This window comes from Larus michahellis, chromosome 1, assembly GCF_964199755.1.
Source record: "Larus michahellis chromosome 1, bLarMic1.1, whole genome shotgun sequence".
NCBI lineage: Eukaryota > Metazoa > Chordata > Aves > Charadriiformes > Laridae > Larus > Larus michahellis.
The window spans coordinates 41834138-41904781 of record NC_133896.1 but is presented as its reverse complement, the minus strand read 5'-3'; the positions used below and the strand labels follow the sequence as shown (position 1 = coordinate 41904781).

Genomic DNA, 70644 nt, shown 5'->3' with positions numbered 1-70644 from the left:
TACAGGAAGTCTGGGGACCGGGGCGTATACTTACCCTACCAGTCAGACTGGAGTCTCGTGCAGCCTCATGCATTAAGGCCACCTTGCAGGCCAGTTCACAAGCACGATAGGATTTTGGGGACAGTTTAAACTCAACCCCTCGGTTTGCACCTTTGCGTTCGGTGGCTTCAAATGTTAGTGCTGAATTCATGTTTGTAGACTCACTCATTCACTTGGTACTCGGTCCTACAGAAAGTGGTTATTTAAGCAATTGAGTTAGATAAATGTCTTTTGTTTGCAGTGGAGGTGGTGTCTGGTTTTGCTGGGTTTTCTTGTACACACAACTTGATTGAGCAAATACAGTATTGTTCCTCCTGGAAAACGCAGTACCACGAGTGTACGCCTGTACTTGTGGTTACACTTCGTGTCACGTAAATGAAGTTGTTCAGCGCTGCTGAACCATTTTGGATTGGACTTTTTTGAGAAATAAACTTTTTTGAGAAATAAACTTTTTTTAGTGGTCCGTTTCTGTATGGATTAAAATATTTCAGTTGCTTCTGCAAACAATGGCGTCACTAGAGAGATTGTTTTGAACAGATCAGTAACAGTGACTAAGGAAAAGGTGGTTGTTAGATTTTATGGCTATGTTTTACATCATATAGCTTTTTTGTACCATAGATAAGTCTGAAACGATCTGTGTATTGTTTATGCTACCAGTAAGTACTTAAAAATTGCAAGATCATACCAAAATACACCTACAGAGATTTGAAAATATTTTGTAGCCTTCCTTTTCTTCCCATGGCTAACGTTTGTGGGGGGATGTGTTCTCCCACACAGCTAACACATAAATGCTTTGCCTAGGAACTCAGTGTGTCAAATATTAAAGGTAAACTTGGGGCGGGGGGCGGGGGGGGAAGGGTGTCTTATTTCAAGTGAGCAGTTGATATTTCCTCAGATGACAGCTTTTAAGGACAACGAAGAAAACCTGACATTGTACAGAAGTTGTGCTCCAGTCCTAGCACGGCTGCGAGTTAAGGCAGCGGCTGCAGTTTGCATCTTGGCGACGCTCCGAGGTCGCAAGGAGAAGACCATGCTCAAAGATGTATGACAGTGGTGGATGCACCTTAGTGCCTCACGGGCTTGTTTTTCACGTTCTGCTTTTTAAGAATCCGCGCATCTCTTTTCTCCTTCACCCTATAACAGCATTGATAATAACTTTAACACTCCATAAAGGTATACATAAGTTTAAAGGTAAATTAATAAGTTTAAATGTACTTCCCTTTTTTTGCATGGATGCTTAAACTGGTTGATGGTTGAAAAAGCCATGTGCAGAAACTGGTAGTTCAGAATGAGCTTTAGTTTAACTGTAGTTGTACTCCTTATTTGCTATGAAACTGCATTCAAGCAAATAGGTTGGACTAAACTATATGAGGAAAAATGCTCGGGACAGAGAGGTTTGCATGCAGATATCATTGCTGTTTGACAAAATAGTAATTACAGTATTTTTTTTTTCCCATTAACTATTCCTCAGTTTTGTTTTTTATCATTCGGATGAGTTGATTCAGGGAGGGAAAATCGGACGTATGATGAGTGAAAAGTGATGCGAGGCAGCAGTAAGTCAAAGGAGACTGTTGTGAAGCCCTGATGAAGCTGGTGAGACTCTTTCTGCTGGTTTTGAAGAGCCTTGGAACACGTCTAAGCAATGCTCCAGGTGAATGGGAAAGGGGTCAGCTAAAAAAATGTTACATCCGCATTCTCATTTTATAATAAATGTACTACAAATATAGGTGGTTGGGCTTTGTTACTTGCAGTTAAAGCAGTTCCCATCTTTTATTTTCTTTTAAAACCTATTTTTCCAAAATGTGGAAATGTGCTGAGTTCATAGCCTTCATTTTTATGTATGTTGGTGGACAGTTATCTACAACAAGCAGAAGTTCCCTATGAAATAAAGAAGTCTTCTTTTCCTCATTTTTGAAGTGCTAAAGACCATTAAAATTAAGAAACACATTGGTTTCGATTCCAATGCTTTTACTTTCATAATATATTTTATCATGTATTGTACTGCTTTCTTCACATTAAATTATTTCTGGCAGAGGTCATACTTAAGACTAGGGATTTTGCAGTGCTTTACAAGAAACTTACTATGTAACTTCTTGTTGTATTGGTAATAATCTTTATTCGTTTGTTTGTTTTTCAAGCTGTTTTTTTTTTCAGATTTTAACTCTTTAATTTTTCAAAAGGAAAATTTAAGCACAATTTTAAAAGATGAATCCCGGTCTTTTAATACGTCATAGCAATATTTTGTTAGTGTAGGGCCAGTAAAGAGTCTGGCACAATATGTACTGGAAGTTCCGGATGATCTGCTAAGAAAGCTGAAGTAAAAGACAAATCTAGAAGAGAAACTAAATCGCTACCTGTCAGGCTCGCACCTTGAGCTTGCTCACTGCTCACCCCTCCCTAATAGCCATTTCTTTTTTAGTGTTTGACAACGAAAAATGGAAATTTTTTTTTTTTTTGGAACTTCAGTTGGGGTGCTGCTAATTACAGATGTGGTTATTTCCTGTTCTGGTGGTGGCCATGTGAGATAGTAAGAAAGAGGAACAAAACGAAAGAGATCAGAATCGGGAAAATCACTGTGGTCCCTCTGAGAGACCTGTGGCGATTACCCCAAGAAGAAACATGGTATCTCAAATATTACCCAGTCAAAGCACAAAAGGTGATGGTTGTTGCAAGAGCCAGCTCCCGAGCTACAGGAATTGCGCATCTCACAAACCAGAGATGGGCTTCTCAGCCATAAGCCCAGCTTTCCGCACCCATTGACAGCTTCCTCCTTGCTGGGTTTTCCATGTGCCACCCAGCAGGGAGACAAGCGTCACGAGACATCTGAAATGAGACGTGGCCACTTTGGGGTATATTTTGAATCATGACAGGCTCTGTCTTATGACCTGGTGCCTCCAGCGCTCTCTCCTGCTGCACTTGTTGCTTTTTGGCTTCCCCTGCAGCCCCAGCACCTCGTAGCAGCTGCTCTGTTGGCTCAGCCCGTGAGAGCCTTGCAAAGAAAGCTTAGAGAAAGCTTTCCAACGTCATTTGGCAACGGTCTCTGCCCTTGACGACTCAAGTATGAAAGGTTGCGCTTAGGTCTGCACATAAATTATACCCCGAGGCTGTTGAGCTGCGGTGCCTTGGAGTGAGGAGGCTTTTCACAGCACAAAACAACAGCATTGAGGGTTGAAATCTCATTTCAAATGAGGAAGTGAAGCGAGGCAAAACTATACACGTACCCGACTGTATAAAGCCATCTGATAATCAGAGCCTTTCTCTCTAAAAAGAAGTAGCTCTTATGACCCCAGCAGGCTAGGGTTTTTTTTCTTTTTTCTTTTTTGCATTTGATCACAAAAACAATCTTTGAGAATCATAAACACCACCACACTGCTACACGCTCGCACGTGAAGTCGTGAAGATCCCCTTACCATGTAGAGCATGTTGCTGGCTGGCGGATTGACTTCAGACCGCAATCTGTTATGGGTTTGCACACATTCCTCAATGAACTCTGGATCTCCAACATCAGGCAACGTCAGTGCTTCATAGGACCCAGAGGAACGACAGAGGTGCAGTAAAGCCAGCACACAAGCAGAAAATCTGCTTCTCATGATTCTCAGCCTCTGATCTTCCAGCTTTAAGAGCAGAGCGTTTCAGCTGCACGAGGTGGTTTTAGCTGCACCAGCAGCGTTGTGCTTGGAAGGCTTGTGGGCTGGACTTATCTTCGCCATGGTAATTGAATACGGCGTTGGTCACAGGAAATGAGTCATATTTCATGAGCGTTGCTGTAAGAATAAGGAAATTAAGCTACAAGTTCACATCTGAGCTGTGGCAGTTTTGTCTCTCTCTTTTTTTCTTCTTTCTTTCATTGCGGTGGGCAAGCTTCTTCCCTCCTGTCCTTTGGGCTTCTTTGTTTTAGTTTCTTTGGCTCCCAGCATCCCATCACTATGGGCTGCCGTAAAGTTTTGGATTAATCTGTTTTTCATCAAAATAGCATCGCTGTTAAGGCTGTTATTCCTGAGCCAAAATGCTGTGAGAAATAATTGAATTGAACCATAACTTTTACCACAGTACAGTCACTTGGATTGTACATTGAGTTATCGGAGGGGTAATTTTGGCCGGGAACTGCAATTTAAATATCACAGAATTTCACGGAATCACAGAATTTTTCAGAGTTGGAAGGGACCTCTAGAGATCTAGTCCAACTCCCCTGCCAAAGCAGGATTGCCTAGAGCACGTCACTCAGGGCTGCATCCAGGCAAGTCTTGAAAATCTCCAGAGAAGGGGACTCCACAACCTCCCTGGGCAGCCTGTTCCAGTGCTCTGTCACCCTCACCGTAAAGAAGTTTTTTCTCTTATTTGATCGGAACTTCCTATGTTCCAGCTTGTGCCCGTTACTCCTCGTCCTGTTACAGGGAACCACGGAAAAGAGTCTGGCTCCATCCTCCTTAAACCCACCCTTTAGATACTTGTAAACATTAATAAGGTCTCCCCTCAGCCTTCTCTTCTCCAGGCTAAAGAGTGCCAGCTCTCTCGGCCTTTCCTCATAAGGGAGGTGCTCCAATCCCTCAACCATCTTTGTTGCCCTACGCTGGACCCACTCCAGTAGTTCCCTGTCTCTCTTGAACTGGGGAGCCCAGAACTGGACACAGTATTCCAGTTGTGGCCTCACCAGTGCAGAGTAGAGGGGGAGAATGACCTCCCTCGACCTGCTGGCCACACTCTTCCCTATGCAGCCCAGAATTCCATTGGCCTTCTTGGTGACAAGGGCACATTGGTTGCTCATGGGTAATTTACTGTCTACCAGGACCCCCAGATCCTTTTCTTCAGAGCTGCTTTCCAGCAGGTCCACCCCTAACCTATACTGGTGCCTGACATTCTTCCTCCCCAGGTGCAGGACCCTACACTTGTCCTTGTTGAACCTCATTAGGTTCTTCTCTGCCCAGCTCTCCAGCCTGTCTAGGTCACGCTGGATGGCAGCACGGCCCTCTGGGGTGTCAGCCACCCCACCTAGTTTGGTATCATCAGCCAACTTGCTGAGGATACACTCTGCTGCAGTTATGGATGGGTTTCTCCTGTGATCACACCCTTGTGCTATGTGTTGCTATCAATTTCTCCTCCCAACCTTTAGCAATCTGTAAGTCCTTCCCTGCAACCCAAGCTCCCAGCAGAATTGGGTGCTGTGAAGGTTGGCGCTGTCTCATGCCGGGTGCCCAGCACCCGCACTGGGTTTCACAGCCAGGAGCTGGGAGCTGATGTCCCACGCATGTTGCTTCGAGTGCCCAACACTCCCTGCTCAGAGTCACCACCATCAGCGCCCTCTTCCACATACTGCCCTTAACTACCACTTTTCCATCAAGCTCAGGCCCTTTCCCACAGTCCCAACCTGGACATCTCTGTGGGAATGAGGTTGGGTTTCTTCCCACTCCAGGTTCTGTTTTAGGAATCTGCATCCTTTGAACACCTGGGTGCAGGTCCCACTTACCACTTCTGCGCATGCAGTCCTGTAGGTGCTGGAGCTGGTGGCAAGGCCACATTCAAGTTGGTGGTCTGGGGTCACACTGTGAGCCTGCAACAGCAGCCCCACCAGCACACGTTAGGTCCTGTGGGTCGCACACCTCCAGCTATTCATGGGGAGACTGCTTACAGGTGAAATGGCCCTCTGAGGGAATTGTGGATGAGAAACACTGTGCTCACAACTCCTGTACGGACCCCTTTTTAGAGCAGAATAATGTGGTGGGTTGGCCCCTGCCAGCAGCTGCTCATTCACTGCCCCTTCCCCAGCAGGACGGAGGGAGGAAACAGGAAGAAGAAAAGTGGGAAAACTCATGGGTCAGGATAAAGGCAGCTTAATATGTGTGGAAAGGATGAAGGGAGGTGGGGAAACCAACAAAACCCCCAGGTGATGCAAAGGCAATCACTCACCACCCCCAATGGCAGACTGGTGCCCAGACAGTTTCTGAGCAATGGCCACCCTGGAAGCCAGCCCCCCACCTTTCTTCTTCCACCCCATTTATGTTTTGCTGAACATGATGTTATATGTTACAGAACATCCCTGTGGTCAATTCAGGACAGCTGTCCTACCTGTGCCCCGTTCCCAACCACTTGCCCCCAGCCTACTTCCTGTTGCTAGATATGAAAGATTGCAGCAGACAGGAACTGACAATTGGGAAATTAAATATGTATCTTCTTACATGGTGCCATTTTGCAGCATATGACAAGAGCCCAAACATTCGGGGCTCATTTTTATTCTGTGGGAGGTCATGCTCCTTCAGAGCTGCAATGTGGCTTAAAACTTGAGTCACTGTGTTCTCAAAACATTAAGATTAAGGAGGAGAAACAGCTTTAAATATTGATAGCACAGTTATGCATTGCTAATATCAGCCAGTACCTCTTAGCTTGAAAGATGGGTTTGTTTCCCTTACTAACAAATGTATATAGGAACAATAGGGGTTGAGGGCTAAATGTCTCTAAAAACAAACTAAATCCATCAACAGTTTGGGCTTTTTTAATGAGGCTGAGATCTTCCATTTCCAAACCAGAATCTCTCCAGGGGCCTTTTCATCTTCCCTCTCCCCCTCCCTGCTTCTCCTCCCGCCCCCAACCTTTCTCTCCCTGCACGCTCAGGATGGCCACCAGCTACTCTAAATTTCAGATTTTGTCACCATCTCACATTCTAAAATTAAGCTCTCCCCACTGACACTCCATCTTAATCCTTGCTCTATCAGCTTTCCCTGGCATTCTTCCAGTTATGGAGGACAAAGCTTAACTCTGAGAGGAGAAGAACAGAATCGTGCGACTGACAATAGAGTAACTTTAATGGACTGACAACAGAATAACTTTAATGGAGACAGATACATGTAGGCTAAATAGAGTAAAGGATAAGCTTTACTTTCTGTTCTTAAAAATAAAACATACAGTTAAATCTCCACTACCTAGGGAAAGCGATGTCTCAGATAATTGGAGGTTAATGGAGATGAGTTATTGCTTCTTTTGGATCCGCTATGCCACTTCAGACATGTCTTTGTGATGCTCCAGGTTTCCAGGAGGCTTGTTGGCATGTATAGTAATATATAGTCTACGTGGTCCCTCTAGCAAGCTACTCCTGAGCCAGAGCTAAGAGGCTTGTGCAGACGCAGAAGCGTGTTGCAGCTACTGCCAATAAATTACACTAACTCTTTGCACAGCCACTTTTATCTTGCCTGGAGTGAAGAATCAGCCCTTTCTATGCTGGATAAACATCACAAGGATAACGGAGAGATGACTGAGTGTTTTTGCAAATGTGTGCAATTCTCTGCGAGTAATACAGCAGTAGGATCACTTAATTGATCATTACTCATAAAAAAATCTATGTGGAAACCGCTGTTGCACTAAAAGAACAGCACCAGCACTCAGTACCAAAAAGAGTGGCCTTAAAATTGAAACACTAACACAGTACTGGTCACAAGAGGGACGCGGATGCTCAGCAGGTGGGATGTGCGGCGGCATGGGAGGCCTGGGAGGACGGGGCCGTGGTGGCTGGGGCTGTGCATCCCAGTCTGGATACCAGTAGGTATAATCTAAAAAGGAGTGAAGAAACATGTTTTAAGAGCCACTAAACTTAGTCATACTTACAGGAAAGCAATTAAAAACAATTTGATACGTACTTATCAGCTTCTCACGTTCTGTATTTTCTGTAGAGAGATCAGGAAAGGAAGTAAATGTGAGTATCATTCAGTGGTGGTTCTTAATTTAAAAAGGAAACCCGTTGTTGCTGCCTGGCTGATTGCACAGCAAAACATCCTGCAAGGGGGAATTAGGCCAAGAAGACTCAGTTCCTGGCTGACATGGGGCTCAAAATTTGTATTGAATTGAAAGAGAAGCAGAAAAGAAGCAGATGCATTAGGAAGAATTTGTTTCATGGGGAGGAGGGAACAGCAAATAAAAACAAAACTTGGAATTTATTAAAAATTGATAGACACAAAGAATTTAAATAGTTACAAAGAGACAAACCTAACTACTAAATTTATCACAGAAATAGAATCATAGAATGGTTCGGGTTGGAAAGGACCTTATCCAGTTCCAACCCCCCTGCCGTGGGCAGGGACACTTCCCACTAGACCAGGCTGCTCAAAGCCCCATCCAGCCTGGCCTTGAACACCTCCAGGGATGGGGCATCCACAACTTCCCTGGGCAACCTGTTCTAGTGTCTCATCACCCTCACAGTAAAGAATTTCTTCCTAATATCTAATCTAAATCTCCCCTCTTTCAGTTTAAAACCGTTACCCCTCGTCCTATCATTACACCCCCTGATAAAAAGTCTCTCCCCTGCTTTCCTGTAAGGCCCCCTTTAGGTACTGGAAGGCTGTTATAAGGTCTCCTTGGAGCCTTCTCTTCTCCAGGCTGAACAGTCACAACTCTCTCAGCCTGTCCTCATAGCATAGGTGTTCCAGCCCTCTGATCATCTTTGTGGCCCTCCGCTGGATCCGTTCCAACAGGTCCATGTCCTTCTCATGCTGGACGCAGTACTCCAGGTGGGGTCTCACCAGAGTGGAGTAGAGGGGCAGAATCACCGCCCTTGACCTGCTGGCCACGTTTCTTTTGACGTAGCCCAGGATGCGGTTGGCTTTCTGGGCTGCAAGCGCGCATTGCCGGCTCATGTTGAGCTTCTCAACACCTTTACTAAGGGCTTTGATGCATTTGCAGGATTGCTTACGTGCATCCTACTGGAATTGTGGATTTGCCTTATAGGAGAATATGGTAAAATGAGTTGTAGGATCTAGCAGTTAATTTTTAAAAGCTCTTTTCCTCCCCTCCCTCCCCCTAGTCTTTGAGATGTTTCTAGTTTTCCTGTGATGCATCAGTCTGAGACTTCAAGATGAGTCAGCCAGGATATCGCAGAAGGAAATAAGGATACCAAACACTCAATTATTTCTACAGCTGAAGCTTTCTAAAGCCTGGCTAGTAGAGACGATCCCCATTAAACGTCTGTATAAAATTAATATTTAAGACTTTGTTGTTTATTTAAAACACTATTTGTGACTACTGTAGGACTAGGTGTAATGACATAAAGGCACATAGCTGCAAACTGCTGTGGAAAAACAAGCTCTTACTGCTGTATTTCAGCAAATTTCTGCAGTTAGAAATAAGTGTGCTTTTCAGTATAGTCTCATTACTGATTGACAACTATAGTTTCCTGGAAAATGTGATAGGACATACTAAAAAAGCAAGAAAGCAGAAGTTAAATATACTACTTCTGCTAGGGAAAAAAGAACCAGACATATTGCTGGGACTAAAGTTTTATATTTGAATTCCTGATCAGATAAAAGGTGGAAAGTGGTCTAACTGATACTTCTCTTCACCAGAAACTCTGGCTTCTATCTCTGAGAGCCTTCAACAGTAAACTATTTCAATTAATTCCTTCTTAGACTATTCTTACCAGGGTTTGGTACTGTTGCTGTACAGTGGGCTACACATCCTCTATGTAATGCAAACTGACTCACTGTTACATTTCCACTGATAATTATGCCACTGTTATTTCTGTGCAATTTTCTTAGCTGATCGCATTGGTCTTACCACAGAGCTTGTCTACACACTTCTCATTACTGCATCCACTGCATGGTCGTCCTGCTTTATACGGTTTTCTTGGGTAGTTCCCCCTGCAAAGCAGAACAGTATTTTGTTAGCTCAGTCATTTGGAAAGTAATTTGAATACACGGTTTCATCACATTTTTAGAATAATTTATCATGCAAAGTTATTGGGGAGGGAGAGAATCCCTTTATCCAAAACCTGATCATTGAGAGTGTTTGAAACTCCTTTTAGATCAGATTAAAGCTCTCACTGGCACGGGGAGCAGCTACCATTTGACTCTCTCCATTTGAATGGACTCTCTCCATTTGAAATTAATAAGACTTCTTAAGCAATACTGTATTATTCAGTGTAAGCATACAAGAATCTGCCTCTAGTCTCTCATCTGCATTTAAAAAAAAAATCTGTAAAAGGTAAGTCCACAAATTACAAGGTATGAGATAAACTCGAGGACTGTCTTCCTTTTATTTCTTCAATTAAAATGTCTTGTTTGAAGTTTGGGTGGGGCCATAGACAGATGTAATCTTTCTCAAACAGAAAGCTTTCACCTTCCCTACTTTTTCTGCAGAGACAGAAGTCAAATAATCTTTTTATGCCACCATCTTGCTTAAGGTGATTGCTCTCAGCTATGATCTGCTTGCCTGCTTTTTTACAAAGAGATTTTCTGCAGCTCTGACTATGTTCAGCAGCTTCTGCTCTCAATGGCCAGGGGAAGCTTCCCTCAGACTGGTGACATGTGGACATAGCTTCTGTTGAAACTTGTTACAACTGCTCTCATCATTGTTAGTATCTGATACGAGGTCAGTTACAGGATATTTAAAAATTAAAACCCCTAAACCCCAAATACCCTAATTAACTTACGCTGGCCCATAATCGCAAACAAAATGTGCTGCTCGGAGGAGCCCTGGAAAATATTCAACTGTATTGCAGAAGTGAACTGCGCAGCCGACTTTGTAACTCTCTGCCCAGACGACCTGAAGGGCAAAGGGAAATTTGTAATGCACCTGTTCAATGACTGAAAAAGCAACTGCATTAAGGGAGGAAAGAGAAGGGAAGGCTCTTGTGGGAGTTTAAAACAGCCAACACAGGAGCAACATCGATAACCCAAAGCACCGCTTAGACAAACGACTGTTTGATAATGTTTTTGCATTTATTATCTGTCTCTCCTGGAAACATGAAATTGTCAGGGGATAATTCCTTTCCAGCATTACTGAAAATAGGACTTGGGACATCCTTGGGGCTCGGAATAGTTATTTCCAATCTCACGCAGCAATAAACCATGGGGTGAAAACCCCTGCTGCAATTCCTGTTCCAAAGCAGTCTGTTTCAAGCCTGTACTTGGATTTTCCTTGAAACCATTAGATTATAAACCACTGGGCATGTAAGACTCACCTGAGTGTAGTGACCACACATGCCAGTACATCTATTGGTGTTGAAATCATAGCTGCTGACTTCATCAAACCAGTCACTGAGAGCTGCATCCACGGAGAAGATAGCGGCTGTGCCAGTCCAGATGTTTTCTCCAACAGGAGTAAAGGTGGGGTGCACCTTCCTCGGCATTTTAAGGTAGATGTTGTGCTTAAACTTGCACTTCTTTGCCCACGCTTTGGCAGTCTTAGCTAAAGCAGCATCCCAGGACTGTAGAAAAGGAAGAAAACATAATATAACCTGCAGTGCAGTGACTTAGCTGAATACAAACATTTTAAAACAAAAACTTGTAAGGATTCTTTTCCCCTTTCCTGCTTCCCATCCCTGCATTCGTTTCTTTCTCTGATTTGACATTTCTACTCTGACAGCAAATATTTTTCTTCTTTCTCCCTTAGATATTGCAGGACACGTAGTATCTATCCACTGTCCTGCGGTATCTAACTTCTTAAAATATTTAGAGCCGGACTGCGGTCTTTAAGCTGCCTGGCCTGAGAGGAGGCAACTGGGTGAAACCCCCAGCCTTAGAGGGGCTTGGGGGACTTTATGCCTAGGAGCTGTTGGCTGTCCAAATTTACACTTTGCAATTATCTCTAGACCAGACAGGAATTCTGTTCTGCTGGCCACGACGGAGAAGAGGAGAAGAGTCACAGCTGTTCCCTTACCCAGCCCCTTCTGCCTCTTTGCTCTTCTCCCTCCTCAGTGTGTGGCCCAAGCAGATAAAAGGCTCGCTCATCTCTGCTGGGCTGAGGAGGAACCATTCCCATCCCACGTGGCACAAATGATAATTTGAGAAACCGGCCTGCAAGACTCGTAGAAGGATTTTACGCCACTGAATAACCAGGCAATAAAATGGCAGGTAAAATTCCATACAGAGAAATGTAAGTTAAAAGAGATGTGTTAAAAAAAATAAACCCAACAATTTTGACTTTGTGTTCATAATGACAGGTTTGGAGCTGGCTATTACCACTTGTAAATCCATGCTTAGAAGTACTCTAAAAAGCAAATAATGTGTTAGAAATTCCTTGAGAAGGAACGGAGAATATAATTACACCACTGTAGAAGTCCTGTTAAATGCTGTGTGCAGCACCTCACCTTAAGAAGGGGACACTAGAACTGGAAAGGGCAGAAAGAACATGGAGGAGGATGATCATCCTCAAGCATGGAGGGCTTTCATAAAGCAACAGAGAACGATCTGCAGCTTTGGTCAGAAACAGCTGGACGTCTTGTGTGAAGGAAGTAAATAAATAACAATTACTTGCTCCTTCCAATACAAAGACCAGAGATTATGAAACAAAGGTAGGAATTAACATGTCCAAATCAAATGCAAGGAGGTATCTTCACACAACTTGTGGTTAGGCTGTGAAGCTCTTTGCTACATGATGCTAGTGATGACAAAAACTTGCATGAGCTCACGGCTGAAAAAAAAATCATAGAGCTTTTAAATACAATGCAACACCTTTGATTCAAGAGGTTTCTGTATATTTGTCCTACTCTTATTCCAGGTTTGCTGGATCTTTGGCCTCAGCAGCTGAGTTTGCTCTTGTGTGCTAGCATGTTAAATTAAACATTGCTTTTTTAAAATGGCAAGAAATTAAAATCAAAAGTAGTGTGAATTTTACCCCTTTACAGTGAACTTCCTTTCATAGAAATGATTCATATTGTAGATGCGGTTATTCATTTAACTTCCTTTCCAGCCATGCCACACTGCTGGAGGACTCAGAGTACTGACATCAACTGACTGGGGTTACCTCCCTCAGCTGTCTCTCTACCTTTTTCCTCACGTATTCCACCAAGCAAGCCAAGACCTATCCATGGCCTGTTATGATACCCACTATATTTATATGAAGCTCTGCTTTCCAGCCCAGGTATTAGCATCCCTGCTCCCCAAACCCTGCTACAGCAAAGGAAGATCAGGTATCTAAATGGATGTCCTGGCAAATCCCCCTTTCTTCAACACATGTTCTAGACTGGAAGAAATAAGGAGAGATGATAGATTTTCAACAAATCCTGTTGTGCAGAATGCCTTTTCAGGAGCTTTTTAATACCAAGCAGCTTCCCCATATGAAACCGCACTAACATAAAACAGATTACTATCTTTCTTACGAAGAGTTAAATGAAATGCTGAGAACTGAACACTATTTTTTGCAATATGGCCCTCTGTTCTGGCTGAAGTTTAGAGTTGTAGTCCATCCCTAAACAAGGCTTTCCCTTCAAATTATTAAAACTGAAGAATACTGTGAAAATTAATATATTTTCTATTTCATACAAAGAACTAACATATATAGTACAAAAATCACTGGCAGAATGGAAAAGAAAATCACAAGGAAAATGAAGAATAAGACAGGCTAAATCAGCAGCACAATCTATATTAATTTTCAAATAGATCACAAATGTGTCCTTACCATGCGAAACATATTGCTGGCTGGTGGATTCACTTTGGATCGAAACTTGTTGTGAGTTCTCAAACAGTCTTCAATGAACTTTGGATCTTCTATGTCAGGCAAGGGATATTGTGGATAAGCATGACCACAAGTGAAGAGATCCAGCAAGAACAATGCAGCAAAGAAAAACGTGATTTTCATAATTCTTCAATGATTTCAGTATTTTTCTTTTAAGTTTTTACAAGAAAAGTCTCTTAGGTGGAGATAATACTGGCAAACAGTTTCTTCAGAAGTTGTTCTCCGGGTGTGGAAGCACTTGACAGTGTCAAAGTAACAGGAAGTGAAATTGCTTCATAAGGTGTAGCTCTATCTGACATCAGAGCTGGCCGACAAAGGGTGAGGTGGGGAACAGGCTTCTGCCACACATGTTGGCAAGGAGCAACACTCCAGGAATACTTCTGCCTTTTCCTTGAGTGTGCTCCATCCTGGTTGACTGCCAAACCATTCTGTGACTGTAGGTCTTATCTGAAGAGACGCTGCAGAACAGCTTTCCCAAAACCTGCATCAGCCATAAAAAACACAGCTTTGACAAAATACAAATCTGCTGTTCAGCTGATCTTCCTACAGTATAGCTTAGTCATAGCAGCTCGGTTACAATCATTTTGCAGGACCTTGCTTCTATTTCAGAATTACTCTAGGAATAAACAGAATTAGGGAAACGGCATATATTGAAAATTGACCTCAACACAAGAAAAAAACAAGTTCCTGAACAGCACCTTGCTGCAGAACAGACCTTCTGACCTGGTTTGGTGTATAACAAAAGTCCAGTCTGGAAATCCCAAGCCTGAGTATGTGTTAATTCTCTCCTTCCTTAGCCATTTGCCACTATCTGATAGCCCCAAATCACTGGAGGAACTTCCTGTGCTCCTGGAAGGAGAGCGGCAACACAATTAGCACTCCTGGTGCAACATTCCAAGTCTGATCACTTCTTGGGGAGGGGAGATTGGGTTGGGATTTGTATTGTCTCACCAACTCTTCTACAAGCTGCTTGGATTTTTTCCAAACCTAAACCAAATTGTATAAACATCCAAGAGCATGAAGAACAACCGTACAGTTTTAAGAGATAAGGTCTTGTAACTCAGATTTAGGTAGGTTTACAGAGAAAATATGTTGTAGATTTAAAACAACATCCATGGGTCTGATTCCCTGCTTAGTTTTGCAGGTCAGGCCTTATCCTGCTAGACACTCATGGAAATTATCATTCTGGTGTTGCCTTCTCTCTTTGCATGATGGCTTTTCCCTCTTAATACCTTGGATTTGCTTCAGAGAGTCTTGTAATGATCTGTACACCTAATTCAGATCGTCTGAAGGAGCTGTAGCCTTCCCAACGCCATCAGGGCTATACCTATCTATGCCATCAATGGGACGCATATAATGAAATATTTCTCTGTGTATGGACGTCTGTGCATTTCTAACTCTCCACACCCTCCTCTTAGCCCTGCCGTGATTTCTTGACCAATTTCATGAAGGCAGGCGCAGCTGTAGGAGGCAAATTAGGGGGGACCTTCTGGTGTTTGACATCTTTTGGGAAAGAAACAAAAAGAGGACTTACACAGCCCCTACCAATAACCAGCCCTCAGAGGCACAAAAGACCTGGACAGAGAAGGAACTGAACAAATATTATCTTTTATTCCACTTTTTTTTTTTTTTTTAGAATAGTTTCCTGTGCTTTGAAACTCTCACAGTAAGATCACCTTTTTTTTTTTTTTTCTCTAAAAAAGAATATTTATGTTTAAAAAAAGACCAAGCTGAATTGGTCGTGGGAGAACTGGACATTTTCACACACATGGGGTGTGTGTGGGTGTAGCACCAGGTAACGGAGAGATCCTTAGGTCAAATCATGACAGTGTAGATCATTATGGTGAATTCCCTCTCCCCTGCCTCTAAACTGAACATAGAAGGCCTGTCCACTGCTTTGCTCCTTTGAAAGTCATCTCGCCTCTTTTCTAAACCAGGGCCACCTGAGTTCAGTTTACTGACAGTTATTCTTTCTCCAGCTGAATATTACCTCAAACCTAGAAAGTAAGTACGTTTTCTCTTTTTCTTTTCTAATAATGCCCGTGCAATCTATGAGAATCTGAAGCCATTGACCAGCTAGACAATGTAAACCCATGATTATATTACAACTACATGCAATCTGCACAAAAATTATCATCGCACTAAAACTGCACCATTAATTTAGCAATGCAGTGATCTTGCAGTTTTATATGCAGGCAGTTGAAATTCTGTGCTTGGAAACTGAACTGAGAGCTTTACGAAGTAGGAAATTTTGATATATGCAGGATAGTCCAAGTCATAAGATGCTTTCCTGCAGAGATGACTCTGGCTCCATCTGGTGACTCTATCTGTAATTAAAGCAGAAGCCCAGCCTGCCCTCAAGCATCGATGAAGGACATTTTAACAAAAAGAGAGTTATAAACCTTTGCCACCATTAATCAGTGGATCTTGTAAACCAGATGAAAATTAAGCTTTGGGATTCGGATATCACATTCTATTTGTCTGGGCAATATAAGCATTGCCTGTCATGGCATGAATCTCAAGTGAAATTTAGCACAATGAGCTGAGGGCAGGAAGCTGTACAGCCCAATGGTTTTGAAAAAATCCCCACGGTTACATCCCCCTTTCTCATTTCTCACTTGCCTTCAGTTTAAAAGGGCTGGAAAAGTAAGACCTCAGATTTTTAGTTTTTCCTTAATGTATGATTCAGTCAGACGAATAAAGGCTGGTGGATTACAGACTATTACAGGTATCCAAGATGCCTGGGAATCTGTAAAATTACATTTAATTTTGTCCTCAAATCATCAGCTTCCCCACAGAGTACTGTTACTTGTGTTGGAGAGAGAGTCCATTTGTCCTTGACTTACTAGGTTCAGCTGAGCAAACAGGGGTGGACCTGCTGGGTTTTCTTGTTCTGTCCACAGGTTTCAGGCAGCTGCAAGATCTCTTGGCCTTCCAGACCTGTGAATAAACTCATATTCTGACACGCATTGCTTCTTCTATTACACGGTCTCATCTCAGGGCAGAAAACAGGTTAAATGAAAGGATGGTGGTGGTGCTGGATTTCCACAAGAATTATTTTACAATAAACTATTTTGTATTTATTAAAAGCTAAAAACATCTTGCAAATATTTTGTAATAATGAGGCTGTAAACAGCCTCACAATTAACGGGGGCGGTCATCAGTACATGGTTGGATTGCAGTTTTGGTTAGGGGGATTTGTACCGTGCTGCTTACTGCAACTATGCCCCTCAGCCTGAGCTTGCTGCGTTCTCCCAACAAAGTACCAGGATGTCATAGGGACCAAAGCACCAGAGGTTGGTAGGTCTTCTCTCCCATGTGGTGTCCACCTCCCACCAGTCAAGGTGGCCCTTTATCACATCTACTTTGCCCCTCAAGGACAGCCTGTTTCACTCCCTTCCCTCAGCCAAAGGGTAAGCGAAGCATGAACTCACCAACGGCTGGCTCCTCCCTTTGGTGACAGCTCTGCTAAAGATAGTGAGGGGAAGATGGACAGGCAGTGATGGTGCTCTGGAGGACAGCAGTCTCTTGAACCATATAAATATCTGAAAAGAGGGTGCACAGAAGACAAGAACCAGGCGCTTTTCAGTGGTGCCCAGTGACATGACAAGAGCCAACAGGCACAAACCACAACACGGGACGTTCCCTCTGAACATCAGGAAACACTTTTTTTCTGTGAGGGTGACCAAGCACTGGCACAGGTTTCCCAGGAAGGTTGCAGAGTCTCCATCCTTGAAGATATTCAGAAGCCGTCTGGACATGGGCTGCTGCAATGAGGTCTAAGTGGCCCTGCTTGAGCAGGGGTGTTAGACCAGATGACCTCCAGAGGTCTATTCCAGCCTCAGCCCTCTGTGATTCTGTGATTCCTTGATGGAGCCAAAGCTTCAGCAGGCTATGCAGGATGAAGTATTTAGCATGATCTCAACAACATAGATACAGGAAGCTTGTAGAGTACAAGTATATGCCTAGCTGGACTGGATCTCTGCTTATCTTCCTTGCACTTCATACATGATTTAAATTTCTTGAACTTAAATTACTGTCATGTGTCATACCTGTTCTCTTTTTAAATTCAAGGCGTTTGAAAAATGAGGCAGCTTTTCTGCTGTCCATCCTAAGCTTCTTTTCACAGGATAACACCAGAAATGGTTGGTGTATGGCAGCCCTACGGATGTGGGAAAATTCAAGAACTGCTACAATACTACTGGAATATTATGGAATAGTACTGGGAAATCTCCTGAGAGAAGATACAGCAAGCCACTAGTTCACATTCATGCTGTTTTTAAAAAGGGGATCTTGGAATGAACTATCTTCTCAGCTATATTTCCTCACAAAGACACCAAATTGGGAAACGGGGCAAACCATATGTATTTTGTGTGAAGACCACAAGAACCAGTACTGAGGACAGAAACCTAATATCATGAGTTCAGGAAAGCAGAATGAAAAAATATTTTCATGGATGGAAAACTACTTCCATTATTGAAACAGGATCTGATGGCACCACTATCTGCACATCATTCAGTGCTGCAAATTCCACACTGCTTAGCTCAGGAAAAACACTCGAACTGTATCTCAGATGAAAGGCCTATTATCAGCTTGGCATAAATATAGCCAGGAGGAACTGAGGCTTTTCTGAAGTTCTGGGAGACTGCACAGCTCTTTTCCAACTTTGCCTTCTCTCCAAGGCATACTCAAATTGTTACAGTCCTAACTGTAACGGAGATACTAAAAGTCACAGCAGTTATTCTCAGGGATAGGAATTACTGTGTTAGATATGAACTTCTTCTCGGCTATATCACAGATACAAGTAGGAAAACTTACGTTTTAATAACTGAACATAAATGGGGGGTTTTGTTTGTAAAAAAAGCAGCATCCTATGCAACATTAACACTTTAAAACTCGGAAGAGATTTATTGTAGTACCAAATTTTGCATTTCAGGTACTAAGGAAACTTATATTCCTTACAGATGTCTGAAATTTAGCTCTGAGGTAAGCTTTCCAACCCTAACAAGGCACCTAAATAATGATTTTATCTTCAGAGACAGTGAATATCAGCAACTTCCCGGTAAACCAATGGGAAAGGCTCCTGCTCAGGAACTTTCATAGTGCACAATTTACTACGTAAGGAGCCACCTATTTATGATTTTAGGTATATAATATTAGGCTTCTAGATTTTAGAATGTAATCCAAGTTTTAAATAATAAAACTTGTATTTGAAAAATCTGTTCTATATTTTAGTAATTTTAGATTAGAAAACAGAAGAAATAGCTAGCACATGCCTAATTTTATCTATTTTCATTGAGATTTACAATAAGGGGGTTTTATATAATCAATGGCATTATCAGTATAGATTTAGATAATAAATTGGAATGTTTTAGATCTAAATTGTCAGTCACACATCAAGAATGAAAAGTATAAGACAAATTAGTTCCTAAAGTTGAATTCACAGAAGCTTCCTTTAAGCTCAACTGGAGTTCTGAACATTAAAAAAATAGCAGAATTTGTGGGGTATTTTTATTTGTTCATTTTACAATAACGGTAAAACATTACCTAATAATAATGAACTTTCATACAGTCATATTGGCATTCACTAGAAAAGACTAAGATACAATCAGGAAAAAAACTAGTTTGCTATACTGGTAAAAAAGCTTCAGATTCTTGTATAAATTTAATCTGTCTTTTGGAGAAAGTGAAATTAAAGCATATTAAAGAAAGACTTCAAGTCTTGGACATAGAAGACTAAAATCTGTGTTGATTAAATGGACCTGAACAAGTTTCAAGATAAAATAACGAAAATTTATTATTAAAACTTCATAACACTTACAAAACAGGAAATATGCTATGTGTAAGTAACGGTACATGTTAAAACAAGGAACAAAAAAAATAAAATTAAGCACAAGGTTTACAGGGAGCTAGGAACAAAATACTTAATAATAAATCTAAAGCTTCACATTTTGAATGGGGAACAATAAATGCATTAGCTTATAAATACCAAGTTGCACTAACTTCACCAACATGCAGACTACTGAAGAATCATCTTCCTATAAAATCTTCCTTACTTTATACATTTTATTCAGAACATTCTATCACTCTAGGAAACCAGACTGAGTACATAATACGCTAGCTTTCTCTCAGCATCAAAACTAAGCAATTGTTATTTCAAATATTGGTTTAGTATGAATTGTAACAGCTGTTTAATTAAGACATACTTCTCTCCTTGAATTCCAGGAATAGAGTATGTCACTGTTTTGAGAAATTTGGTATTTAAAAATAAGGCTCCAAACCTTACCGGATACTATCTTTAGCTTAGTATTTTCTCAATATGGGTTTTACCCACATATAATTTCACTTTCTTTGGCATGTTAGCTTTCTCTAAGGAGGACAAAATAATAGCAACAGAATCATTGTCAACAAAAGTTGTCTTTAAAGTCATGTCAGTATTACCTTTTTGCTTAATTCATTATCAAGTATCTTCAGAAGATAGTATGTATTTCAAATCAAATTAGGTGGACATATGCATGTTTGTAAAGCGTTTTTTTATAAAATAAACAGCTACAAAGGCAAGAAACATCAGCAATGGTCTCAAAACTGCAACTGCGATGCACGCTTCATTGCACACAATTCTGAACTCCCAACGGGGGTGTCATCCTGAGTAATCTATAAATAAGCATATAAATATAAGATTCACTGGGAGTACATACATGTAAAGTAACTGAGGAATGTAAGTAGAAGTGTAAAATTTAATACGTACAGATAATTTTATCATGTTCTGGATTTCCTGGAAAAGGGGAAAAAATAAAGAGTTTTACCAGCCAGCCATGATTTCTCTCTCCTTAAATCCTTACTAGCTAGCTAAAACACACTCATCAGATTTATAATCAATAGATTTGAAACTCTGAGAATTCCCATTGATAAACCTTAAAAATAAAACAAAAGCTGAAGTGTTTTGATAAAACCTAAAAACAATACTTCATAATATTATGTTTCCATAAAGCTATTATTGTTTGTAACAATGACATGGATGGGGGAGAGGGACATATTATACAGCCCCTTTATTTTCAGTTTGAACCCCCTCTCCTTTGTCTTTCTTAAAATATTAAATACTGTTTAATATTCAGAATATATTCATGAGCTAGTAAATACTATCAAATACAATTTTATGGATGAGAACGGGAGACAAACTGTTTCCTAAGTAAGTGGGGCCTAATCCTGGGATCAGACACAACGTGGTACTCCTTCTGTCTGTTTTTCAGAGGTGTCTGCTACCTAAAACTGAAGACCAACATGACTGCTCAATGTTTTTAAAGCTATACTAACATATATACTGAGCAAATATAATAACTAACCATTAAGTGGAAAACACAAGCCTTACTCCCAGTTTATTAAATGAAACTTAAAAATGTACGTCCCAACTTTGCCCACAGGAAGCTTCAAGCTTGTGACTTCCCAGCAGGGGGAAGCTGTCAGGTGTAGAGCTTTCTGAAGAGAGATGACCTACTGTCTCTTACGTTTCACTCCATCAAAATATGAAGCACAATTAGCAATTCATTACTCTAATTCATTTTCTTGACAAGAACAGAGTTAAAAGAATTATCTTGAATTATACCTGTCTATAATCAAACAAAGACTTCATAATGGTCACTGAGACCCAGAGTTAGTAAAATATGAACTATTTGTTTCCTGAATGTAAATGGCTTTAAGAGTAGTTTTAAATTAGTTGAGAACTGGACCTGAGAGAGTAAAACAAAGCTTGCAACATTCTTTATTGTCTAGGTGGTTGCATTTTTTCATTTTACATATTGCATTTTACATTTGCTTTTACTTACTACACAGTTTATTTCCACAGGTGTCCCCTTTTGCACAATTACTGCATGATTTTCCTTCTATATATGGTCTCCTTGGAAGATTACCACTACAAAGGAAAAAGAAAAGTTTCACACATAATTTTAAATGATTTCTTAAATATCTTAAATCATTTGTTGAAGTAAATACATGGCAAGTACAATGAATTGCTGCCATTTCATTAAAAACATGAGAATAATTTTCCGTCTTTTCATTTTCATTGTTCTGTTCCTGTGAAAGAGAAGAATCTTAAAAAGCTATTATTTTTCTTATGGGAAAGTACTCAGGCTTTTTACTCAAATTTTACATTGGTATATGAACTAATAAAACAGAATGCTCTGGATGGAGCTTCGTTTTAACTGAGGAAAAATGAGTATTTTAGAGTGGAAAATTTCAAAGCTGACACACTCCCAAGTAGCTTAAAACAAACTATTTAGCAAAAAAAGAATCCTGTGAACTACTTACTGTGGAATTCTTGAGAAACAAGACTTCTATTCCACAAAATGCAAATGTCCAAGAGTAAGTATGCAGTCTTCGTGATGACAGTGGTGTCCTTACATGCTTAAGTACTTCACCCAAGTGGAGCTGAAGTGTTTAAGATCAGCCTGCAGTACTTAACACCGCACATTCTCAGAAAGGCTCCTTATACATGTACCTGCTGAAAATGACACCATCATCCTGGCACATATACTATTCTGCTGGGCAATGGGAAACACAGCATTCAGTCTATGCTGCATCCATTCATGAAGATGAAGCAATGCTGTGTTTCATAGCCTAATCCTGGGAACACAGGGGCAGATTTAATCCCCTCAAAGGACTGTGGGGCAAAGTTAGCTTTGTTTGTCACTCTACTCACCTCCATAGTGGGCACTGCTGGCACTCCTGAAAGGAGATAATACGCACCAAGACCTGGCATAATTTTTTCAGGATTCCAAGTCTGTATTTACACCCTGCATCATCTGTATTTATAAAAAAGAGATACCCACCAGACATATAGATGTAAGGGCTGATATAATGTTGTTGTGCAAGATGGAGGGAGAAGAACACACTAAAAGATTATCTGCGACTTACTTGCTACTATTCTTTGAAACGTCTTTTCCATACATTCACCTACAGGTATACTGTTGGCCTGAGTTTTATTCCAGCAGCATCTCCAATGGCATATTGCAACCACATGCCCTGACATGCAGTCCAGGCAGTAATAAAATTGAATGGGGATCTTCTGATCCCAAGAATCGAACGTAAGTTTTGAACTTGTCAGAGAAGAGCAGGAGAGTTGTTAATAGCCTTAATAATAAGCCTTCCAGTACCTAAAGGGGGCAGATGGGGAGGGACTCTTTATCAGGCAATGTAGCAATAGAACGAGGGGTAATGGTTTTAAACTGAAAGAGGACAGATTTAGATTAAATATTAGGAAGAAATTCTCTACTGTGAGGGTGGTGAGACACTGGAACAGGTTGCTCGGAGAAGTTACAGATGCCCCTTCCCTGGAGGTGTTCAAGGCCAGGTTGGATGGGGCTTTGAGCAGCCTGGTCTAGTGGGAAGTGTCCCTGCCCATGGCAGGGGGTTGGAACTAAATGACCTTTAAGGTCCCTTCCAACTCTAGCCATTCTATGATTCTATATATATATGTACATACAATTATCTCAAAAATAAAAAGGTACAGGTTAAGTAACATATATTGTGGGTGACTGTCCATATATGCATTCATAGCATGGGTGATTCCAAACGGTAGCCCACACAGTTATCTTAAAAAAGGTCTCAGAATCCAGAATAAGAAAGACTGAAGAACAAAGCATTGCTCCTAGAAGTTCTGGCAAGAACATAATGCCGCATAAGGGTGTGAAAGCAGACCCACTTGGTGACTATGCACATTTCAATTGCAGGAATGCAATACAAAGAAGATACATATGTTGCCTGAGCTGCAATTCAGCAAGTCTTTCTTGGTATCAAAGGCTTCTGCTGTAAGTGATAATACGCTATTACTTCACACAGTTCATAATCCACTGTGAAATCCTCTTTGAGAAGACTGATAGAACTCTCAGTCACAGATCCAGAGAGATAAAAGCCTTGCCTTTTTCTCCAAAAAGCCCTATCTAGTCATTACAAATAAGTAAATCCATCTATCCGTCTATCTACAGATGGCTTAACACCTAGGTTGCAGAGCACTACCTCATTGAGAAGGTGTAAGGAATGGGAAAAAAAGGCACAAATTAACTTCTGGAGTGAGAAAAAAAGTCACTCTCCCAAGGAACTTCAGGTGGCTTCTGAAGACTATACTACTTAAATGAAATAAAATATATGGGGGACTATCATATGGGCTTCAATTTCACTTGTCTTGCTGGTTTAGGCCACAGAAGCTAAAAGACTGTCTCCATAAAAAGTGACATTATGTGTTTTATGTTTTCCTCTTTAAGAGTAATCATTTAATTTAATTAATCACTACTGTTTCATTTGTTTCTGACAGCTAGCGAGTACTGAGGAGTATTGAGCTGACCTTGTATGTTTTAAAAATGACAAACAGATTGCATATGCATGTACTTGATTATGGACTATGCATTACTATAAGACAAACTATATTATTTTAAAACTATCTGCATCTGTGTTTTTAAACCCCTCCTGCTTTAGGAACAGTGCCGGCTGGGGCTTGTGCTTTTTCAGAATATCAATTTAAATGTAAAATCCCATGTTGCAGTTAGCTTTTTCTTGCATTGATCATTCACCGTTTTCTAATGCTTAAATAACATTTGGTGTAATCACAGCTATTAAATAGGCAAGAAATTATAATGTAGGGTTTTTTTTTTTGCTCAGTTACACAAAAGGAAAAGCAACTGATCTAACTCCTGCTATTATTTGTATCATTCCTAAGGGAAAAAGAAAAAGAAATACGGTGTAAAAGGCTAAATGGCGATTAAAAAAATGTATAAAACTGTAAGAGGTAATTTCAGCTCTGACAGGAGTTGCCTGCAGCAACTTTCTCATTTCTTCTGTTTCTTACGAAAAAAAAAACAATGAAGTGGAGCATGAGCTAAGTTTGGGATTTGTTTGCTTAAGATTGGCACAGAATGAGATTTATCAGTAGAGTTAACAGATTAAAAAACTAAGCATTATAATACTCATGGCTCTCTTGATAACTGAATTAGACAACCATCATTTTCTCCGATTGCATTTACAAGACTACCAGTAAATAAAGAACCCAATTTACTAAAGGGTTCATTCCAATTCCAAGCTAAACGTCATTCTGATTGCTTGCCTTTTTTTTTAACATTAAGCAGCAACTTACCTTGGTGAATAGTTGCAAATAAAATTTGCTGCATTTCGTATTCCTGCAACTTCCTTACACAGAGTAACTGCACAGCCTATTTTATATGAATAGTCCCAAACAACCTAAAAAAAAAAGATTTTAAAATCCATTAAAAACTATACTCAACAGTGACTTAGTCTACTATGTAGAAAGTTTCCATTATTTTCAGAGATCCTACATATTTTTTTCATTTTGCAACATCTGATCTTTTTACACATTGAAAGAAATTGCTGGTAAGTGAGCTTTTTAAGATCAACTTCTAAATATTCACCCCTCAAGGTGAAGTGGCCTATGCTGTACGTTTCCAGAATCTTCTGCAGAACAATTTCAGTAAGAGTCACTGGCTTTATGATTATGGGGTAGATTCCATGGGACAAAAGGGAAATTAGTGGCAACTACCCAACAGCTCCTTTAACTAATTTTAACATTCAGAACTCGGGTCTGCAAGCAGGGCTTCTCCTGTGTGCTAGAAGTGATCTGGCTGATATCTACTGTAAACTTAAGTCTGAAAGCTTCAGCACTGCATATTTTCAGACTAACAAGTGTTATCTGCCATGCTTAAGAGGAGATGGTTTACTATCACTTACGGTGTGGGCATCTGCTTTTTCTTGGGAGATTCTTCCTGTACTTTCTGCATATGACTAACCACATTGTACTGAATTCAGGTAAAAGTGTTTAACTATATACCTAGAGTATCTGGATGATCACACATTCCACCTCTGGAAAACTTAAAAGACACAGTGGATTACTCTCAGTATCTCTCCAGTGTGAAAAGTACAGGCCTCAGACTGACAAACCGATTTTAACATCCCCAAAAGTTCCATCTCTTCAATTATAACTGCAAGAACCGGTTATGTTCAACAGACATAACCTTTCTTTGAAAAGAATCTTAAATGTTTAATGTGGTGTTACCTGACTCCTGGATTAAGGACTAAGCATTTCGGGGGTCTTTATATAACAGTTCCCCATATTTTTTTAAGATTTCCACCATTTTGAGATTTCTGTGTTGTAGTTTTCTTAACAGATCTACACAGCCTATCCATTTATGATTTGTAAATTTTACCCATTTCCAGCTTTGTGTCTGAGCCTTCAAGACCATGACAGCTCTTGGATCATGCATGGTCTTTGATTACCATTTTTGATGACATAGGTACTTTTACACGTGCCTTGGTGTTTTAACCCATGTACTCTGCTTGTTTTTTCCAGTGATTAGTTTCCTTTGTAATTTTGCCTGAAATACTGCCTGAAATGCAGGAACATTTTGATATGACTTAACTATGTGTAACGAGAAAGGAGCAAGCAATACTAATCAATGGAAAGCAAGCTTACAAGTGAACACCACTCCAAGAGAAATGTGCAAAACCCTCCAGAATTCTATGTAGACAAGGTTGAACAGGAAATTTAAAGATGCCAGAACTACCTTGCTACGTAACTTTTTATCATTTACTGTGCAAGAGAAAAAGGGACTTTCATAAGATATTGTCTAGTTCTAATCTTCTTAAGATTTATTGCCTTTATTTTCCCAGGGGAATTATTTGTCCGAATTACCACTGAGAAAGCAGAAATATATCATAAATTGCCTCTTTTGTTGTTGATGCTCTTTTTTTCCCCTTCTTTTTTTTTTTTACAAGATTTGTACAGAATACAATTTACTTTGGCTGGATTTTCTCCTTCTGTTAACATTTGTATGAAAGAGTACCCACAGACATTCTGCAATTACTGTGATTTTTTTAAACCGCAGCTCCAAACTTAGAGAATTTAGAACTCTGTGGCTTTGCAGCTACAGAACTTGAAATGATTATTTTATGAAGTTAATGTAGTACTGATACAATGAAACGAGGAATAAGGCTTTCAGTGAGGCCAATACTGCGGACAAGAACAGATTATTATACAAGACAAAGAGGTGAACCAGTGCAGGGCTAATGGTCAGTACAGCCACTGCTTGAGATTACAAAAGACTGAAAGCTGTCAGTCACTACAAACCACATATACAACTCTATATTATTTACAGCCCCTATCGATTCATCTGGTAGGCATTATACAGGACATTTTACCAAAGACAACTCTTACCTGAGTGTAATGACCGCAAGTCTTAGTACATTTCTGCACTGCGAAGGTATAGGATCTGACCTCATCATACCATGCTTTACTGGCATCAGCAACATAGAATGCTTGACAACTTCCAACCCAAATATTCTCTCCAACAGATGTGAAATTAGGATGGCACTGATGTTTCTTACTTAAGTATATGTTATGTTCAAAAATGCATTTATTTGCCCATGCCCTTGCAGTCCTTGCCAAAGCTGCATCCCAAGTCTGCAAAACATAAAAGGTGAAATAGTTGCACAATATTAAGTTACAACTGGATCTTAAACAATCAGATAAAAACAGTCGGGCAATAAAGTACAGACAGATACCATATGCTGAACTTTCACAAATAAATACTTTCCCTTATTTAGGCAAGTACCTACATGTTTTATTTTCATTACTCTTGCAGCACAGAATACAAACTAATTTAATTAGGCTAGTTTTTCTGCCTTCACTGTTGAAAATTAACTTTGTAAAAGCACTTGCTAGCAACTGAAAAGATGTCTGAAATGCACTTTTATCTTCAGATAAGAAATTACGTAAAAAAATTAATTACACATGAAACTTTTTTTTTCGTAGAACAGGTAATTAAGGATTTCTGTTTGGTACATAAAAATTAATTTAAATAGAAATTCACAGCTACTGTAGATTCAGGTGTATAAATATTTGAAGTATTTTTAAGAGAGCCTCCAGAAAAAAATACTACTCCTACGGTAAAGATTTAAATACACATTGGAGCATTTTACAGAGACAACTTCATGAAGTAAACATGCCAATGTTTGGCCCATAACTCATTCTGCTACCTCTTACTTCTTTGCAGTCTGCCACCGTTACCAAAACCTCTGGTTCCTGAACATGAACAATCTTTGGTATTTGTCTTCCAGTCATGACTGTTCTTTAGCAAGTTTGTTCTACCATTAAAGTACCTAGTTTTATGCCTTACGTAAAAGATCCTGTGTTTTATTGCCTAGGTTTATTGGTGTCTGTACATTTCAGTTCACTCTCAGTCTCTATGTCGATCTTACAATAACTCCACTGGCTGCCAATACTGTTTTCTCCCTAAGGCCTTTAGTTTTTTCTAACTGTATTTCTACATTCATACTTTTATCCATAATTTTTCCTGCTTTTCCTATTCCTGAGTACTAAAACCAAGTGTGGTGTCTTTCACAAGCTTCTTCACTTCCGAGGTTAGACCCCACCTTAACTGCAGTTCTGGCCTCAAACCCACCCAAGCAAACAGCATTCTTTGCCATCAGTATCCAACTACGTGCATGTTCCCAAGCCTTCCTCAGGGCTGCTCATTGCTCACATTATTTTCCACTTGTGCTATGAAGCAGACTAAACATAAATGTCCACTTTTTCTGCATCTTCTTTGGTTTTGTTTAACCCTTTCCAGCACAAATTTTTGAGTGCGATTTGTTTTGGTTATGGCAAGCAAAGACTCTTCCTTAACACCAGAAATCCCCTTCAGTCCCAGTACTGCAGCTCATACCCTTGCTTTTGATGTGGAGCCTGGCTCTTCTGGGTCAGTCCTGCTGTTGGACCATTGTTTCTTCCGAAGGAAAAGTTTCTTTGGGTGAAACATGAACACCTTCAGCCTGCATCTGGTTGTTTCTAGACTCATCTGTCTACAATTAACTGAACTCACAGAATCACAGAATCTTCATGGTTGGAAAGGAGCCTTAAGATCATCGAATCCAACCAAACAACCTACAATCTCTGCCCTTCAGAGCATGCCCTGAAGTGCCACATCTAGACGTTTCTTAAACACCTCTAGGGATGGTGACTCAACCACCTCCCTGGGCAGGCTCTTCCAGTGCCTGACCCCTCTTTCAGTAAAGTAATTCTTCCTAATATCCAATCTAAACCTCCCCTGCCGCAACTTCAGACCATTTCCTCTGGTCCTGTCAGTATTTCCTATCAAACAGACGTGATGGTATTTTAACACAAACCAGTGATGCCACCCTGGTCGCCTCACCCAGGGACCACCTTGGGATCACTCACCACAATAACCCCCCTTGTCCTGCTGTCCCTTTCCCCCTGGCAGGCCTCAGGAGCCACCCCCAGGCCTGTCCCTACGCATGTTGCGGGCAGGCGGCTGGACTTTGCTGCGGAGGCCGTTGTGGACACGCACACAGTCCTCGATGAACGCCTTAGCGTGATGCTGGGTAAGGCGGGCGACTGCCGGGCTACCGCCCTCAGCACCAGCCACAAGGCCACCACGGCTACCCACAGCCTCATGCCCGCGGCCGCCGGGGCCTCGCCTGAGGAACCCCCGCCTCTTCCAGAACGTTCTCCCTCAGGGAACCGCCCGGGGCGCCCGCCCCCGCAGAAGGGGGCGCTGTGCGGCCGGGAGGGGAGAGCGGCGGCCGCGCGGGCGCCTCTCCTTCGCGCCGGGCGGGCGGCTCGTTGGCAGGAGGGCGGCGGCCGCCATGGTGCTGTCGGCGGTGCAGCAGGCAGTGGTCTCGGTGGTGCTGGTGTTCTGCCTCTTCCTCGTCATGCCCAGGATGTTCGGGGGAGGGGGAGGAGGAGGAGGAGGAGGTGGGGGAGGAGGAGGGGGCGGCCGGGCCGGCCGCTCTCCGCGGGGCGGCAGGGCCGTCCCCGGCCGTTACGATCCCCGTCAGCACGGCAGAGGTAGGAGCCGCCGCGGTGCCCGAGGCCGGAGCCGGCCCCTGTCTCCGAGGGGGGACCTCGAAGGGAGCCCCCAGGGCCGGAGAGGGCTGTGCTTGGTCTGCCGGGGGGCGCTGGGTGTTCCGTGTGGGCTGCGGAGCGGGGGAGGCCTCGTCACACAGCTCCGAGCTGGCGTCTGTGCGCTGAGCTGCTCGCCTTAACCTGCCACACACGCTTCCTTTAAGTTCTGCTTTTCTGGTTTATTACTGTCTTGATTTTTGTCTGTGCTGTCTTAGGAAAATTGCTTTTGAATGTAGGTAGCACCCTGTTATTGGAAGCGTATCTTATCGGGGCAGTTTAATTAATAATGCCTGCAGGGGCACAGTTAGTTACTCCAACAGATGAATAGCTGTGGGGTGTCAGAGAAGAAAACTCACTACTAACGTGAATTGCAATAAGGAAGCCAAGTATTACTGTTAGTAAACATTAGCCCAGAATCGTATGAGATTTGTCAGGTAGTCTATTGGAAAGAGTCCAGGGTGCTTTTTTAGAAAAGATGCTGCTGAATGGGCTAGAAAGCCTACTGCTTGTGAAAGCTTGAGTGGTGTAAACATATGTTAAGCAATGCTAGTGTACATCAGCTGAGGATTTAGCTCAAGGTCCAAAGGTCCGCTTTAGTTTTGGTAACTAACAAAAAGCCTGCTTTATTGAGGTAGCTCTGTGACTCGTAGATGATGCCTTCCAAGGCATTGTAAACCAAGGGGTAGGTAGTTGCTGTAATCTTCCAAATTACGTGTCTGTGCTGGTCCCCAGGAGTAGCTTTCAAAGGCAGAAAAAGTGAGGCTTGAGCTGCTACTGTGTTCTTCCCAGCTGATGTCGAACTTACTGTGCTTCATAAGCTCTAGCGTGGCCTGTTTTGCTTGATTACTTTTAATTTTTATGGTAGCTGTCATTTCCTATAGATAAATTACTTTAAAACCAAACCTTGAAAAAAGAAACAGTTCACGCACCTCTGATTCTACTGATGTAGTGGCTAAGTACTATGTAAAATAAATTTCAGGCAAATCTGCTGTTCTCAACTGTTGGTTCTTCTTTTCTCCTGTTTGGGCAGTAGCACAGTCTGATGTTTCTTCTGTGGGATATACTTGGTGCAGGACACTGGACTCTGTTAGGATTCCTTTGTGCCAGGAAAGTGGTGCTTCCCTTGAACACATTCTTATTTGTGTAACCTGTGGAATTTTTTCATCTGTGCTGTTAGATATTTTAGTCAATCTCCTTATTTATATTAAAAATAAACAGAACTGAAAGTTAAGGGAAAAAAGAGTGCAAACTTAAAATTAGTAATCAATGGGAAACGTTCTGAAAGGAGGGCAAACTATATGTGAGCTAAAACATGATTTCCAGATTAGTTAGTGCTGTTTTAGTAAGTCTAAACCTGGTTGTGTTGAAAGGAAAATGTCTGTCTGAATTTGCGTTAAGTGATTAAGGTAGCTTGAGTTCTGCCTGTATCAGCTAGGGTGTTTAATTTTTCTATTTCAAGTTCCAATAAGCAAACATAAAGATAAAAGGTCTACTCCAAATGCACATGTTGCAAACTGATCAATGACATGCGGAAAAACTTGCAGTAATGCCTGGCACGACTTGACTGCACAGCTGATAGGGTCAGGGTCATCTCTGACAGCTTGAAAAACTTTTCTGCCCAACTCATTTTAGGCAATTCTAAAACACCGTTCAAGATCTCTTATCACAAAGCATCAGCTTAGGTTAGCAGAATTAGATTCCTTTTTCTCTTGTATTTGGAAGAAGCTGTAGCCAAACAGTTGTTTAACTGGGAGTCGTAACTTATGTTACTTGTTTTCTTGACCTGATTGTGGGTGTCACTTGCACACTCGAGTTATGTTACTGTAAATTTTTGAAATGCCACTGTTTCATATCAATTCACAAGGAGTGAGTTGCATAATTGTCTTTGGTTTGGGAATTTTTATAGAATGTGACTCTTGTTTTTACCCATACTCAGTCCTAACACGTTACATTATGACGGGCTAAATTTTCAAAGTATAAGTCTAGGCAATCAGTTGAGACATCAGTGTAGAACTTCACACTCCCCAGTCACCTGCTGTCTGTCTTTGCAAGCACCTGCATTCTTTAGCTGATAGCACTGTTTTTCATGTGCATGTCCATGAACCCCAGATTTAACTACCAAATAACCTAATTCCTAAGTCGAGCAATGACGCTGGCTGTTCTTTCAGCTGCTCCCTGTTCTGGCAGGCAAATTACATGCAAAAATACTTCAGACTCCAAGGTTGCATCTCTTTGCTATTGTGTAATCTTCTCCTGCTAAATATTTGATTTGCAGAGCTACAGCACTTCTAAGCCTTTGGTAATATCCACATAACACTGAATTTACTGTCAAAATAACAAAAGCAACACAGCATGTGTATTTCAACAAAACTTTTTTTTCTGGGACTAGAGAATTTGGTTTCTGCTTAACTCCTTTCTTTGTTACAGAGGAAAAATATTAATTTATAACTGCTCTCAGCATTATCAGTAGTTTTTCTGAGTATGCCTTAATTTCCAGTTTTGAGTTGTTTCTTGTTACATCTACCTATCTGTGGTTTGCTGTGGGTTTGCCATGTTGCTGTGAAGGAAGAAACTTAAAACTTTTATCTTAAAGCAACATAGAAACTTAGTCTGAGAGTCTTTGCTACCTAGATTTATCTTTGCTACCTAGATTTATTATTCTATTCATGAAAGCGTGATTTTTAATTTTTTTTTTTTTGGTAACTTTATTTGGAGGCAGGGCTGACCACACCATCTTCATCTTGGAAGAGTGATAAACAAAGCTGATCACACAAGAAGACAATTTAATTCCAGTTGTGAAACTAATTGGACTCTTAATTTCCTTTCTAACTTTGTCTTTTTTCTCTCAATTTATTTTTTTAAGGTAGTCCTCAGACAGTTCATCAAGTTCACCTGAATCCAGGAAATTCTGACAGTAATACTTACCAGAGTTTTCAGCAGATGAGAAATGCAATGGAAAAAGAGATAAAGAGCGAGAGAACAAAAGGAAATGGTAGAGAGTTAGCATTCACCCTTATGCCGTTGTATGCTCTTGGAGTGGGAGTGTTTGCAGCATACAAATTTCTTAAGGTAAGCCATAATTAAAACATTAAATTATTGAAATTAGAAGGAAATGTAACCGGTTTGGGGGTTTTCTCCCCATTTCTGAGCCTATGTATGTGATTGTCCAAAAGCCATTTCTTGCTTGGTTTGACTTTGAATGTGAGCTCCAAAGTTAAAATTAAAGCACATCTGACTCTTCCTTACAAAGGCTTCGATTTATCTTTTTTTAGATGCTTAAAGAAGTGAGAATCTTACACACACATACACACCGCCCGCTCCCCACCCTGACCTCAGATAAGAATCTGAGACCCTAAACAGTGCTGTTACCTGAGGCTGTAACGTAAGCCTTATCAGTATTTCACTTTCTTTTCATTCATCACAATGAGATTGAGTATGGGAAGGAGATGGATGACTCTTGCAGAGTAAAAGTCTTAGATTAGCAATTAGATAGAACAGCAAGTAGTCTAGACCTTTTATTTGGACTTCTTATTTGTTCATGCAGCTGCAACATAGATTTTTGTCCACGAAACGTGATACCTTTTTTACCATTAGTAAATTAAGAAAGGAGAACACATGATCAGCTGTTTAATTTTTTGTTAAATATCAGCCTTGATATAAATTATAGTAAGAGATATTACAGCAATTGCACTGCTGAGAGTGCACCTGGAGCATTTTTGCTTGCATTCAGGGAAAAAAAACCCAACCTTAAACCTGAACGGAGCCGGAGGCAGCATCTTTATTTCTGTAGTCAGTTTCATATCATCTCCTATGTAAGAAAAATAGAAGAGATTAGCAAGACGAATATAGAGGCTGACCAGTTAGATTTTAAAAATAAATTTAATTAGGTTGTAAATAAGATTTAAACATCATAAAAACAGTATTTTGGGTGTTATAATTCTTTACGCTTGTGCTTGTGGAATTGAAATATATATATTTGTATAATAGCATCTTTATTACTTTATAAAAGAAGTTTTACTTCCTAGTTAATGATAGAAGACTGGATCCAATAACCAAGAAGGTTCCTTCTGTTCATTTTTGAAAACCAGAGTTGAAATAGCAACTGCTTTCTTTGACAACTTTTGTCAGTCTTGTTGTCGTGGCTTAAAATCAGAAATGTTAGGAAGAAGGTAAGGCAGAAAAAAAAGGTTTTGTTAATGGAGCACATTTTTGTGGTTGCTATTTAATTTCAGTAAATTTCTAAATGCATTTTTATTTTTAGTATCCAAATAGTGATGAAGTCTTTTAACATGCTTGTATTTTTCAAAGATGAAGTCACATGAAGAAAGTCTCTCCAAACAGGAAAAAAGTACAGAAGACAAGGCAAAGGAAACAGGTAAGACAGATACCCATTCAGAATGCATATGTTCACCACAGATGCATATTTCCTGCTGGAACAAGTTACGTATTTTTGTTGATGCAGTCTAGCTAAATGAGAACAATCATTTAAGTTACTTATGTGCAATTAGGAACCTACAAAAAACCACTTCATTATTCTGTATATTGGAAACACTTATTAGGGGTTTGTTTGCAAACTCCAGATGGTAATATTCTTTAAAACAGCTATAGTAATATAGTATGGTTCTCTGCCTTTTAATTTTCCATGTTTTTCTCACTTAAGACCTGGTCAGTTTTCTTCAGTACAATAGGACGTGTCGTGGTTTGGGCCAGACTGGCCACTGAAACAAATGACAAATGCTCTCTCCCATCTCTCTCTCCACGGAGAGGATGTTTAAATAGGATATAATACTCCATAGAATTAATAGGGTATTTAAAAAGGATATAATGATCTGCTTTAGAATTGAACTGTATTGATAGTGGAACAGTACGGATAAACAATTATAGAGACTGTTGAATTTCTGGGCCAAATTAGAAACCTGTCAAAAACATTACCTGTTTACAGAAGAGACAGAATAAATGATACCATCTTTTTATTCATGATACAGAGTACTCTGGACTGTCTGATTCAGTCTATGCTGCATGTGCCAAGAAGTGGGCTTCCCTTTGGAGAAAAAGTTATGGCATGTCAAAGTTGAGATGTTTTCATACTTCTTTTTTTCCCCTTGTATGGACATTTTTAGTTAATTAAACAACTAGTAGTGTCTTTTGGTGTCTCTCTACACCAGATCCGTAATCAGGTTCAGCAATGATTTGGTACCCTACCTACTCACCATCCTTGTGTGTTGCATTCTTCTTCAAAGTTTAATAGTATTTTAGGAGGAGTTACTCCTCTCAACTCTAGTGCATTAAGTGTTGAATATATTTGTGAGGTGTGAGTGGGCAAGTTCACGACAGTATATTAAGTATAAATACATTGCTTATACCTCAGGAAATCTTGGAACTGCATAGTTTTTGAGGGTGGGAAGGTGAGCACCACATTCTTGCTCAGTTTCTACTAAGGTGTCCTCTGTTTGGGCACTATTGGAGACAGGTTATTGGGTGAGAAGGACTTCTGGTCATACGTAGTAAGGCTTCTGTTCTTACCCCCACCACTCCCTTTTCATATTCTAGAATTTTATAGAGGGGAAAAAAACCTGGTTTTGAATCTGCCTAACCAAAAATACAAATTAATATCCTTTTGGTATTGTAAATACATTTTTTACAATGTTCTCTCTCTCCTCCTCCCTCTCCCTCCCTCGTTTTTTTTTTTTGCTTTTGTTTTTTGTTAGAGCACCAGCTTTTAGAACTGGAGCAGCATCTAGCACAGACAGAGAAAATGTTAAATTCTTTATTGACTCAGTTGGATCCACTGTCAAACTGGTGAGTGTTTCTAAAATATCTCAGTTAGGATTGTTTTCTGTGAATTGAAGTTCTCCAAAATGGTAGCAAAGAATTATTAAAATGTTCTTTATATATAGGCAGGGAACAGCGTTCAGGAACCTTCTTTAATCACTTATTGTCTCTGTAGTCTTTTGCAGGTAATACCTCTTCTGCTATTTGCAGTCTTTTCCCCAGACACCTCCCATCTCTTGTTCACCAAACATAAATGCAAAAGCTCAGACTTATGATCACGTTGCTGTGGCTTAACAAGTTAAAGTTTAATATTGACTGAGGAGATTCATACTGAAAAAATACTTAAGCTCAGTAGCATTTGCCTTTGTGGGAATTCCACTTCTGGTAGCAGAGTTTCTTCCTTTGTATATAATTAGAAGACAAAACTATTTATCAAGGTATAGCTGCTTATTTTTGTGTTTTGAAATGAACTTGTTAGGTGATTGTGTGTGTTTCAGGAAATACAATTTCTCTATTGTAGTGTAACAAGGGAATAACCTTGTAGTTTTAGAGATGTTCTTTTCTTAAGAAGCTAGTGCCTTACCCATCTGCTGGAAATAAAAATATCCATGCAGTCCATTGGATTTCCATCCAATGCATCATGGATGAATGGATACATGACATGACATGACATGCATGGATGCAATCCATCATGTCAATCTATGAAGGACTGACATCCTTCATGAAGTCTAGTTTAAAAAATGCAGAATTTTATGATTGTTCCTTTAGTGTACTTCTGAACTTTATATGTGCTGAAACTATTAAGCCACAAATTCACTGACCAATTTGGGTAACAAATTTCTAATAACGCTGGGGAGGAGAGAGAGTGAACAAAATCTGAAATAAATGAGAAAAGCCTCTGAACTGCAGAGTTCTGTATTAGGCATTGTTGTACTAAAAATAAAATTACTTTAGATAATTGTTTCTTTCAGTAGTCATTACTCAAATGTTGGCCATTGGGGCTCCAATGTTAGAATTCAGTGACTAGATTATTCACTACCAAGAAACAGTCCTCAAAGAAAAGCTTGACCTAAACATGTTGCTAACTCAACTATGCAGTATTTCCTTCCTTGGATAAATACCGATCTTGTGCATTATTATTAAGCACTCACTTCCAAGGTAATCTTTCCGCTGTTGACATCTGTCGTTTTTCTAGTGTTAATGCGCTAGCTTGTGAGCAGAAGGATGAAATAATGACACAGCTCCAATCAATTAGACGACTGATGAAAGAAAGTGGATTGGATAAATCAGAAAACAAGATGAAAGGTACTTTGATTTCCAGCAGGATAGATAACTAAGAGGTTTATATTTTAAAATAATAAACAGATCTCTACTATAATAACGTTCAGCTCTTGCATCTTAGATAATGTGTGTGGAATTAATTTTATTCTGGAGGAGTACCATTCTTCTTGTTTGAGGTGTACCTTATTTCAGACTTTTGATACATCATGATTATTTTTTTTTTTAAGAATAGGTGCTAAAAGACACTGAAATAGCATAGACCACACAGTCACATTCTGCTCTGTTGAAACAGGCTTCTTGAATATGAGTTCCTGAGCAGTCTGTTCGTATTAGACTAACATTAGTCTGAGGATTCCCAGATGGGGACCTCTGAAGCTGTGGCCAATGTTTGCATGATATACAAAACAGCACATTGCATATTAGTTTAAACTGGAGACTAAGAGAAATCCAAGAGAAATCTTAAATGCTAAGAATGGTTCACTAGAAATTTGGGTAATTTTTGCATTAATTGAATCTTAATAAAAGAGAGAAAATAAATGTTCTGCTTCTAAATGGACCCCGACATTTGGACCCTTCCTACTTATTTAAATTTTCATTTTGATTTTTTTTTGTGTGAATTATAAGGTGTCAGCCACATTTGTAATGAGAAACTTGAAGATCTCATTCAGTCATTTGCTGAACATTCTCAAGAGGAAGACATAGATGACAGAGAAGATGACAGTAATGAAGATTTGCCTGAGGATGTTGATAATGATTACAAAATAGAAGAACATGAAATATGTGATGAATGTGAAGTACACCAGTTTGAGTCAGATGTGGTAGAAGACCAAGAAATGATAAACAAAGATGCCGTTGAATCAGAAGAGAGAGGATTGAGGAGACGTAATAGATATGAATGAAATCTGCATATGTAAAACTCTCAAAAGCTTATGAATTATTTTTTTTATAATGTATGCACTTTAAACTCTTTGAATTAAGTTATGTGCGCTGCTATATGCTTTAAAAAGAGGAACGAAATACTGTCTGTGCTTGTATCTGACGGTTCTGTAACTGACTTGAGTGGCAGCAGAATTTCACTCAGGATGTTTACATATTTTTTTCTATTTATTTTTGTCCTATAAAAATATTTCTGTATTCTGTATATAATGCACTGTAATTATATCTGATGCTTCACTAAAATATTAGAATTTCTTGTAATTAAGACTATAAAGGATAGATGTTTCATAAATGTTTTGTAACTAGTAAGCATGGTGCCACTTGAACTGTGACTTTCTTGACTTCATTAAACAGCATGCACTGATGTTTTAGTTCTTTGTGGAAAACTTTAGAGGGGGAATGAAAAGCAGTATGGGTTAAGTCTTAGAGATGCATTTATAGTCACGTTTCTTTATTTGGTGAGAGAAATATAGCCATAGACACTTTTTAAAAATAATTATGTCTGAGTTTGCTGTCTGCTCAGGAATATGATGTATTGTTTTGTATGTCAATTTAAACCATAATATATTACGCTGGATCACTTAATTTCTTCCCCACCTGTCACTGGTTAAACTCAGCAGCTGCCTAATGATTGATATCCATTAGTACTATATCCCCATTTCATATTTATTTTAACACACTAGAATCTGCCTTTTGATTCATTGTAATACACTTTTTTTTACATCACTATTAACAGATATATTGCTACATATTGTTCAAGAACTGTGTGGCTTGGCTTTGGTTTTTTTTTTTTTTTTCCAATACATTCTGCGAACTTGATAGTGGCTTTTTTAAGTCAGTGTTAAGAATTTTTTCCTTTGCCAAATAATTTTTATCCAAACCTTTATTTTCTACTAAATTTTTGTCCACTTAATGCACATGCTTATGGAACCGGCACCCTTTAAGGACAGGAATTACATTAGAAGTAGGTCTGACAGTACAGTGCTGTTAAATTTTCTGGTTTATAATTGCATAGGTTTTAAGTAGGCCAGTTATAATGCCTGAACTGTTTTGCCATCTTTATTTTTACAGGAAAATAACATGTGGATTTGTTTTTCTGGAAGAAATGTACTGGGTTAAAGGGACCAAAGGGAATAAATTGATCTTTCTTGTGTAGAAACGTGGTACATCTTTGGGTTCTAAAAATGGATCGCAGAGGCTTGGAAGTAGTAGCATTGCAAAGGTAAGATTTTGCCTAACTTGGGAGAACTGAAAAAAACCCACAGGATTTCTCAAGAGGTGACACATTTTTCCCCAAGACAGAATGGATGAATCGGAACTGGTACTTGGACATGATTTTTTTTTTAAATGTAACTGATGTAGGTCTGGTCAGTCAGGAAAACTACGAACTGTTTAAAAGAAAATCTTAATTGCATACACGCTATCCTCTGAGATGACTCATAAGGCTAATTAAAGTGAACTGAGTCTAGAGAACAGGCCTTATGAGGAGCAGCTGAGGGAACTGGAGAAAAGGAGACTGAGGGGAGACCTTACTGCTCTCTATAACTACCTGAAAAGAGGTTGTAGCGTGGTGGGGGTCAGTCTCTTCTAAGTAACAGGACAAGAGGAAATGGCCTCAAGTTGTGGCAGGGGAGGTTTAGATTGTGTATTAGGAAAAATTTCTTCACCAACAGGGTTGTCAAGCAGTGGAACAGGCTGCCCAGGGAAGTGGTTGAGGCACCTGGAGGTGCCTCACCTGTCTTAAATACCTGGAGGTATTTAAAAGAGGGGTAGACATGGTGCTTAGAGTTATGGTTTAGTGGTGGTTTTGGCAGTGTTACATTGATGATTGGACTTGATCTTAAAGGTCCCTTTCAACTTAGACAATTCTATGACTCTATGATTCTAATTTCAAAACCTTCGATCGAACAGAATGAAGGAGTGGGAACCAAGCATGCTGCCCTGCCATGGCGGTGGCTGTTTGTGGCTCCGTGGTTCGCTCGGTTGCCGGAGCTGTGTGGATGCAGGCCAGTCGTGCTGCCCCTACTGCTGGTGGCCTGCCTTTGAATCGCCAGCGCCGTGGCTTTCCCGGTCACTAGTGTTTGGATGCTGCTGCTACTCGAAGCCTTTGTCCATCATCAGGCTTTGAGCTACTTTGGGGTAATTGCTGTATTGCTGAGCCGGGGCTACAACCAATCACCCTGAGACCTTTTACGGCTGTTTTGAAGTCCCTGATTTCATCTGTCGGGTTTTTGTAAGGTCAGGGATCAGCGCGGCGCCCCACCGCCCAGCCTTCCTCGCAAGCACAGGGCTGCGAGGCCCCTATAGGCGCTGGCCGCGGCAGGCGGGTGAGCGAGCGCAGGGAGGGGCGTTCGGGCGCGCAGCCGTACCCCGAGCGGAGAATTCCCTCGGGAGCAACCGGGAGTTCGCCTTCCCCGCTCAGCCGAGGCGGAATCTTGGCAAACTTCTCTGCGAAGCCTGTCTCGGATTGGCCCCTCCGCGCAGCTGTACCCGGCGCGGCCCCGAGGCGGGCGGAGGCGGCGGTCAGGTACGGCGCGGTCGGGAGACGCCGCCACGCCTGAGGCGGGTGCTGTGAGGTCGGCAGCGGCTACCGCCTCTGAGGCGGCGGGTACGAGACGGGCGGGAGCCGTTCCCGCCCCTCAGGCAGGTGCGGTGCGGGCCGCAGCGGCTGCCGCCCGTCAGGCGGCGGGCGGGAGGGAGCAGTGACGAGGGGGGCCGCGGCGGGGCGCGGTTGCCATGGAGACAGACGCAGGGGAGCTGGCCCGTTCCATCAGCCGTGCGCGGCCCGTCGCCCCCCTCCGCTGAGACCCCTCCGGGGCCCGGCCCTGACCTGCCGGGGCCCCGGGCCTCTGCGGAAGGCCGCCCCCGGGAAAACCGAACTTTTTCCGTGGCCCACGATGTAACACGATAATGTTATTCCGGCACGTTAACCATTAAATGCAACAATGCTTCCCCCCGTGCCTTCAGCTGGGGGCATGTGGCATTTCGGTGTCAGCCTTGGGGTGGTGGTTCCATGTTCTCAGTGCTCTGGAAAGGGGGAATGGTTGGAAGGCTGGCTGCTTGTCCAGCAGCCCTGTGGCCATCACCAAGGAGGCCCTGCGGCGGTGCTTCTGCTCGGTAAAGGCAAGGGCACTTGGGAGTTAAAACCTGCTCAGTAGGTAAAAATGGGATTATTTTTTTTTTTAGGAAGCAGCTTTTGTGGATGGCGATTTGAAGATGGAGTGTCTGATTTCTGGGAACTAAATGACAAGCTTTTGGTTCAAAACTGGCTGGGTGGAAGGAGGAACCAGCAAAGCAGGGGGTAGCATACTGACAAAATGCTGCTCTGGAGCCCTCGGAGGCCAGCTGTGTGCCAGGGGGGCCCTTACGTCTTCCTGAAAATATTTTGTCCTAGGGCATGGTGCATGTGAGAGCCAGGCATCAGCGGTAACTGAAGAGTAAAAAACGTTGGATGTTGTTACCAAAGGATAGCAAATCAGTAATCCTGGTATGAGAAGGTATCAAGAGAAGCATGAGGGAAAGAGAGAGTTAAACTTGAGGCAAAGAGGTAAATTTGAAGAGGAATCTGGTTAAGCATTAGTAAGGGAATATTGAAATTAAGAGGCGGTGAAAAATGGCACCCAGCAGCATTTCATAGATCGGTGAAGACAATACCCAGATTATTGGTGATAAGACACATTCTTTCTAATGCAATACTGTTTATTTACGGAAATACTTATATAAAAAAACCCATTATTTTCTTAATATCTTTTTCTGTTTTTCAGTTTATTCTGAAGGCTGTCATTGAATTTGCATGGATTTGGAAGTTAAAGGAGTTGCTGTGTCCCCTCGAAGGCAGACTCAGCTGTCATCAATGGGGAAGAAACTTCAGGTTTGTTCATGGATGGCTTGTGGTTGTTTTCCTTCCTTATTTTGATTTTTTTACAAGTATTTTAATCATGCTTCAGAAGGGTTTTAGTTTGAGGTTATAAAACGTTCTGTAAAGAAGGAAACTTAAACTAATTTGTCAGAAAGTGATAGTTTAGTACATCAGCTTCTCAAATAAAGGAGAAAATTTCCAATAAAAACCATCTGCCCTAAAATAACTGATGTTCTGGGTACTTAGCTAGGATGTGGAGAACTCAGGGAACAAACTAGTGCTTGCAATTAAGTGCAGCAGAGGCTTGAACCTGTTCTGTGTGCTGTCTCAGGTTCTTGGTGAAACTGGTAACAGGTGTGTCTGTGTTTTTGTTTTGCAAGACGGCAAGAAACATAATTTCAAAAGGCATGATTTCAGATTGATGTGTAAAATGAATCTCAGTGCTCTGCATTGATTATGAAGGGGAATTTTGTTTTCCAGATATTCCTAATAGTCTACGTTTTGAGATGTTAGGTGTGCAACTCTCACAAGATCACTGTAGCAGAAACTTTCAGGGTAACCTTTGAAAGCCTAATTAGTAAAAATAACATCTTGGATTCTGAGGGCCGTTGTTTTTATTATACCCGAGGTAAATATTAATATTTTTTGTAACAGTTGATTTTTCTCACAGATAGTATGTACTTTATTCCCATGAAGTAAAGTTAATTGGTAATCTTCCCTCAGCCCCGGGCACCCATTGAACTTCCTTGTTTGTTGGATGACGTGAGGAATTCTTGGAGTTTGACTGACAAGTTGCTGTTTTCCTTTTTTGTTTGATTTGGAGTGAAAAAGGACCTTTTGTAAATGATACCACATCAATTTTATGTTACCATTTAGCCAGGCTTTTGAGAATGAAATATGTTTACAACAAGAGCAACTGGGGCATGTAGTGTAGGTTGTAAAAGAAAAGAAATGTCCATTTTTTCTCTAACCATTACCCCTTTTTTCTTCTCTTTCTCATGCCCCTCAGTGTCTAAATTTAGACTCCATAGTCTGTCGGATTCTTGGTAGTTTGCAAAAATAAAACGCAGATTAAAATCAGGTTGAAACTGTGCTTCACCCCGTAAATGTGGACAGTCTTCAGGATGATTTTTATTTGCTTTCTTCCTGACTTGATGACTTCTGGTAAAGGAATTACATTATGACTTTAACATTTAGCGTGTAGTATGTTCTTTATCTTATCGCAGTTGAAATAGTACAGAAAAAATACATACTTGTAATTTAAAATGCATTACATTTAGTCTTTAGAATAAGACTAAATTGTGTTAGATTTCTTAACTTTTTTTTTACATATTTGACCACAAGGTGGTGGTGTTTATTATGTGCAACCTTCCTGGAGTGAAAGGTTTTTTTCCTTTTCTAAACCTGAATGCCTTTTTTTGAAGGCACTAGAGGGTAGTGTTGCTGAACTGTAAACTTCTTTTTCAGGAGCAGGCTACAAGGGTGTATGACAGGAAGGGAATTACAGTTTTGTGACTGCTCTCAGATCATGAAAGGTGTTAGAGCAGCACTGAAATCGGATGTCTGCTCAGTTCAGACTGTGATGCTGACATCTCTGAGCTGAACAGTGTGAAAACAAAGATGCTGGCCCTGGTTCAGAACATCCCTGAACCACGTTTTTTTCCAGATTGGAAGGATAGTTGAGGGAAACTGTTACTATGTGCTTGCCCCAGTCAAACCATCTTCCCTAGGGATTTGTTGTTGGCTGTTTTCAGAAAGCTTTGACCTGCGTCTTTTCTTCTTGGTATGTTGTCGATCAGTTGAGTTTGGAGATCTGTGTGGTACACAGCCACGCAAAATGAACAGTATGAGTACACAAGCTGCCTAATCATGTGCTGCTATACTAAAGCTGAGGTGATACACTTACACCCAACATCAGGGCTTTTTTGGGGTCTGAGCTAGCTCCATGTGGGCCAGCTGGCTGTCAGTATTGTGGTTTTGGCTTAAGGGTTGGCTGAGGGGTTGGTTCTCGACAAACATGGACCATGTGACCTAAACCCTGTGAGCAGTGATTATACAAAGTCTCAGGAACATGGATTACTTATAATGCGTTATTAATAGCTGACATGGATATTGCCAGGATTCTGGATTCTTAATGGCTAGAAATCTTCCTGTCATTTAGTCTTGTAATCTGTAAGAATCAACTTTCAATGAAAAGGTTTTGTTTTGTCCTTTTGTTAGTAGCATCTCAGTCAAATACATCAGACAGATACTCTGAGGTATTGATTTAAAAAGTTCCAGGGGAACTTGAAAGAGAGAACTGAGTATTTTAATCCTGATCCCTGTAGATATGTAATAATGTGTCATTCTTTTAGGGCTGGAGACCAGATACACGGGCAAGCCACAGTCCTCGCCCACCAGAGTAAGTCTGCTTGTATTTCTGATCAGTTTGTGTAATTGTGCATTTGCATTTGTATTGGTATGCAAATCGGTGTTCCATGAAATTTATCATCACAGGTTTGTTTTCTATGATTTATATTTAGAGTAGAATTTTTGATGCATTGTTTACATTGGAATTAAGTTGATTTACATGTCGTTGAGCTTAATGGCAGAGCTGTGCTCAGAGCTTTCATATTTATGAAAATTTCTTGAGTATTTTTAATATAATAGTTTGAAAAAAAGAGAAAAAACTTTTTTTTAACTATCGGCTTTCTTTGCAGGTATTACAGTAAAAATTACAAAGAAACTGTTGTGAAGGGTTTTTACAAGCAAAGGGAAATTTCGTACCGTGCCTATAAATTTAAAACTTTATAGTGACTTTGTCAGATAAGCAACATCTGCTATTCCAAGAATTGTGTTTGATAATTTATGGGGTTTTGTTTACTGAAATGCCTAACAGCCAACATATGTATCTACATTATTTTATAGGTATATGTGACCGTGTCCTTGGATTGTTCATATTGAAGTCAAAAAACCTCAATTTATGTGTACTGTCAGCCATCCTGTAATAAAAAAAGACTGTGAATTAAGGAACTGTCTTATTCCAAGCAGTAATCTTATTATAATTCCAGAGTATATCTAGGGTAAAGGCAGAAGACATGGAGGTGCTTTTATGAATTGGTAGATGTTTTCATTTCTTTAGCACAGTGGAAGCCAACTATACTTCAGTATGTCATTCTGCTTAACATCTTCCAAAAAGTTTAGAAGGCTTGCATCTCAAGGAGCTATTGCTTCCCTGTTGCCTCTCTGGTGACTGATTATAGAGGGCTATTGCCACAGACCTGCTGTGGAAGACAGGAATAAAGAATCCCTGATTTATGGTCTTGTTGCAGCAGCTCCTGTTGGGGAGTGAAAAGAAGCCAGGATGGCTGTGCTGGGAGTGAAGAAGGGCCTTGCAGGGGCCCTCTTTGGCTGCCAGGTTACTCTGCAACTGGGGAAGAGGAAAAGCTCACCGGCCAGTTCCAGAACTGAAGCCAAGAGGGGCTAATAGGGATTTTCCAAGTAGGCCATCTCCGTTTGTAGAGAAACTGTTCATAGCAGGGAAATTTTTGTGAAGGAGCTGATAATAATAACTAACAGGCAATTTGCTTTTACTGTAATTGAAAAATAAGAGAACATATTGCTATTAAAATAATTTTAACTTCCTGCAGGGTGCCATGCCTAGATCTAGGGAGGCTGGGAGATTCTGATGAAGAGGTAATTATAAATTAATTCTGTCCTGAATGCTTTTTAGAATTCATGTGTTACAGGAGTTTATAAAAATATCACTCTGAATATAAAACAGTTACGATTGCTTGTCTTTTTTTTTGGTTTTTTGGTTTTTTCCTGTAATTTTAGGATGGGGACTCTTACATGCCATACAGTGGAAGTTATCCTCATACATGCCGTCTAGATTCATCTTCAGATTGGAGAACATCATTACAAACACCATATGCACAGCATCATCAGGCTCAACAGGTCAGTCTGTCGCTACAAATATCTTTAAAATATGCCCCTTTAGCAGTAATTTAGAAAAGCATGCTTAGCTTTATTATAGAAGTTCTATTTCTTTTGTTTAAACTCATATCTGACAGTGCTATTGGTCCAAAATACTTTTGGCAAAGTACTTTTTATTAAAAAATATCTAGAATATTTTAAAAATCCTATTTTCTTAGCTCTTTGTTGGTTGATAACATTCATCCATTTCATTGTACTTATTTTTGAAGAGACACATTAATAGGTAGCTTTATTAACAATTTGTAAAGCAACCAAAAAACTTTTGAGGTAGCATGTAACTTTGGTTTACCTTTCTAAACAAAGTTGTACTTACCAAAATAGAAAACATCAGTAGTAGTCAGTAAGTAATTGAAGAAAAGACCCAAGTTTCCAAACAGTAAGTATTATTTGTATGGAAGAACAGTTACTTTTGGTGAAAAGGAGGCTTTTGGAGTTATGTGCAGCCATTTCATAGGGCTTTTCCTAAGTCTCTTGTCTTTAAAACGGAACTGTGATGTTAACTGTGGAATTATGTTCAATTTGTCAGAGCACTTCTATTGTAAAATTTCCTGATCATATCAGCTTTTTTTTTTTTCTCCTGGATGACTAAGAAACTTAATCACCACTAATCCTAGGTGTTTTATTATGAAAATCAGTAGTCTGGATGCTAACATTCTGGTTTATAGTTCAGTACATCACTTTTCAGGATCAATATCCACTATAACAAGTTTAATAACTGAGTAATTAAATTAATTCTTACAGTTCCCTGAATGCAGGAAAATTTTCCTTTGAACTCTTACAGCTGCATTAAATGTGAAGAAATGAATATGTCAATTTTTTATTTGATCATTGGTACATATTTAATTTCTCTTTACCTCTATTTTCTTCTGACAAGATTTTCTAGACACCTGTTTAAGCTAAAGGAAAAGCAGCCAAAAAGATATACACTGACTAACTAACATTAGCAACTCAGTATAGAGTACTATAGTATATGGTCTGAAAATCTAATATGTTTTAACTTTTGTTGGTAGGAACTAGCTTATTGGAGACACTATTTTTGATCTGGTGTCATTCCGCCAATATTTTCCGTTTTTCAAATGTGACAATTAAAGGGAAAATGCTGAAGTACTGCATACAGTAGTCTTCTCTTTGTAGTCTCTATATATTCAAGAGATTAGCTATCTAGAGCTTTAAACTAATTAAAGAATGCTACCTACATGATTATTTTCTGTCATAATCATGCACCATACATAACCATGGTAAAAATCTTACTAGTAGTAGTATGTTTTTATTTGATTAGGGTGCAGGATCCTAATTTAGCAATGTTCTCTTTTTTTTGGAAGAATTGGAAAAGATATTGTTTAAAAATCTATTATTTTAAAAATATTTTACTTATGTAAACCTAAGAAAGACTCTAATGAGTGTGTTTCAAACAGAAGTATAGCTTGAGGGGAAAAACAATTATTAATTAATTTGTATATAACCAATGCCCCTTGAAACAAATAATATAGCGACTTCTGTGGCAGGACTCCAAATTGGCTGGAGCGCAAGGTGAATCTGCCAAGATCATAATTTTATATGTTTTCCTATATAACCAAGTGTTTTCTCAACTTGGAAAAAAAATTTGCATTTAAATTAAAATAAAAGCAGTTTGTTTTTTTTTTTTTTAAATGATGGTCTAAGAGTGCACGACTCAGAATATCTATGTGCCCAACGTAGGTATTTATGCATGTCTTAAGATATAACTGTAAACATGTAACTATGGATAGGTTATTTTCCTCTGTACTGCATTGTAAGTGTGCAGTGCAAACATACTTGAGTTGCTATACTCTTTCTAGGTCTAGATGCCTATAATTTCACTGCTTGCTTTACCATTTTTTAAAAAAATCTAAAGTTCACACATATAATTCTGTCTAGCTGAAGAAAGGCTAATGGAAGGTTGGAATGGCTTTGTCTGTTTCTTAGGGTCTTTCCCCATCTCTGCTTTCCTTTATCTCTTGTTGCATCCTTTCTGCCTTCATTATGTCTTAAATACTAAAGTGCTGAATGTGCAGGAATGTATCTTCTGTTCACTTACCTTCTTTTGCCCTTCCCCTCTCTCTCTCTTTTTGCCTGATTTTTTTTTTTTCTCCTTTTTTTGTGGAGAGGATTTTCAAGCAGCTCTAAAATATTTTAATGTATTCCTCTGGGCGGCCTTTATTTCTGCATTGCTTGCTTCTGGGGCCCTGACTGAGCATTCCTTTAGCAAGATATATTCCAGCTTCTTCAGTAACAGACTGTGTAAGTAAATCTTCCCAAAATAGGTCACTTCTGGAAGAATAATTTAAACATAGTCTTATGATTCAGGAATTAACCAGTCAAGGGATGTGTATCCTCTTTTGAAAGAGAAAGCTGCCCTTTCAAGAACATAAATGTTACGGGGTTTTGAGAAATGCTTTACTAGAACAGGACTGCACCTGCATTGCAAGAGGAGATGTGTCAAGTAAAGATGCTAGATAATGCCATCTTAGTTTTGTTAATGTTGAAGGCATGTCACTTAAACATTGAAGGTGTTAGTTATTCGGGGAGAGAAAGAAGAATGGAGTCTTGGCCTTCTGTCATTGCTGCTGTTTTTACTGATCCAGCCTCCATTGTGTAGAGCACTAAAATGAACGTAAAGATGGGAAAGTACTTAGCTGGCTTCACAGCCTTTTCAGCTGATGTTATTCTAGGGAAGGAAGTCCCAGTACTGATACTTGCCTGCCATTCAAGAATATTAGAACTTCTGACTGAGAAAAATCCACCAGGCCATTTTCAGCCATCCAAAATCAAATGTCAGAATTCCCATTTTAGTGATTTGTAACATTATCTTACAGGACAGAACCACTGAATCTTGGCTTCTCTCTTTAAAAGTGATGTAAAACCATTTGGCTGTGTATTTTTTAGACTAAACAAAGGCAGAATATGAAGAATTCAATGAAAATTAAGCCTGAATATGCAGTCATATTTGCATTTTTTCTTAATGTGAGGCATAGTGTCAAGAAGTTTCAGAAACTATACTGGATGGGAATTATAGTAATGCTGTTATCATTCAATAGATTGACCAGAGGCTTTTATATTGATTATTCTTTGCTTTTCTGTTTTGGAGCAGAAGACCATACCAGAAAATCTTCCATCCCCAACAGACAGATATAAACTGAAGTATCGTCAGTATGAAGCAGATACGAGGGAAGAATACAAGCAGTATTCTCAGAGAATTGCAGAAAAGAAAAAAGACCACTTCCAGTGTCCAGAAGCTTCAGTAAAGGTAGCTGGCAAAGATGTTATTGAATTTTTAAATAGCAAACATGTGCTGGTATTTCATTACAGTGTTTGGAGAGGTTTGCATGCGTGTGTAATTAATTTCTTCCATGTTTTTATTGTAAAGAAATAAAAACATGTAATTTCAGCATCTGATGTTGAGTAGGAAATAAAATGTAGAAGCTTGTTGCAGTTGTACCAGAGCAAGAAACTGAGATGCTCTGAGAATCTAAGTATGCTTGTATTCTCTGGGAAGAAATGTAACGTTTGCCCTCATGGTGCTCCTCTAGTCTGAGCATGAAGATTAGCACGATTGATACGGAAGAGTTTGCAGCCTAAGAAGCAAAGAGACAGCGGGAAGATCTTGTTAGAATGTTATTTCCAAATATAGAAATGCATTCAAGCTTTTTTCTTTTTTAAATATAGAAGTATAGTAATTATTCTTCTAGTCAATTATGACTGTATATGGGACTTAAAAAAGTAGTGAAAGATGTAATCTGTACCCTAGAGAACTATTAGCTCTGAAAATGGAAGGGAATATGAGGTTAAAATAATGAAAGATTTCACCTGTACTTTTTGTTTTGTCTTTGTATAAGATCCAGTATAGTTGGACTGTAAAGTTAGAATGCAAGCTGTATTAATTTTACCAGGTTTCTTTTGTGTTTTTAAATTAAAACTAAGATGCAAACAAGGGAAGATCAGTGGAGAGAAACTGTAAAACAAAGGGGTGAACAAACCCAACTAACTTCTTGTTCTGGAAGAAAGAGTGGAGAAGGGTGGTTGCACAGAGCAAGACACACCATTGTAGGCATAAGGAAACAGGACACAAAGTAAGCAACAGCTGTGAGGACTGGTGGAATGCTAGATTGTGCTGAGGTTAGATGACCGATTAAGAATCTTAATGAAAAGTTAAGTATGCAGATGTTGAGGGAACATATTGTGCTCATGGCTTTTCAGAGAAAAGGTTTGTGATGAATAACAAAGAGTTTACTGATTTTATTTCCTTAATGTTCAGTACAATGAAAAGGGAAGGTCTTGCATAAGACAGAGATCATGTTTCACATATTGTTGTTATTGTTTCACACATTGTTGATAGTTCTAAAGGGGCTTTCTCCTCTTATAGTCATTCTTCTAGCATTCAGATAAAACTTGGAGAACCTGCAAGTAGTTCTAAGTAAACATTCTGTGAGTTAGAGTTGATTTTGTTTAGTTTTATGTTTGTTGGTAGTTAAAATTGTCAGTTCTGGGGTTTTGTTGTAGTATTACTTTTTTTGTGTTGGTTTGTTGTTATGTGGTGGTTTTGTTTTTTTTTTTTTTTTTTAATGATTCAATTCTTACGTACCAGGCAGACAGCATCACATCATCTGTTTCCCAAGGAGTGACTCCTTTATGTCCTGTACTGCAAGCCCATCAAAAGGGTATTTACAGGAGCAGCCAAGTTAATCCGAAACTGAAGAAATATGTGGCAAGTGTACACAGGGAGAGAAAAAGCAGGACTGGCTTATTCTGGTGATTTTGGGTTCCAGAAAGATACTTGCTAAGCACTAGAAGCCACGTGGGTCAGTTCTTATGACAGATATTAATATAAAGTCTAGCAGAACAATTTTCTATGTTAGATATTATCACTACCTGATTAAATTAATAAATCAAAACCTCTTTAGATTTCAGGGTACTTATTATTTTATCTGATTAGTGGAACTTGTAATAACTTTTCTTCTCTGAAAAGAAGCTGCTCCTAGAGGAGGTAATAGCCTCAGACTTATTTACAAGTCTGTTAGACCCAGTTCAGCGGTGTGCTTTGGCATTTCCCTGTCTAGATGATCTTTAAGGTCCCTTCTAACCCAAACCATTCTATGATTCTATTTAACTTCTTTACTGGTCAAAAAGCAGCATCTCTGCAATGGTGAACTTGAGCTGTATTCATAATGGCAAATCCGCCTCTTTCTCTTGGCTGTTCTGGAGCAGAACAGAGAAAGGATGAGCTCTTGTCTTCAGAGAGGTACTAACAGTCTGCCTTCTCTGAGTTGCTGCTGATATTTCACAAAGCTTGTAGGAACACAGTATTTTTGAAATTTATTTTTTTTAAATTTCAATATGGTCAAAAGCTGGTAAGTATTCAAAAGCTATAAGGCAATACTAGGGAACAAGATTTTTAAGTTCAGTTTCTGTAGAAAGCTAGGCTTAAAAAATTTGTTTTCTAATTAGCACGAAGTGGAAGAAGCAGGCACTTTAAAAAAGAAAGAAGAAAAAAAGGAAAATACGTTAAATTGTTGAGGAAAATGTGTGTGGTTGGTTGGTTTGTTTTTTCTTACAATTAATTAAATTTGATGTATGAAAACAATGTATTTTTGCATAGGGTACACAGCTTCAAGATGGACATAATGATGATCTTACAGCTCTTGATGAGAAAGCTCTCCTGCAACAATGCTACATAAGCAAGCCCTATAATATGCGGCATAGTATAAGGAAATCAGAAGCTGTAAGTGTTTTGGGTGATATTATGCTGTTAACTGACTAGACTTGTAGAATGACTTCCCAGATGTTCAACAGAAGTTAGGCCTTTGATGATGTGGTCCTAGCATGTAGCTGCACCCATTGAAGTCCTGAGAGATTAAACATTTGTTTCAAGGAGATCTGACCTGAGCAATCCAGTGACCATTTTTTTAATAGTATCTGCAATGCTTGTATTTTATGCAACAATGTATATAAATAAGAATGCAAATTATGAATAATAAATACAAATATATACATACAACTAAGATTAACTGAGTGACTTGTGTGAACCTGAGTATAGTGTTAACATTTCCTCTGGTCTGTAGCTCATACCTGAGCCTGTATTCCATGATCCATGGATTCCATGATTCCATCAGCACTTACTCTGACTTGTTCCTGTAGTAAATAGGCCATTTTCCCTCATTTACTCCTGAGATGGAATATGTGATAAGAACTGGCTTTGTAAGCTCTGTGGGCTCTGCTGCAGGTATTAGATCGGGTCAGCCACGGTTGTCTGAATTTTCAAGCTCCAAGAATGGAGTTTCTACAGCACCTCTAGGCAACATCTTCCTGTGATACACTAGTCTTCTTGTGAAGAAGTTCTTCCTATTATCCACACCAAGCCTCCCAAGGCTCAGTTTGTAACGCTGGCCTCTTGTTATACCGTTGGCCACTGTCAAAAATGTTTGCTTCTGTCTTCTTAGTAACATCCCTTTCATTGTAGGATGTTTACAGAATGCCTCATAGCTGCTGCTTCTGCAAACTAAACAAACCTAAGCTCCCTTAGCCTCTCCTTTCAGTTGCTTTGACTCCAGTCCGCTGTTAGATCCTTTCCTGATTCCTCTCGTCCCTATTGATCTTGGGAAGGAGGGAGCCCTGAAAACTGGCAACAAGTAAAGCATCTAGCATGTGTAGAGGGGAATTGAAAATTTTCTTATATGGATGTACCCAATATGTTTCTTCTTACATAGACAAGATTTTGACTCTTAAGAACTGAACAATAGGAGTCTTGCCTATCTAAGGCTAAGCTTTGAATTTAAGATTATTTACAATGATGAAGATCCTTGAGATTTGGTAGTGCATAATTCAATATTTGTGTGTGCAGAGTGATGGTTTTCAAAACTGGTTTTTGAAGGTATTGTTGAACAGAGTTAGCATTCTAACTTTCTCATGGAATACTAAGCCATGAGAAATTTTACGAGATTGTAAAAGTAAATAATTTTATTTTGTTTAATCATGACTATGCACTGCATTTTTCATCTTTGCAAACATTCTAGTCTCGTCAAAGTGAATGTGGATGTTGCACTGCTGAGGTCACTATTAATTTTCAGGATAAGAAAATCTTTTCAGAAAGTACTTTTATGAAGAATTTGAAGAACTTCTGTTCGTTATTTTTAGAAGAAATTTAAAAATCTATACTACAGGATGAGGATAATGGAAAAATTTGAAGTATCGTTAGAATAACTACTTAATGCTAAATCAAATAAGCTAAAAATACTGAGAAAGGGAGCAATGCAGGACTACAAAATAAGAGGTACACTGCAGCTGGTATGCTTTGAAAGGAAGCCACCAGGCATCTGAGTAAGGTGTTACAGGGACCTGTAGAAGCACTTTTGCTATTGATTAACACTGATGGTTGCACAGGCTGGCTGTCTCTTTCTAGGAATATCTCTTAGGTTCTCTCAGGTTCGAGCTTCTGATAGTGGTAGGAATAATGGAAAAAACCTGGCAGTAGTAACTGCCTACATCCTAATTCCATTGGGTACATGCTGCCTCAATTGTAGACGCTTGTTTTAGGAATACACAGTGCTAAAATTACCTTTTACTGTAATCATTACCCAAAACTCTACAGTAGAATTTCTTGTAATTTTTCTGTAGTCTGGGATGAAAGTTCCCATATTCAAGACAGATTATAGAACATGTGTGACTGCCAATAGATGCTCCATACAATAAAATCAGGGCTTTTTGGAAGAAGGTTGCTTTTCTCTGAATAATCATATTTTGTGAATAAGAGTTACTGCTTTTTAAATAGTGAGACCTGCTGTAAGTTCAATGTTTGCCTCGGCAGTTTTGTAAATTCATAGTAGAGCTTTTGTCTAAGAGATGAATGGAAGATATTCCACGGAAGAGTACATTTAGTGACCTAGTATTCAATTGAAGTTCAAGGTGTAAGATTTCTTGTCTCAGTGTTATATCTGATTTGGCTCTGTAAGCCAGGGCTGACGGAATATGTCGTGTTTTAACAAACACTGCTCTGTATCATCACTGTGTCCTCCATTGCGTAATGCTTTTTAATACATCTGTTGTGACAGTTAATGGGCAAAGATTCAGTAACTCGGAATAAAGCACCTGTAGTTCTGATAGGTGGAAAAATGAAATATGAAAGCAAACGAAAAAGTCCCCTACCTCCTATAATTCAGAAATCTTTTAAGGCTTAAAATCAGTTCGGAATAAACACCAGGTGGTCTGATGTTACATTATTTGTTTGGATTTTTATGGTTAGTGGGTTTTTTTGGGGTTTGGTTATTTTTATGGCTAATGCCAGTCAGTATTTACTCAAATGTTGTGAATGATACCCACAGCATATCTGTGGAATTAGGGATTATCCCTTACAGTTACATGGTGTCAAAGAACAAACTTTTGGTTCTTTTTCAGCCATGGGAATGCTTTATCTATCTAGAATTTGGTTTGCACACAAGAATTGAGTGGAAAAAATAACAAATCAGAAAAATATCTTAATTCTTCAGTTTCACAATACCTACAGAGTTGTCAAAAAGCTGCATTAACCCCCTCAGTAATAATAATCTCTGTTTTCTCATACATAAAAATTATTTTTTGTGGATAAAAGGCAAATTTGAGTGCTGTGAAAAAGTTCAGAGATCTGGAAAATAAAGAGAGCCGCTGGGGCCTGGTTGTTGCCAGTAGCCTCCATGTTGTCCTGGGGCATCCTCTTGTGCTTTGGTTTCTCTTTCTATGAAACAAACGATGATCAGCGCCTGAGCACTTTACAGTGAATGGCACAAGGTTACGGTTCAGTGTTAGTCTAATAAAAATAATAATAAGATCATGTTAAATCCCCTTCCCCTTAGGATGATCTTTCCTGAAAGGTTTTTCAGATTGGCCTGTCTCAGCAGAAAATTCTTGTGGCATGCAGCAAATAAAAATTGTGCCTTGAGACTGTCTTCAAAGAATTTCTTTGACTAAATATTGCTGGAGGTAAAGTTTCATTCCCCGAGTTGGAATCTGTGTCAACCATGAAACCTGGAAGAGTGTGAGTTTCCTCAGGCTCTATTGTATTTACAGAATTTATTGGAAAGAATACGGAAATAAGGATGCCGTCTGTCAACAGAAATACTAGAATTCTTATATTTATTGACAGCTAATATGCATAGACAATTTGAGTGTGTAGCAGAGAATATTATTTGTCTATTTGTTCATACAAATAGAACTCTAATGAAAAAGATGGAAAAAAATATTAATTGTAACATTGGTAAGATTGTGACCTCTGAATGCTATCTTAAAGGGTAATTTATTATTTGAAGTGTCTGGTGTTATATATTTCATTTTCTCTCAGTCAGTTTTGCATTGCAGGAGGATGTTGCTGCAGAGAGGAGAAAACAGGCTGTTGTAGAACAAGTGATGGTGGATCAGTTATCCAGGTAAGTGAATTTATAATGTAAAGTTTCAGTTTTCCCTACAGAAGAATTTAGATCTCTGAGTGCGTGGTTTTTCTTGCCCAGAAGGTGTTTTGATCATCTCATTCCAAGTCTTATGTAGTGTTACTATTGCAAAAATTGTTTAAAGGAAAAGTCTTTTTAACTTAAGTTAAAAGATCAGTAAATAAAAGTCTTCTTAATGCACAGGCTTGTGTGTCTTGGATCACGGATGTTCATTCTGTGCTTAACCTGCTTTGCTTTGATTTTTCCATGTATTCCTCCTCCTACTCTGGACCCTTCTGTGGACAAAGTCAAAACAATATCCAGTAGCTGCATCATAATGAACTTTTAATTTAAAAACTCTATTTATGTTCCAAATATAACTGTGCCAGTACTGCCAAACAAATTGGTATCAGAGAGCAGGATGTTAACTGGGGAAGATTTGTTCAAAACTGTTGCATTAAAAAAAATCTATTAAAGGAAACACAAAGGTGTTTTGATTTTTTTTTTTAAATTTTTATTTTTTTAGTAGAGCTGATTTTGCAGGTAAATCAGTGTAACTGATGCGTGCAAAGATAGATCTGCATGGATCAGAGAGCAAGTTTATGAAACTATATTAGCTGTGCATAATTATTTTTTCCTTCTGATTATGGACCATTTCAATAGCATAAAAAGAATCTAATGTACTTTTAAAGGGTCTCTTCTTTTGTTTACTTGTTAAACTGACATATACATATATAAAATGTAATTTAAATAATACATATATACTTGTTAAGTTACTACATAGTAATGCACTGCCAGAATATTATTGCATAGATTTGATTTTGAGTAATCGACTCCAGAATTTTTAAAAACAAACAAACAAAGAGCAGACACATTTATGCAAGCTTAATGGATAACTTCCAAGATTTTATTGCCATGTTTATTCTTGGGTGTTTTCTTTCCTGAGTAAGAATATGTAAGATCTGAAATTCAAACTTACTAACAGTCAGAGGGCTTCTCCCTGCTCTTTCTGGTCAGAGCCGTTATAAGTGACCCCGAGCAATCCACACGTGCTGATGTTTACAAGGAAGCTCATGGACTTCTGGGATTTGGGACAGCACCAATGCGTTGTAGAAAAAGAACGCTGCATGAAACAAAGTAAGTTTTCTGTAATGGTCATTTTTTTTAGAAATACATTTTCTGCTGTATTTTTTATTATTTTGAGCTCTGTGAAGTCTGTTTGCCTTTCCAGATGTTTTATTACTGGCTTGGATCCACCAGCTTCATGCGAGGCCTTTTTTGTAGCCTCCCCATGCCTATAATTGCCTAGTGGGACCTTCTTAAGTGGATTCTCTATGTATAGTGATTGATTCATAGAATTTATAAAACCTGGGAGAATATTCTTAAGCTTATATTGATATTGTTCATCACAGGGTTTTGCCATCCTTTTCTGAGCTGTTGAATGCATGCAATCTTGTCACATCCTTTTAGAGATTCCTATCCTGAGGTGCATAAAATTACATAAATATGCATCCGTAAATGCTAATGTAGATCTTCACAATATAATCATACTTTTCTTTCATGTTTTGATTTCTGCTGCAATCATTAACCATATTTGCATTTAAGTGTCATTCCTGGCCTGTGAGCATTGAAATAGTAACTCCAAGGGCTTAAGAAAAACTGAGAAAACACTGTGACCCATAAAATTAAATGACTCTGTAGGTCCAAGTTTTGTTCTGTTAATCTTTCTCAACATGCAGGCAAACATCTCTGCTTTGTGCGTTTTAACATCCTGCTTTAAAGTCTTTCTCAACAAATGTAATCTTTGTATTCTCAAAAAAAAAAAAAGTCAACAAAACCAGTCTCAATCTCTTACACCTGTCACATGGACAAATCTTCATTCCTGGAACTAGTAGTATGGCCAATATAAAATATGTAGGTGGGTAAAGAAGCTCCAACCTGGGTATTTTTGCAAGAAAACACATTGATTGGTGGTTGTATGATGAGTGATAGAGGTTTAGTTGTTGATATAAGTGTATGTAAACAAAATATTCCATTCATATCTGTGCCTTCTGTGAATGTACTGTGATATTATATAATCCCAGAAGACCTTCCACATTACAACTCTGAGTTGCTTTCTAATTCAACTACGAGGGATCATCTCCTCAGCCAGTTGCCAAGGATACCGTATTTCACATTTTTTTGCTGTTTTGAAACAGTTGATTTTTATGTAACATTTCTCTGTGAGCATATAGGTATCATTACCATGCTGCATTATTTTCACAGAATAAGGACCAAATCAGGATTAACTGAAAACATGCTTTCTAACAAGCTACGCTTTGATAGTAGGATTATATCAAGGTAATCACAAATTTTGTAAAGCTTTTAAATTCCATGAATTTATCAATGATGATCTTGAAATAATAAATTGCAGTGAACGTTTCTGTTCCCTATGTTTAGAAAAAAGTATGTGCTGTGTGGATATATATGTGCATATAATATAAATTTTGACATGTCTGATGGATACTGGCTTTACTGTCTCATTGTACAATGTTAAGATGCATGAGTAATGTTATGTTACCATCATACCCTTAGCTCTGTGCAGGCCAGTTAGCACAGGGGCGGTGTAAAATATTGCTCTTAGCCATTGCACGGCAGTTGATTAAAAATTATTTTAGCCTTGTCTTAGTAGGTGGCAACCACTGTGGATGGAAAGGATAGCTTTGTGTCTTGTTTGTAGCTCCTTATGTATTAAGTATAAAACTTGCAGGTTTAGGGCACTTTTGAAACTTTTCTGAACTGAGTAGTGGTGATATAATCGTATTCTTCAGCTCTGAAAGTGGCGCTTTTCTAAAGCAGTGAGCTGTATACTTGTTAGACATAGCTGAGGATTCAGCCACATAGCTTCGTATACCATAATGAATGCAGTAGTCCTGGTGTAAGTAATCCTTTAGTTAATGAGTGAAAATTACATTGGTATACTGATACATGAAGGCTTGGAAGGTATTTTTAACATTATGGAGAATGGAATATTGTGTATGTGTCTAAATCCAGAAGTCTCATTTCATAGTGGGTTAGAGAAAATAGTCTGATACAGCTTTCAAAGAAAAAGGCTGTACAATATGCAACATTGGAAATAAAAAGCGTATTCCAAAATAGAAATATTATTTATGTTTGGGTTTAATTGGGTTTCTATAGATGCAAAAACATAAACGGTGCTTTTCAATTTTCCTTCTAGAAATGGTCGTGATGCTTGTAGAGAGTTGATTGGATTTTTTTTCGCATGTGACAGATCCCTTACTGTGTACGAATTTCGACAGTTTGGAAAAAATCGGTAGGATAAATTACTTTTTAAAAAGGTTTTAGTAAACATCTTCCACTCTATCTAAGAAACTTAAATAAATTTAGTTGTTTTAATATAAGTTTTGAATTATTTCACAGAACAAATGCCTTGCCTTTCATTCAGAAGGGAGTTTATCAACATCAATGTGGACAAAAGAAGGGAAAAGCTTATGATTTTAGTGACTTCTATATTGTAAGTATTCTTCTGTTGAATGTAAGTCACTTTTGTTGGTGATTTGGAAGTAATATTTATAATTCGAGTTGAAAATTGTGATCTAGCTTTCAGGGAAGACCAAAAATCCTTCCTGTCAGTAATGTCTTCGAATTAAAGATTTTCAAGAGTCTGGATTATTTTGTTGTCCCACGTTTTAGAGATTCCATTTTTGGCTTCAGATTAAGCTGTAGTTTGTGATTTTCTCACTAGAGGGCACAAGACTGCAGTCAGTGCAGAGCTTTTTGTAGGCAAAAAGCTCTGCGCAGTTCAGAGGATGTTCAGAAGACGTAGACCAAAGTGCTTTGCAAGGTCTGCTGGCATTTTTGACAGGAGGCAATGATTAAATATTTTTATAAACATGAGTAAATTTCAAGTTAATTAGTTTTAACCTAAAGTTTGAAAATGTTCAGCACCAGCTGTTTAGAATGAGCTTTTGAAACAGTGGTAAACTTCATCTGCTACTGATCTGATGAGTGACTGACTATAAATCATGTTGCATCTTCTGTATTGCTGTACTTCTGTACTGGGTTAAGTGTTCCTGGTTTATAAATACTTGAGCAATTTTTCAAGTACAGAGTGTTTTCACTGAGTTTTTCACATCTGGAGATCTTGAATTTAGAGCAAAAACAGTATTTGAGTGAAGTACTGAAAGTAAAAGACAATAACATTAGGTTTTAGAGTCTCTTTTCTAATCATCTGCCTAATCCTAAATGTTTACATGTGTCTACAACATAAGGATTCCCAAGATGAAATATATTACTTTCTTTATGGTATGGAGGTCAAAGATACCTTTTAGAGGTTTTTTTATGATTATGTGTACCTTTGCAGTCTGCAGATAGAAATATGTTCTGAATTAAAATGTGTCTTAAAGCCATCCAGAAAATGTACTGCTACCAAGTTCAGTAGCTCTTTGGAATGATGTCATATCTGTGAATCTCTGTATCTGCAAACTAGTTTTCTGGTCTGACATTAAGATATAAAAATCTCTCACAAAGTCCAAGTGGTTGAGACACTGGCACATTAACGGTGTCTCTTCCTCCTTCCTAATTTATGAGTTTTGGAGGCTTTATAACCCAAGCCTGCATAGATACTACAGTTAGAGCTACTGCTTTTTTTGATTCTTCTCAGCATTCTTTGCCTCTCGTTTCCTGCTTTTCTTTCTCTCCACTTCCCTCTTCCCCCAACCCAAAAAGCATCTTTAATTTTGTAGAATATATGAGGTGTGTCCTCTGTCCCCAACTTGGAGGGAAGGGGAATTTGCAATACTCAGACTGTACTGGGTAAAGAACTGTATGCTACTAATGACGTGTTCTTATTCAATATTTATTTAATGAAGTATAGTTATTTTAAAGAATAACTTTAAATTTAAACATTGCAGGAATGATTTGAACTTTGGGAAGGCTACTTTTTAATTGTTTGTTTATCTCAAGTATGTTTTTAGATTTTTGAAAATAACTGCGGAGGGTTTCTTCTAGTCTGTGAGAATTTTGCTCTCATGGAATCAATGTGGCACCTTCTGTGACTCTCTTCTGTGATCCAGTGAGTTTTGGATCCCATAAGGATGAAGGGAGAAGAACTGAAAAGTGGAGCCTGACTACAGTCTCTAGTCTCATGTTTCTCAGCTGTGGATTAGGCAACAGTAGGCCCTCTTACTAGACAAACCTCTATGTAGAGGATAATGTGGCATCTTGGAGCCTGCAGCTGTTTTTATTCAGTACTAGAAAGGCTCTGTTAAGAAGGTTAACTGACCTCAGCTGTGCTTTTTCATCATTTTGTACTAAAGCTTTTAACAATCATGCTTCTTGAAAGCCTTGCAGTATGTATTCTACAAAATATACCACATACTTGTAAATCACTGTATGCTTTACCAACAGGGAGCTAACCTAACTTTCCGAAGTGTTGATCATAACCTTCCAGAAAGCTGTAAGCAGAACCCAGTTCTCACCCTTCGTGTGATTGATATTGATGAAACAGCTGTGGATTTTCTAAAGTAAGTGCAGCTAAGTGGTTTTCAAATTACCTTTCCTTCCTTAAGCAAAAAAGATTTTTTTAGTGAGAGCTTCTTAATATCTTATTACTTATACTACTAAAAAAAAAATCTCTATTTAGGCTGTTGTTAGGAGAATTTAGTAATAGATATTAGTATGTATTCTATAATTCAGTGACTTTCTAGAGTGAAGTCTTTTGTGAAGCTTATGTTAAAAGCTGATATCAGTGGTGATAACGCAAGTGTTTGAACGCAGGCAGGGGACGGATTGGAGGCTTTTCTCTTTGTTTTTTCTTTTTCATTTCTTTTTCATTCCTTCTCCTACCCCTTCATTCTTCCAGATATTGCCACATGTTGAAGACTCCTGGGACAGGACTTTGGCACTTATTCTTTCAAAATAAGTTTTAGTAAATTATGTTTTTCCGTAGGCTGAAAGATGGGAATTTCTTAGAACTTTTTAAAATGGTTAGGTGAATGGTTAATCTTTGAGCATGAGTTATTTTTGAAGGTAAGATTCTCATCTCAGTATCTATACAGAAGTAAACTTTCTAGGGAATAAAGCATCTTTCTCTGGGTTTTCTTGCTTTTATTGTGAGTATAGTGGTTCTTAGCACAAATAAAATCTCGGTATAAAATTTATTGCACTGATGTGTTGCCTGAACATGGAAGTTACTTAACAATGTTGGAAATATAGTCAGAGTTTGATTACTCAAGTTTTGGTGAGCAGTGTTAGCTGATAGCAGATGTTACAAGGTAAAAATTGTCATAAAATCATGGAATCATAGAAAGGCACCTCAAGAGGGTCTCTAATCCAGTCCCCCAGCTCAGAGCAGGGTTTACTATAGCAGGTTGCTCAGGGCTGCATCAGTTGGGTTTTTTATTATCTCCAAGGATGGAAACTCTGCAACTTCTGTGGGTAACCTATTCCGGTGTTCAATCACCTTCACAGTACAAAAGTGTTTCCAGATGTTCAGAACAAACCTCCTGTGTTCAGTTTGTGCCCGTGGCCTCTTGTCCTGTCACTGGGCTCCACCGAGCAGAGCCTGTCTCAGTCGTCTTTACTCCCTCCTGTCAGGTATTTATCCATACTGATAAAGTCCCTCAAGCCTTCTCTTCTCCAGGCTAAACGGTTCCAGCATTCCTGGCCTTTCCTCATATATCAGATGCTTCAATGCATTCTTGACTAGTAACAGCAATAACAGAATCTCAATTAAATACTTTCACTATCTAAAGACTACTTTTGTTAGCACAACTTAACTGACTTCCCCCCCCCCGCAAGTGTTAAGACACATGAAGCTCGTTCTCAGTTACGGTAATATTCACTTAACAGTATTTAAAGCTTTACAGGGAAAGCTTTGCAAAGGAGCCATAGTGAGCTAAAAGTACATAAAACAGTAAATTCAAATGTAATTGGTTATAGAAATATACAGTTGTATGATGCTTAGTGCTAATTGTTCCCTCTCTGCAAGGTTTCCATGAAATAAAAAACAGTATAGTTTAATTTCAGATAGTTTATGTAAGACGTTTTACATCTCAGAAGCCTATCATTCTGGTAAACAGCTTTTTCTTTCATTTATTGCTAATCTTATACCTGTGAAATTTGGAGTTGATCCAATATTATCTCTGAAGGCTCCAGAATGAAGACCTGCTCACTGGGTTATAATTTTGGATTTTCTGCTACCTCTGGTGGAACAGATTGTTTCTTTTTTATACTCTGTCTCTGTGTCCTTTCCATTAGTGACTAAATTTCAGATTGTGAAGTCTGTCTTTTTGTTCTGAATGGGAGTGTTATTGAACTCAGTGTTCTCTAGTATAAAACTCTTGAATTGAGTCCTCTTATCTCCATTACTGTACTCACAGAGAATCCTACTCAGGTACAGTCCAAAAGGTCTATTTGCAGGTTTTCAGGAGCAGCTATGCCCTGCTGTCAGAAGCCATGATTCTTTTGTTTAACATGTGTTTTAGATAGAGTATAATGCCCTCCGTATGTAGTTGTTGACTGTACAGATTAGGTGATTTGATATAGACAAGTTCTTAGGGACTTCATGATGGGAGATACCCAAAGTAGAGATAAGAGTCTTAATAGACAGCAGAGAGGTAAGTCATTGGTCTCAGAAAGCAGGAGGAGGAGTACTCCATGGCAAAGCACTGGTGAGCAAGCAGCTCAAAGCTGACAGTAGTACTTTTGCCTTTGCCTTCCTATTCTGATTAAAATAACTATTGGACTTCTTTTTTTCTTTCCTGATAGGTTCTTCCATAGTAGTTTTTTTTTTTTTTTTCAAACTCTATAATAATTTCTGATGTGGGTTTCTGGGAAGCTCTTCTCAGAAGGGAATCACTTGCGAGACAAAGCACAAAATGTAACCATAATTCTTAGATCATACCTAAAATACACTTATCCACATTTTGGTCAAAACCCTTGCTATTTCTCTTCTAAAGAGAGATTTGTAGCTACTTCATGTTATTTTCCTATTGGCAACTAAATGTAGTTGCTTTAACAAACTCTTCCAGTGGCCTGATCTGAAGATTAGGACTGTCTTGAAATAAATTTCTGGAGATTTTACGCACAAGAGGAATTATCCATGCTTAATGCATTAGTAGATGGGCTGCTAATGCAATGTTGTCAGAAAGGAATTTCTACATATCTGCAGCTGTTCAGCCAAGAATATTGTGTGTGCCATCTCAAACTCAAGCATTTGCATACTATGCTTATAAGGGTAGTATAAAAATTAATTATAAAGCTCAATATGTTTTTTTTTAATTATAGCTGTTTTGAATTCAGTAATATTACATGTACTTACATGCACTTTCACCAATCAAGATTAATTTTGATTATTTTAGAGCTTCTTCTATGGAATTCAAGCAAGAGTGTTCCAAGCAAGTGGTTGACAACAGCAAAGTTTTCAAGAAGATTCAAGGTTTGTGTCTACGAGAACCCATTTAATTTAAATTTTTGTTATCTCTGTATTTACAGCTCAACACAAAGAACAATAGTAACATTATAAATTAAATTAAACAGAAGTTAGATATTTAGCAGAATATTATTAGAATCTGATACCAGAATAAATCAGTCATAAGAATACTTTATTCTCTCTCTTTCTTTGAATAAACAGTCTGGCTAAAGATCGTGGAGACAATACAGAATAATTGTGAATGCAGTCAATAAAATGTTAATCTCTGTGTCGACATAATCTCTGAAAAAATGCTCAAGCATAATGCTGATGCTATGTTAAACTGGCATTGAATTTAAAAAGTTATTGGCAAAATGTACAAACACAGTTTCATTTATTCAGTTAATTTTGTCCTAGATACTTCTTTGGGCCATTATTTCTATACATTGATAATTTGGTTTTTCGTTGTCTTTAATATTTTGCTTATTAAAATAGTTGAGTACAATTGAGTAGTATACTCCTGAATACGTAATTGAATTTTACCAAGTTCCTAGTTACAGTCCTTAGGACAAATGCAAAGCTTTGTGTTTAAAATTACAGAAAGCTGTTTATGCAGTGCTGTGTATTACCTTTGTAACCTGTGGTCAACAAAAACTGTTGGACTGAACAGCTTCCAGCTCTTAGAATCTCCTGTCATTAGCTGAACCTGTTTTAAGTAGGCACTCTTTGGTCACTAAAATCTGCTTGGACATTTATGTTTAGAAAAATTTTTGGCATAATAGATTAGGGATATTTTTTAATCTTCTAGTTATTCCTTGTTTTCCCTTGCATAATAGCCACAAATTGATTTCTCGATTATTTGACTACATCTAAGGTTTGCTAGTTAGGCTTAGAGGATGGTTGAGTGTATATCCTTCAAGACATCTTTTAACATGTGTCGGAATTTGAACTCTACTGGAAAAAACTTTCTTTCACCATCCACCCTATTTGGCTTTATAATTGTAGATAAAAGTAATCTGTAGATATAATATTATAATGTCAGGTGACTTCTGTTAACAGAGTATGCTGAGAAACTCAGACATCCTTAAAGTAAACCTGCTACCTAGAGATTTTGATAAGGCTGTCATTTTTACAATAGAAATAGTTCTCTCTATATTCTTTTGCAATGATTTTGCAGAATTACTTGTTTCCACATATATTTCCACATTGTACAATAAAGGGGCAACTGCATGTCCCATAATGGAATGTTTGTATTGCCAAAGTAGTGTTCTTAAATCTCTTTGTATGTTGAGTCATGGTATGTAATCAGCTCTAGCAGAAGTAAGCAGTTTTATAATCTGGGCACATAAAGGGCGATATCCTGTTCTTCCTTTCCTTCTGTGATCTCTTTAAATGTTTTATTAGATGTTGGCTGCTGCTTTATATGATTTCTACTCAAATGTTAAGTAACTGATAGTTTCATTTTGAACTGACATTCTCTCATCAAAGATAAAGGAGCCTGGATGCATGGGTGTGTCATTTTAACCAGCAGTATCTTAGGTAGTTGTGGTTTACTTTTATATCAGCTCTGTAGCATGTGGCCGATTTCAGGTAAACATTGTGTCCTTTATTTCTCTAAATCCTCAGGTATGCTCGGAGAGACACTAAGTAAAAGAGGAGTTCGGGTTCTAACAGGCTTAGGAAAGTATTTCCGAAACATAGACAAGAACAGAAATGGTTTTCTCTCTCAGGCAGACTTTAAAGAAGCTCTGAAAGTATTCCATTTGGAAATACCTGAAGGGGTAAGTCTAGCTGAAACTGTAATCATGGGTATTATCTTACTTTAATTTATAGAATCACTTCCTTTCTTTGCTTAAATTTGTAGTTTAATAACTGTTTATCTCAAAGGATTTTTTTTCCCCTTGTGATATATCGGCATTTCTGCATTCAGTCAGTCCTATGTGAAATTCTTAAAAATAATAAAAAAAAATGCAGTACAAATGTGCAGTCTTTTTACATCGTGAAGAAGCAAGTGGGATTGCAATCTTTCTTACTTCTTTTTTTGCCTTTTAAAAATGATTTGTATGATTCTATTTACTTATATTTTTTTTTCATGGTTTTATATATTATGTTTTAAAAACAGCCCACAGCTATCAAAAATGCAAATAATGTGAATTATGGTCATCAGTGACTTGCATTATTTTGATGAATCTTTGAGTCAGTGTTGATTTGGTGGTATCTTTTTTTGTGAGAATACTGTAATTTCCTCTTATAGCAATTGTTCCATTCTAGGACGTAGTGAAGACCTTTGGCAAAATATTTTTAAATTGCAGGACTTTGAATCCTTATGGCTTATTCTTGATGATAGCAAGAGTGATAAGGTCGACTATGGAGAATTTACTCGTGCCGTATTTGGAGAAATGAATGAGTATCGGAAATCATTTGTAAGAAAAGTAAGTTTTGTTGCAGATATTCTAGGTGCAGATATTTTGCAGTCTAACTTTGAAGTTGGTTATTCATCATGCTCTGGTTGTTGGGGTTTTTTTGTTGTTGTTTTTCTCGAATTGTGCATCTGGTAATTGACTTTTTAAACTTTCAGATTAGTGTATTAATCGTAAGTTAGAAGACTGCATGCTGTTCCATGGTTGAATTAGTTAGTTTTGAACTCGAGAATGAATTCCTTTATTACTTTGAGTTTATGCATATGTGGGCTATTGTTACAGTTCAGTCCAGTGGATAAAGCGCCTGGTACCCTGAAACTATCTCTTCCAGAAGACTGTTTTCTTATTTTTGGCAGTTCACTGTATCTGTGTGTACCTTTTTTTTTTCCCCAGTGTCTGAAATGAAGGCAAAAATACTTGCCTCATTTGAGACCTACAATTAGAGTCATTATGAGACTTCTTATATTTGAAATGCCATTTTTTATATGTCTGTAATGTAATGTGTAGCTGTTAGCAGTATTAAACACTGATTACAAACTAGCCAACAGAGTAGTGACTGGATATCAAGATCAAGAAAAATGACACATACTTTTTTATTTTTAATCATTTAATCATATTTTTAATCTCTCTTAGCCTTATGTATGGAGCATGTGTATTTGAGTAAACTGAAATGAAAATGAAGCTGCTGGAAGCAGTGCTGAAGAGGCTGTGCTGAGGCCTGTCAGAATGACGCAGGAATCTTAGTAATTGGAGGAGGCAGAAGGGAAGCAGCTTAACCTCTGATTCTAAGAATGAGCTAGAGATTTTGGAGAGAAGACAAGTATTTTTTTTTTGAGTTGGTGAGGGGACCACATTTGATGTAAAAGCTGTTGAGATAAAATAATCATGAAATTCCATAATCTGGAATAACTTTCTGATATCTGGTGCCTTATATAAAATAGGAAAGTTGACATAATCCATTGCACAAGATCTAAAAATATGTGCTAGGTAGTTAAGTACGTTTGAACTTTACATCTTTCCACTTAGTTGGTTTTTTTCTTTTTTCTTATATGCTTATATGCTTATTTTTTTTTCCCTTTATAGGCTTATATGAAACTAGATTTCAACAAAACTGGGAGTGTGCCTATGGTAGTTATCAGAAAATGTTATTGTGCAAAGAAACATCCTCTAGTATTGGCAGGTAATTCACATAAACAAAAAAATTAAAATCTGTAACTACCGAAGTCATCTGTTAGCAGATATACCAAATCCAGAAACTAGTTGCAAATACAAACTGTTTTCATAGTGGCTTAGACTTGAGCTGCTAAGGAGAACTTTTTTCCTCTGATGAGCTATAACGTGTCTAGCTGGAACAGGACTATAAATAGTAAATGAGTTCATATAAACAAATAGTTGCGTCTTATCAAGCTGCAAATACTGCATATATGCAGAGTAGTTCCTTCTCCTGCTGTGTTGGACTACATTAACATAAGTAGTTCTCAGCTTTGGTGTGCAAGTTATCGGTGACACATATGATATTAGTAATTGTCATTTAGGAGGATACTCTCATTTTCGTATTGCTGTTTTCCATCAAATTATGCAAGGTTTCCAACTGACACTGAAGGTACTCCACGCTTGAAGTTCCTTCTGAATAAATTGTTTGTTTATTTCTGGGACAGGATTGTCATCCTTTACGGAGGATGTTGTCTTCAGTATTTTTTCAGGATTCTCAAAAATGTTTGGACTCTACCATTTTAAAAATAGGAATTAAATATTTGCATGTCAGTTTCTAAAATAACATCTCGATGTGCCAAACTAGTCATTGTGAAGTCTCTGTAGTGCCCTGACCCTTTCTGTTTTACCTGTAGAAGAGTTACCTATTTTTTGTATTGCCAGTGATTTTATTGGTAACACATGAAGACACATGGTGGTATAGGGATGTTTCATATGCAGTTTTTTCCAATGTTACAATACTATATTTTTTCCATTTTTTTTCCTCAATGCTATGAAATCATAATGAGTATAATCTTTATTAAGTCACTAAAACATGTCAATTGCAGAGCACTTTTCAAAGCAAGCTTGCATCTAAAGTTTTTCCAAGAGCTTTCAATTTGTATTACATTAAACATATGCTTTATTACAAGATAACTTCTGTATTACCGAAATTTTAGTTTATGAATGCATTATTCATTTATTGCAGTCATTTGAAGAAAAAAAATATCGTCCTGATCTCAAAGTTCGTTGAAATTGACTATGGCTTCATACTTCTGTTGATATTTAATGCTATCATGTGCTATTAAAGTAGGATGGTTTCTGCAGCTGGTATTAAGTGAGACAGTGACTTCATTCTGAAATCAGAATATTGAATTTGTTCAAGAAAAAACTACTTGCAAGCTAAAATGTGAAAGTCTCTTGCCTGAAATATATTAAATTCTGTATATTCACTGTTCTTGAAATCATGTATTTACTGGAAAAAATACACTTTCACAGGCAAAGCTACAGAAGAGGATATCAAGTCGTCATTTCTAGAAACATTAGGAGAGTCCTGCAGCAACCCCAATGAAGTGTCCTATTCTGAGTTCGAAGATTACTATGAAGGATTAAGTATTGGAATCATGGATGACGAGGATTTTGTTAATATCTTAAGGAACCCTTGGGGAATTTAGTGGAAGACGACAAAAATAAGGAAGAGACATTTTCTAAACAAGGAGTGAGCTAAATAAGGGAGGATTTAGTCTTGATGTGCATTACTTCATAATTAGTGTCTTAAAGTGATTTTTCAGGGACTGAAAATTTTAGATGCTTTTAGAATAATACATGGTAAATTTCTTAAGAGTGTCTGTTGAGCTATGCTAGCCACATTTTTAATAGAAATGCTGTTCATTCCTTTTCATTGGACACCATACCAAAATATGTCCTTTACTTGATGTTAGAATAAAGTAGCCTATGTAAAAATAAGAGGGAATCAGAATACTAAAATGCATAAAGGAGTATATGCAAGAGAAAACTTAGTTTTATGATACATTGTGAAAAGCTTTAGATTTGACTGTGGAAATGTCAATGGTAGCTTTTCTTTGGAGTTTTTTTTCTTGTAACAATAGTACGTATGTTCTCATAACATTCTTTGTCTCATTTCTGGTTTCTTGTGCTGGTGCTTAGCCTGAAAGAGAGCAGGTCATCCTTTTCCAGTTCTGAGGATGTCTGCAGTACTGAAAGTGCAGCGATGTTCACACCAATTAGCCTTTGAAACTACTATGTGGACCATCTCAACTGATCTTACTTTTTCATCAGGCATCTGATGCTGAGCATTGAATCACAAAGGTTTTAATAAGCACACATATATTTTTTTTTTAAATGCACTTCTTCCTTTCCTATATTTTGCAAAGTGATTTTCAAAACAAATAGTTTATATTTAAACATCTGGCTTCTGTATTTTTCTATTGCTGTGATTTTTTTAAACTAAAACTTAGTAGTGATATCCTTTGTCAAACTGATATGTAGCATTTCCTATCTACTCCAAAAGTATAAAACAGAAAAGTGTAAAAAAAAAAAACAAACCCAACCCTGCTCTCTCACAACAAAAATTAAACCATGAATTAAAATATGCCTTGCTACTTCAAATATTCAGCCAGATATGCCTTTCAATGTAATACATCTTGTTAATTCTGTAGAATTCTTTGTGTTAAGAAATGAAAAATGTATTAATTTTATATATATATATAGAGAGAGAGAGAACCTCTGGTTTCAAGATACCTGTCATCAAAGTTAACTTATGTTGAACTGCATTTCTTAAGCCTATGCAATTAAAATATATTAGTTTTCTTTGTGCTTGTCTGCCTGGTTTTAAATTTATAGTCTGTGGTTAACAGAACCTTCCTCTGAGATAGAATTTGTGTTTCGTAGGAATTTAAGGGTGGTGCTGAAACAAATGCTGAAATGAGGGTCTTTGGTCCCTGTGTGGCTGACTGGTTTATTCTGGATATAGCACTCGCATGTTCTAATAGCTTGGGCATTGTTATCTTTTCATTGCTTGTGCCCTGTCCTCACTCATAACTAGAATTGCAGTTTCTGCTCTAAATCCTCAAATGAGGGATTTGGGTGCGTTCTTTTGCGGCTGCAAAAGTCTGTATGTATTTGTTTACAGAGAAAGGCAAATTCTTCAATGTTTATTCTAAGCGAGAATTCTGATGTGGCTTTATTATGATCTTCTTACTCCCCATTCCTGCTGGAATTTATCTTGCTGGAACAATTTTGTTAATTAGTGTTCTTGGAATTGGTGATTCTGAGAAGAGCAACTTCAGCTGGTTTTACAGGGATCTGCTTGTTAATCTGTCTGTTCGAATAACTGAAAAATATCAAGTAACGTTTTTATTAGTTTTTCACCTACTCTGTTTGCACTTGTTCACTTAGGAGAGTTGTACCAACATGTAAAATTGTAGCTCAATTTAATAAAAGTGAAAGTGATTGTGAAATGAGGTATTGACATACTTCTTTTTGCAGTGCGTAATTTTTTTGTGATGCTCTTAGGAAGATTGTTCCACATTATCCTATGGAATGGAAAAACTGATGACATTTGGTTGTATCCATAGTGGGTCTGCTTATCAGTAAATTCTGTAGGTCACATCTATGGCAAATTAAGTGTTATTTACTTTGCTTTTATCACTAAAATTAGGTGCTGTTCTTAGAACATTATTTCCATAGCCTTGGTAGTCATGCATTATTTTTTTTGTCTTAATCTGAAGACAGATCCTTAATGGGGTAATCTATGATAAATTCTAGAGGTCAGAAATTTCCTGAAAATACAAGTAGGTACTTTGGTAATTCTATAAACCTGCCAGGTATATGATTTCTATTAACTACAAGGTCAGTTACGCATCAATGGCTGCCTCAAAACATCAGGTATGATGTCTATGGTGAATTTTTCATGGAGTTCACAAAAGTGGTTTTCCATCTGCCTGCTGTTTTTCGTCGTCTAAACTTTTAGATGGTTACAAAGAATTCAAAGCAACTTCTATCCAGTGCTGGCCCACTGTGCTTACACTTCGTAGAAAAACACAGAAACTGTTCAAACCAGGGTCTGTCATGTCTGGCTTCTTTTCATCAACAGTGTTCTCAATGCCCTGATTAACTGCATTCTGATTTGCTCTTATTTAGTAGTAAACTTTTGATGAACCTGAATCCTTTTCTTTGATCAATGCTTTGGA

The 70644-nt window shown here is 38.6% G+C and overlaps 4 protein-coding genes and 1 pseudogene across 14 annotated transcripts in view; 2 read left to right on the top strand and 3 right to left on the bottom strand.

The window, feature by feature from the left end:
• LOC141738296 (glioma pathogenesis-related protein 1-like) overlaps positions 1 to 3957 on the bottom strand; it is a 12572-nt gene extending 8615 nt beyond the window's left edge. Inside the window, exon 1 of one of the 2 annotated variants that reach the window (XM_074573507.1) lies at positions 3450 to 3957. In XM_074573507.1, the coding sequence (XP_074429608.1) occupies positions 3450 to 3629 (180 nt within the window). In that variant the 5' untranslated portion in view covers positions 3630 to 3957. Of the gene's footprint in view, positions 1 to 34; positions 312 to 3449 lie in introns of those variants that run through there. The other variant, XM_074573513.1, reaches the window with a different exon arrangement.
• Positions 3958 to 6811: 2854 nt separating this feature from the next.
• LOC141737704 (glioma pathogenesis-related protein 1-like) lies at positions 6812 to 13870 on the bottom strand. The gene is made up of 6 exons (XM_074572648.1): positions 13417 to 13870; positions 10979 to 11224; positions 10448 to 10560; positions 9574 to 9656; positions 7665 to 7691; positions 6812 to 7577 (listed from the first exon to the last, which is right to left on the bottom strand). The coding sequence occupies exons 1-6, from the start codon at positions 13594 to 13596 to the stop codon at positions 7351 to 7353; spliced, it is 876 nt and encodes a 291-aa protein (XP_074428749.1). The 5' UTR covers positions 13597 to 13870; the 3' UTR covers positions 6812 to 7350.
• Positions 13871 to 19972: 6102 nt separating this feature from the next.
• Positions 19973 to 28945, bottom strand: LOC141747993 (glioma pathogenesis-related protein 1-like; annotated as a pseudogene).
• A 118-nt stretch (positions 28946 to 29063) lies between these two features.
• On the top strand, positions 29064 to 37748 carry CCDC107 (coiled-coil domain containing 107). Its single transcript, XM_074573497.1, has 6 exons — positions 29064 to 29338; positions 32259 to 32464; positions 33704 to 33770; positions 35104 to 35194; positions 36363 to 36472; positions 37073 to 37748. The coding sequence occupies exons 1-6, from the start codon at positions 29137 to 29139 to the stop codon at positions 37345 to 37347; spliced, it is 951 nt and encodes a 316-aa protein (XP_074429598.1). The 5' UTR covers positions 29064 to 29136; the 3' UTR covers positions 37348 to 37748.
• A 143-nt stretch (positions 37749 to 37891) lies between these two features.
• On the top strand, positions 37892 to 69262 carry CAPS2 (calcyphosine 2). 10 transcript variants are annotated; one of them, XM_074573431.1, is made up of 18 exons: positions 37892 to 38606; positions 41149 to 41255; positions 43598 to 43644; positions 44873 to 44918; positions 45060 to 45179; positions 48328 to 48483; positions 50833 to 50955; positions 54561 to 54628; positions 55646 to 55765; positions 56894 to 56968; positions 57846 to 57941; positions 58049 to 58142; positions 60038 to 60153; positions 62992 to 63068; positions 64668 to 64822; positions 65354 to 65473; positions 66545 to 66641; positions 67931 to 69262. In XM_074573431.1, exons 2-18 carry the CDS (start codon positions 41178 to 41180, stop codon positions 68104 to 68106), a joined length of 1764 nt encoding a protein of 587 aa, XP_074429532.1. In that variant the 5' UTR covers positions 37892 to 38606; positions 41149 to 41177; the 3' UTR covers positions 68107 to 69262. The 10 variants fall into 10 exon arrangements, with proteins under 10 accessions (XP_074429532.1, XP_074429525.1, XP_074429570.1 ...); XM_074573424.1 differs by lacking the exon at positions 37892 to 38606 and adding an exon at positions 39594 to 39911; XM_074573446.1 differs by lacking the exon at positions 37892 to 38606 and adding an exon at positions 39921 to 40031.
• The last annotated feature ends 1382 nt before the right edge of the window (positions 69263 to 70644 follow it).

What these genes read in the sequence shown, in the direction of transcription:
- LOC141737704 (XM_074572648.1), bottom strand. Translation starts at nt 13,596, where the DNA reads ATGAAAATCACGTTTTTCTTTGCTGCATTGTTCTTGCTGGATCTCTTC. An exon ending in TGTGTGGTCACTACACTCAG is followed by an intron (nt 10,561 to 10,978) that starts GTGAGTCTTACA and finishes TTTGCCCTTCAG; the next exon opens with GTCGTCTGGGCAGAGAGTTA. An exon ending in GTGTGTAGACAAGCTCTGTG is followed by an intron (nt 7,692 to 9,573) that starts GTAAGACCAATG and finishes ATCTCTCTACAG; the next exon opens with AAAATACAGAACGTGAGAAG.
- CCDC107 (XM_074573497.1), top strand. Translation starts at nt 29,137, where the DNA reads ATGGTGCTGTCGGCGGTGCAGCAGGCAGTGGTCTCGGTGGTGCTGGTG. An exon ending in TTGGATCCACTGTCAAACTG is followed by an intron (nt 35,195 to 36,362) that starts GTGAGTGTTTCT and finishes TCGTTTTTCTAG; the next exon opens with TGTTAATGCGCTAGCTTGTG. An exon ending in ATCAGAAAACAAGATGAAAG is followed by an intron (nt 36,473 to 37,072) that starts GTACTTTGATTT and finishes GTGAATTATAAG; the next exon opens with GTGTCAGCCACATTTGTAAT.
- CAPS2 (XM_074573431.1), top strand. Translation starts at nt 41,178, where the DNA reads ATGGATTTGGAAGTTAAAGGAGTTGCTGTGTCCCCTCGAAGGCAGACT. An exon ending in CGACAGTTTGGAAAAAATCG is followed by an intron (nt 57,942 to 58,048) that starts GTAGGATAAATT and finishes ATTATTTCACAG; the next exon opens with AACAAATGCCTTGCCTTTCA. An exon ending in ACAGCTGTGGATTTTCTAAA is followed by an intron (nt 60,154 to 62,991) that starts GTAAGTGCAGCT and finishes TGATTATTTTAG; the next exon opens with AGCTTCTTCTATGGAATTCA.